The sequence below is a fragment of the Oryza sativa genome, chromosome 8, assembly GCF_034140825.1.
Source record: "Oryza sativa Japonica Group chromosome 8, ASM3414082v1".
In the NCBI taxonomy this organism is placed as follows: Eukaryota; Viridiplantae; Streptophyta; class Magnoliopsida; order Poales; family Poaceae; genus Oryza; species Oryza sativa.
The window spans coordinates 23,101,637-23,162,584 of NC_089042.1; the positions used below are offsets into that span (position 1 = coordinate 23,101,637).

Sequence of the window (60,948 nt, forward strand, 5' to 3'; positions counted from 1 at the left end):
AGTTTTGGTGGGTGGGAGTATAAATACTCCCCCACCAACAGCAAGGGGTCGCTCTTGGCACCCAATTCAATTGCATACACCCCTTGCACCTCTCTCACACCCCCTTGAGCTTTGTGTTCATCCATCTAGTGTGTTAGAGGGTTAATTAGCCAAGAGTCAAGTGCATTGCTTCCATTTGTAGAGCTAGTGTGGCAATTGATTGATCATCTCCACGCCGAGTCATTGCTTGTTACTCTTGGAGGTTGCCGCCTCCTAGACGGGTTGTGGAGGAGTTGCCCGGTGACCTCTCCGAGAAGATTGTGGAGGAGGCCCGGCGCCGGTTTGTGAGTGGTTTCGAGTTCACCACCTTCGGAGTGAAGGAAGAACTACCCGAGTGATCGAGGCTTGGGTAGTCCTCTCCGTGGACCGGCTCCCGCCTTGCCCACCCCTTGACAAAGGGGGCATGCGGTGTCTTCGTGGTTGAGCGGTGGAGTTGGGCTCGCCTCAACGGGGAGTAGGAAACCGGCGAGTTTCCGAATCTCGGTGAAAAATCTATTGTATCCTTGTCTCATTTGATTGTCGCATTTACATTTGTGCAATTTACATTTCTAGAGACATACTTGAGATCATATCACCCTAAGATTGCTAAACATTGACATAGGAGTGTGATTTACTTTCCTAGAGATATAATTGAGCCACTATCACCCTAGGTTTGCAAAACATAACTTAGTTGCTTAGTTAGAGTTGACCCTCACCAAGCCTAACAACTTAGGTTAGTTTTAATTAGGTGTCATTTAGTTTTAAATCGCCTATTCACCCCCCCTCTAGTCGACATCTCGATCTTACACCGCGGCCGCGACGAACGAGCCATGAAAGGAATCTGTGGGCGAGACATTGCCTTTCGAACTCACGGATTTAGGGGGCTGATGGTTGGAGCCTGGCCTCCATCGCCGCGCGTGGCATGCGAACAGCCTCAAATATGCTGGAGTAACTCGGCCGCGCGTCGCTGGCTGACAGCAAAATCTGGCACCGGCCATCGACGGTGAGCAACGAGCTCTGACCGTGCGCGTCTCTGGCGGCAATCTACCAACCCTGTGATTGCCGTTCCAGCTGCCCCCGCATGTAGAGTGATTAGGAATTAGGGATCGGCCAGATCGCGAACTGGGGAGATTAGGCTTTACAAGCCTATCAGCATGGGGGCTTTCTCTCTCCGTTTTCACCGAAAATAATAAAATATGCGGCGAGTGCCCAGCAGCTAATTACCATATTTTTACGGTGTCCACGAGAAGTTACGTGTTTTTTGGGTGTTTCACAACAAAGGCCACAAACTTTGAATGTCCTATAGCAAATTTTGCCTTGTATCTTATATTTGTGATCGTTTATAACCCATTTCAAATAATAATATCCATTGTCATCAACATTCACTACTACAGACATGATTTATTTTCATATGGGTGGGTGGCCCGCCGCCCCTCGGGTGTTTGTAAATATGGAAATTTTCCCAATCGATCAAAGAACCCACTATACGAAATGGGATTTCCACGAGCATTCAGTTAAGCCGTCCGCCTGCGAGTAAAAATCACAAACAAATTTTCCAAAATTGAAACTCTAGCTAGCTCCAATCTACCGCACCGTTGTGTGGACGTCCTTGCACCGCCACTAGATCCAACCGATACGAGGCCACCGATGCCAAATCAGCCAATCAAGGAGCCTCCACTGCTGCCACTGCATAATCCACGAGTGAGGGGGAGGGTCAAGGGAGGCCGACTGTCCCCAAGGACAGCACACCAGATCCGACGACTCCACCGTCGCTAGATCTGCCCTTTTCGGGGCTGGCGGTGGTGGATCCACCTGTTGCGGTGCTGGCTCTTGTCGCCACCGCTCCTGTCATTGTGCGCCTACAGCTCGCTCCAGTGGCGAAGCTACCATAGGAGCCGGGGAGGGCCAGCACCCCCCACCCAACAACCCTTATGCGACCTCCCCTCTCCCCTTCCTTTTCCCAAGGGTGATTAGCCCGTATAATCTAGCCATTAATTACACGATTAGTTGCATATGAGACTAACTCTATATGACAATTGCCTAGCTATACAGGATTTCTAAAATGACTTACTAGCTAACTGATTCATCATTTCAGAAGTGATTGCAAGAGTCCAATTAAAATCATGGAACAAATTGTTCAATCATCCATATATTAAAAATATTACTGAATTTTAAATTGACGAATCATGATCTATGTGTTCTCGTTCTCTCTTGTAGCTAATCGCTGTAACATGCATGATGTCGAGTTGCCACACATCAATGATACAAATCATTGTTCACCGAACCGTAAGTGAGTTCCCATGTCTCGTAGATGGCACCCCCAATCTCTAAATCCTGGTTCGCCACTAGCTCTCTCCTCCTGTGGCCTCCACTCTCGTCGTCACCTACCTACGCCTCTCCTTGTCATCATCATCTCCCGTGTCACTGGCCGTCGAGGAGGGGATATGAAAGGGGAAGAGAAGACTAAGAGATTGAGATACTTAGAGACAGGAGATTTTTTTTTTGTAAGGAAGTAGATAAAATTTTAGGATGGAGATGGAGAGAGAAGGGAAAAATAGAGGGAATGTGCTAGATGTTTCTTAATAGGTCCGCCTGCGAGAATTCAATTTCACATGTGGATCTTTCTTGAATAGCTCCCAACTCTTTTCTCATTACTATTTTATTCTTAACCTAATTTAAGATATTTTGATATTGTATTTTTATGTATACTCTTTCTCTTAATATTATTTGTTTTCAATCCAAAATAAAAAATATTTCCTAATTTTAGTCCTGCATGAAATATTTTTCCATAATATTTATTTTTAGTCTGAATTTTGGGTATTTCTACTTGACTCTTTCTACTACTACTATTATTATTATTATTATTATTATTATTATTATTATTATTATTATTATTATTATTATTATTATTATTATTATTATTATTATTATTATTATTATTATTATTATTATTATTATTATTATTATTATTATTATTATTATTATTATTATTTATGAAAATATTGTTATTTATTCTTAATATGAATTGTAGATGTTTATAAATTGTATTTATACATGGTTTCTTTTCTCAACATTAATTATTTTTAAATTTTAATCCAAATTTCATATCTTCCCTAAATTTTATTTCTACATGTACTCTATATATCTCAATATTAATTATTTTTAAACCGAATTTCAGATTATTATTTTTTCTAAAATGTATTTCTACATGGACTATTTTTTATTTTTATTTTTTATTCCAAATTTCTACATGTACTCTATTGTTTTCGATTTGTGTAGAAATTTATAGGTTGTGATATATAAAGTCGACTGTAGTTTCCCAGATATTTCAAACAACTGAAACCTGGGAGATCTGCAGCACGAATTAAAGCTGGAGGTACTAATATACAAGTCGACAGTACAATATAGCTAGACGCTGTTAGCTCTATATATTATATAGATAAAGTACGTACGGTCTCAAGTTCACATATGCTAGTACTTGATCGACCGCGCTGATTAACAAACGCAAAGCAGACAACACAATCATGCATGCAGCATGCCATGCATGTTTGCGAGAACGATTCAGAGATTTAACAGGAAAGCAACCGCGGTATAGATGTTCGATGTTCCATCGAAGCTGATTTCTTTGGTCTGAAGCGAACAACTTTGTGCTTGTGTGTGTGTTTGGAACAGAGAAGCTGGGGAGAATAATTGAGTTAGCCCCTTCTACCCCGGATATGGGCCCTCACATTCCTTTTGGCATTACCAAACACAATGCACACAGTGCCCTGGCCTCCCCTCTCCCTTGTGTTGTGTGTTGTTGTGTCTGGTCGATCCATCAATTTACAGGAGGGGCCCCCCATTAATTTTTGTTTTTCTTGCCCACACAACCAAACTCCAGTGCACCTAGTCCAATTGGCTTTAATTTGCTGGACCAGTTTCTGTTGAGATGTGGATTTAGACATGTGCCACCTCAAGGATTTCATCCATGCTGTTAACTAATAAGCTAAGTAAGCAGAGAGAAATTAAGCTTTTCTTTTTTTGTAAATGGCAATAATAAGATATGATTGTTTAGTCCTGCAAGATCGATCCATGGCTATATTTTGATGTACAACGATAGCTTTAGGTGGTGTTTGAATCTAATGAAGATGAAGATAAAGATTAAGTGTTTCACACAAAACGAGGTGGTAATAATGCATGATTAATTGAGTTTTAATTATTACAAACTTGAAAAATGATTAATCTTATATTTTAGAACAACTTTCATAGAGAAAGTTTTTGCACGAAACTCACCGTTTAACAGTTTGAAAAGTGTGCCATGAGTACCCAAAAGTTTATCCAACTTTTGTTGGAGAAAAGAATAGGGCCTTAGTGTGTTACATAACATTGACTGAGTTGTACGAACTTTTATATAGTAATTTTTATATAAAATGCAAATTAATACTTGAAATTCTACGCTGTTATATATGGAGCTAAGATGCATCATGAATCTAACAAATATGAATTCACATCCAGAACACAGTAATGTAAAAGATATTATTGGTATATTAAAGCTCGAACAAAAGAGTTAATTTTGAATTTGTTATTAAAAAAGGAGGAAATATATGAAAACAAATAAGTATATGGTTATACATATATATACACTGACCCGGCCATGTGACTAATCTGGGACCTTGTGAACTACTGCAGCTACATTTTAATCATTGAGGCTCAATGGGGGCATTGATTTGGTCACACTCAAGGGGGATGTTTTGCAGCGCTGGACGAAGATCATGGCTTGATCCCCTCCTTGTTTGTTCTTCCTTGTATTGATCCTCTCCAAAGTTTCTGTGCTTCTGTACGTTCCGATACCTACAGTCTTGGAGCATGGGTACCCCACAAAATTCCTTAGCCTAACAATTCAACATTTGTCCCCATGTCCAAACCTCTAGACAGCAATCTAACTGGCTTTGCTGTATCCCATTATGTTGTCAACAGTAGTTAGAGTTGTTAATTTTGCCTTTCAACTAGCTAGTGTACTTCTATATACCCTCTCATGCAAAAGGGCTACTATAGGATCTGAAAAGGAGGCAGTCAAACTCTCTCTTTCTGATTTTGACACAGCCAAGGTCCCAGTCAAGATTTACAAGCATGGTTGTGCATGATCGACTTGTATGCAGGGACATCAATCTAGTACAGGTGGTATTCAAATGTACATGCAATTTGCTACTTTTTTTTCTCTGTTTTGTGTCCACTTTTCTCTCCCTTTGGTTTGGCATGCTTGCTCTATTTGCCATGAACCTATATATGAGCAGGATTTTGTCCTGCAAAATGTTATGGTACAGTTTATCCACTAGCCTAGCTACTGTATCAATCGATATCTGCATGCATATGTGTTCATGCAGTTGTTGATTGTGGCTTCAGAGCTCAGGTGATGATGAGACATTACACAATGGAGTACACAGGACATTACACAATGGAGTACACAGTATACACACACATATATCGTTCATCAGTCACACGAGGTCCGGGGTCCGGCCAGATGACTGATGAGCACTGTGTCTTGTCTGTAGTTTCTACACCGATCTCATAATTATCTGGCCCTTTCATTAACTTGAGTCTCTAGCTAGCCACTTGCATCGGTGAATTCATGCTAATCGACGACATTTTTGCAGTACGGACATGCATATTCAGTGCTCCCTGCATCTATATTATTGCAAAATTACAAGCACGTGCAGCTGCATTCATGTCGTGTTGGACATGGATACGTACAGTCCTGAAATTGCATTTTTAACATCTGTCGCGTTTTGATTGCACGAAAAAACATACACCACATGCATAAACATTCGAGTGCACCATCTATCACACGCTCAAAAAAAAAAAGGACCAACATCAAATCCCTGGCCTTACTAAAATTCTGTTTAAATTGCACCTGCATATGCGTGGGTAGAATCATGTGCATACGACTGCACCACACCTTAATTTGGTGCTTCCCAATTGATAGTAAATTTCTATTGCAAAACATTTAAACCCAATAAACTATAACACTATGAAAGTAATTTTTTAGGCAAATATCTGAACAGACATTGATTTTGAGGTTTGACTTGTTCAAAATAATTTATTTTTTCAGAACTTGTTTAACACATGATCGTGACCGCAGAAAGCATCTAATTAGAATTCAACTAATACCTTTGCAAACTGATATACAGATATAGATCTGAGGATAAATATATACTATGTAAGATGTACTGACAAGAGATGGTCAGATGGGCAAAAGAAGACAGCTATCCAGTACACTGGTCCATCTAATGAAGACCTTGTCATTAGAATCCTAACTAGCTATAATGCCAAAGAGCACGTACGTCTGTACCTACATGTGTTGTGCCTATCACACAAAGCAATATATATAAATATATATATGCTACAAGTAATATGCAGCAGCAGGTACAGCAAGAACCAGCTCGCCGAAAATAAATCCTTCCATTTGGAGGCTTGCAGCTTAGAGATCGAAGCTGTACTAGCATATCAGTGGTTATGCATAGTACGTATGTGTACCTTATTCTAACTGATAATAAATAAACACTAATAATCTGATCCTGTAAGCTAGTGTCCAAGCCAATCATTCCCATCGGCTACCTCGAATCCGCTCGGCTCGGAAACATGACAAAAGCGTATGTTTAAGACGAGCAAAAGCCAATCACGAGGCAGAGATCCGAAGGAAGTTCAATAAACAAAACAGTGGGACACTACAACAGCAATTTAATCCAGAATAGACAGATTAATCATCGATCTATCTATCCCCATCTCGAGCAGTATCGCGGACGAATTAATTGTTTATCAATCTGATCATTCGCCTTCAGCTCTGTTCTGTCTCTCCCTTCTAGCTCTGCATGCAGCCTGCATCGTCGCCATGGCGTCTGGATATATATTAAAGGAGAAGCTATAGCGTTGTCTTGACATGAAAAAAGAATCGGATCAAATAGAGCAAGCGAGCTCGCGCTAGCTCGTCGGGACGTGATGGATATGCAGAGCCATTCCCCCACCTGAGGGAGCTGCAGCGCTGAGGACGACGATGCTGGCCGGCCGGCCGGCCGGCCGGCTGCCACACATGGGGTAAGCTGCGTGCAGGTGCCTCTCTGCAGTACACTGCAGCTACATACACCCTAGTGAGAGACAGCAAACTGTAGAGAAGGGTCAATGAGTCGTAGTCCTCAACGTTAACGATCGCGAGCTGCGTCGTGTCTTAAATATGGTGAATTTATGTTTCTTTTGGCAAACACATGATGAAGCCCTGGTAACCAGCAGTGTTCAGATTGATGCTGAACTGTTGCTCCTCTTCCCTGTACTGTATTGGTGGCTTTTGTAACCTGAAGGTTCTGTGCTCTTTTCCCTTTGCTGATAATGCATGCTAAAGCTCATGTTTTTTCCAGTCATGAAAGATTTGATTGTGATCAGAACCGGCTTTAAGTTTTTTGCAGTGTTTGTTAGCACATGGTCAGAGAGTCGTGGTAGAAATTTTGTACTTTTGTGTAATTAAGCGTCATGCATATAGTTTTTGTCGGCAGGTAGTTCCATGATTCAATAAAAATGAAAATGCATGCTTAAATTCAAGTGCTTGTTTTTAGTACCTTTTATCAGCAAGTGACTGATGAGGGCGTGTAATAACGTGCTTACACAAGCATGAAATCCAATAATCACATTGTTTTATACAGGAAATTGATTGGATGAAATTACTTAATAATTACTACTACTGCACTACAGTATGAAAACCTAAATGCACTATTGTACTCCAATCTTCCACTCTTTTCTAGTACTCCTGTGAGCCAACGGAACTAATGCAAGTTACGAATTAAGCTTAGCTCAGCTGATTAGATTCCTTGTGACGATAAAGCATGTCCATCAAGTTCAAGCTTTAAATTTGACGTATGTACTCAAATTTACGGCTAATTACTCTTTGAGTTGTGGCCTTGTGGGTGACGTCACTACGCCAGATCCTCACACCTCTGACGGGATACCTGTGACGGGCAAACGATTTGGTCACTAGTGACCATTACCTCTGACGGGTCAGACGGGATAACGTCACCGGTGAGCCATCCGGCCGCGGACCGTCACAGGTATCCCCTCACCTGTGACGGGCCGAAAGGAAAACCCGTCAGAGGTATACCAGTGACGAGTTTTGCTTCCAACCCGTCACTGGTATCCCCTCACCTGTGACGGGCCGATACATTAGAAGCCGTCAGAGGTGATGGGCCGCCACCTGTCATCAGTGACGGGTCGTAAGTTACAACCCGTCAGAGATGAGTCATCAGTGACGGTCAGGTAGTTACGACACGTCACTGATGACTCATCTGTGACGGGTGACAAGTTTTAACCCGTCAGAGATGACTTATATACCGGTCAGAGATGGGTTATCTGTGACGGGTGTTTCATCCGTCACAGGTGATTTTGTCATCAGTGACCACTAATCACTGACCAAGACCAAACCCGTCAAAGGTGAGGGTTTGGGCCCGTCAGAGATGACCTGGTCCGGCGTAGTGCGTATTCATTGATAGTGAGACATGTGGTAACGCTATCAATCTCAAGATATACATGACTAGTCTTCAATGGTAAGGTGTGTGCGCCGCTCATGCCTATACTATGTTTTGAAAGAAAAAAAAAAGCAAGCCACACCCACATTTTTTCTTAAAAAAAAAGGGAAATGAGCTCAAACGCCGTTTCACGATAGAGCACCTCCCATCATTAATAGGTTCGTATTTGAATGAAATTAATGGTTAAAGTTATACATTGCAGACCGTGCAAAAAAAATTATATACTTTATATTTTAGGTATTGATGTCGTATTTGCATCGAATATTTTGATTTGATAATTCCAATAACACAGAAATAAGAATAAATAAATGGAAAATATTTTTTTTTTGCACAGCATATGTGGCATGCCCTCCAAGCAAATGTACCCCTTTTCTATTTTAAAAAATAAACTATGGTCTTTAGCACGCACATATATATTTATATTGCACATAAATATATTCCTTTATATATAAAAAGGTTATTTATATTGCATGTTGTATTTTAGTTAGTGCACTCTCATATATATACACACTACCTCCATTTCATATTATTTCATATTATAAATTATTTTGAAGTTTAACCAAATTTATAAAAAATCTAAGAAACATAATTAATTTCATTAAAACTAACATTTTATATAATTTAATAAAATGATTGTTCTATGTTAAAAATGTTTTTATTTTTTTAGAAACTTTATCAAACTTAAAAATGTTATGACTTAAAAATAAGTCAAAACGACTTATAATATAAAACAGAGGAAGTATCTAATATATGTACTCTCTTCCAAAAACCTCTTTTATTTGGAACCCAGCCGTAGCCGGACCCAGAGTATATCCATGCTGCAATTGCAACGTTTTTGCAAAGCCACCGGTTTTAGGACAGGGAAGAAGACCCAATAAAACACCTACCAACTCCGGCCATCCCCCCTCCCTCCCCCACACACCCCCTACATGATACAATCCTAAAAGAAAGCTGCTAAAACCTAAAGCTGGTAGAAAGCTGCCTCCCCTCTCCTCTCCTCTCCTCTCTCATCTCCCCCCTTTGGTGTTGTCTGTGTAGCAGCAAAGCCAAAAAAAACAACACTGCTCCAAACACCTTTGCTCCTCATCCTCCTCCTCCTCCCTCTCGATTCCTAGCTGTACTCACTCACTGCATCTCCTCCTCCCCTTTTCGTTTGTTTATTCTCTTCTCCGGCTTCCTCGAGCTCGCCTTAGCTAGAAGCCTGTGGCCCCGTGATCTCTCACTGTTGTGGCTTATATAGAGATAGATATCCGGCTCGGTTCCATTGATCCGTTCTTGTGGAGTTGTGTGATCAGAGCTGGAGAGATTGGCTAGGTTGGAGGAGGAAGGGGAATTCTTGGTTGTAAGGGAAGAGGTGGGAGTGGTCACCGGCGGTGCGCGCGCGGAGGCGGACATCATGCTGAGTTCTTGCGCGCCGACGGCCGTGCCGCCGCAGGATGCGTCCGGTGCGGCGACGGAGCCGTTCCGGTCTCTGCAGATCGCCACCGCCGGTGCCGCCGCGAAGAAGAAGCGGCGGCCAGCCGGGACACCTGGTAAGTGGAGCTCTATACACACATCCAATTACACCGGCTACGTACGCGCGTTCTTGCGCCGGTCGGTGTTTGTCTTGAGGAGGTAGCTAACGAGCACATCTGTGGGCAATGGCGCGCGTCGCCGGCCGGCGGGAGCAGACCCGGACGCGGAGGTGGTGTCGCTGTCGCCGAGGACGCTGCTGGAGTCTGACCGGTACGTGTGCGAGATCTGCAACCAGGGGTTCCAGCGCGACCAGAACCTGCAGATGCACCGGCGGCGGCACAAGGTGCCGTGGAAGCTGCTGAAGCGGGAGGCCGGCGAGGCGGCGCGGAAGCGGGTGTTCGTGTGCCCGGAGCCGACGTGCCTCCACCACGACCCCTCCCACGCGCTCGGCGACCTCGTCGGCATCAAGAAGCACTTCCGCCGCAAGCACAGCGGCCACCGCCAGTGGGCGTGCTCCCGCTGCTCCAAGGCCTACGCCGTCCACTCCGACTACAAGGCTCACCTCAAGACCTGCGGCACCCGCGGCCACACCTGCGACTGCGGCCGCGTCTTCTCCAGGTACGGCCACCGCCACCGCCACCGCCGCCGCCGCATCTCCATGCATCCATTAATCTCATATTCTCACATTTAACATGCCAATTACATATCGCTCCAAATCTTTTACACACCTAGATAGTACTATACAATCTTCTCCTTTGCAATAATCTTTGTCAAATGCGGGCGAGAAAGGCGTGATGATTTTTTTCTGGAGAATTTTTGCGGGGTCGCTTTGCCATTGTAGGCCTCATCAGCAACACCCTTTATGAGCAGTAGCATATCTATATTCATTCATGCCATCCTCTGGTACGAGTATTTACTCCCAGGAGGGGAGTAGTATTGTGGCATCAACAGGAAAGAGAGAGAGAGAGGTAGCTAGCCTAGCTGAGAGATGTGGCAATGTAGCGCGAGCTCTGCAGGCACAATTCCCGATGACGCCCTGGCTATCAATCGATGTGTGTGGCTGTGGCCTGGCCGTCCGTGTGGGCGTAGCGTATGCATCATACATATACTACGGCACTGGCCATTGCTTTGATGTTAGCTTGGCTTGTGTTTTGCCTTTGCAGGGGCTCCATTTAATGCAATGCCACGGCCACGAAACCCAGGCTATGCTATTGCTAGCAGCTGGTTGCAGGGCCCAAAATTTCACGCCTGACAAAACCCCCCTGATCGCCTCCTTGGCTTCTTCTCCGTCCGCCTCAGTATCTCACCCATGCGCATAGAATACTAGTGTAATCCAAAGCTAAGCTATAGCTAGAGACTTTTCTTTCTGGCTGTTTATGTTGCCGGTTATTAGTACCACCTCGCTTGTTTGGTGCCGCGTGGGGGTTGTTTTTAGTGGCGCTAACGAGATGCGGCGTGTGGATGTTGATGCGCAGGGTGGAGAGCTTCATCGAGCACCAGGACGCGTGCAACGCCGGCAGGCCACGCGCCGCCGAGGCGTCATCGTCCCCGGGACGCGGCGGTGGCGTCGTGGTTGGTGCGCCGGCGGCAGCATCGTCGTCTCAGCAGCAGCAGCTTTTTGCGGTGCCGGCTTCGTTGTCGCGGACGGCGTCCAGCGCCAGCCCGTCGAGCGACCTGGTGGTGAGCCCGGTGGCCTGGCCTGCTACTGGTGGTGGTGGTCCGGCAATGGTGAGTCCCCGTGCTGCGGCGCCGGCTCCTGCTGGCGGTAGCATCGCGGCGTTCCACCACCGGTTCACTGACCCGGCGCTGTCGCCACCGACGCCGTGTGGTGGCCGGCGAGGAGGATGCCACACTACCCACAGCCTGGAGCTGCAGCTCATGCCACCGCGCACCACCACCACCTGCGCAGGCGGCAGCCTCGGTGGTACTCCAGTTGCCACCGCCGTTGGGTACTACGCTTCCTCTTCGCCGCATTCGCCTGCTGCTGCTCTTCCGTCGCGGCAGCCGGTCGCCGACGCAATGCGGCTGCAGCTCTCGATCGGGTTCGGCGGCGCACGCGATGATGGCAACAACAACAGCAGCAGCAGCAGCGGCGAGGTGTCGGCCTCGGCGACGAGGCTGAAGGAGGCCGCCCACGAGCAGCTGCGTCTGGCGATGGCCGAGAAGGCGGCCGCGGACGAGGCGCGCGCGCAGGCGAAGCGGCAGGCGGAGCTCGCCGACCAGGAGCTGGCGACCGCGCGGCGGATGCGGTACCAGGCGCAGGTGGAGCTCAGCCGCGCGCACGTGCTCCGCGACCACGCCATACGCCAGGTCGACGCCACGCAGCTGCAGATCACCTGCTACAGCTGCAGCCACAAGTTCCGGGCGAGAGCGGCCGCCATGATCAGCTCCGACGTCGCCAGCTACGTCTCGTCCGTCGTCACCGAGGGCGGCGACGCCGAGGTCGACAACGACGGCAACTTGCACCGCCGCCGCCTCAACGCTGACGATGGCATGCCAAGGGGCCATTCTAGGACGATGGCAATGGACCTCAACTAGCTCGCAAAAATCACTGGAAGAAAAAACAATCTTTTTTTTTCTTTTCTTTTGTGCCAGATTGCTCTCCTTTTGTTTTACCAATGAGCTAGCTGGTGGTGGTATGTGCTCATGTGCATGCACCATGCAATGGCGATGTATTGTAATTAGATGCAGTGATGAGATCACAAGCTCCAGTGCCTAGTGGTTGTGTTCTCTCGCATGGCAGATTGGCTGGGCAGGAAAAAGCTAAAAGGGGTCTACTACTACGCTAATTGCGACGTGCATGGAATCTTTCGTTTGTTTGCTTGCTGTTGGATTTTCTCACATTAACATTTTGTTCGCTCGATCAGGAGCATTTCTCTGCAGCATGGAGAAACCGAGAAAGCATGTTTTGTCAGTAAGCTCAGCTGATAAAAGCACGCCTGCATTCATAGGTACTAGTATTTCATATCAATAAACAGAGAGTATATATAGTTAGAGTCGGGAGCACCGAATTGAAGGGAAGACAAGGTGACAATATTGCTTTGACATGTTACAGTGATGAGTAGCCAAAATGGCTGCAACCCGGAACGGTTTTATGTTACTGGGGGCCGGGCATGCATTAGCCAGCCATAGTGGAAGAATCTAAGGGGACAGTGAAACTGGTGGGCACCGAGGAGATTGGGGATGAGGAAAGGGGAAGGGGTCGCTCACAAGAGATAAAATTTCAAAACCCCAAGCTCACTGCTGCTGCTCAGGGCACCCGCAATGGTTATCTATAGGCTCCCTATAAGAGATCCATGTCAGCATATTTTCCTACTTAGAAGAGATTAAATGAAGAGAGAGAACAAAGCTATGTACTAACCTAGAGATAGTCTATAGAGAAAAACGAGGCAATAGATTAGAGAGCTATAGATACCCATGTAGACATACTATTGAGGTGGTTTATTATTAATCTAGTCTATTGCTGAGATGTACATGTTTTATAGATAGCATCTTACTTTATCATTACGGGTGCTCTCAGCAATGGCACTAGTAGTCCAAAACAGCACGCACACACACGACCCCTTCCTGCTTCATCACACACCCCTCTCTCTTCTCTCTCCGAACAGAAATGATGAAATGTTTCTGTAGATAATAATGGGCAAGGAAACAGAAGTGGACGCATGGTTTTCAGTGCCACAGCTCGCCCACTCACTTTCGCGGTCGTCCGCTTCTCTCTCTCCATTTGTCTGTCTTGCTCTGTACCGTCTCATAGCACTGAAAGATATGCAGAAAGTATTACTGCCCGTGTCTGTGGCTGCATGTGTGTGTGGGAGAGAGAGAGAGAGAGAGGGGTTACTACAGTACTCTACTGGTACTACTAGTACAACAAGGGATTGAATTGATCTGGTGAAATGAATTGAGTAAAGACTTTTTCATGAATGCATGCGATTTCTTTTGTACAAAATGATAGTACTAGCTAGTAGCAGCAAGAGCCCTATGTGTGCTGGGGGAAGAAGGGGAGGATGATGAGGATTTGATGAACGCATGAGAGGATGTTTGTGTGGGGATGTTTCACGTGATGTCCACTGAACAACTGCACTGACCAATATGCTTTATACACATTACTATATCGGCTGCTACGTTGTAAAGCTCAAGATCACATTCTAATACCGATCTAAACGTTCTAATTTAATCTGGCAAATTGTTACGCTGGTATTTAACTTGGCCCAGTTTCAGCGTATCGACTAAGCAAGCTTATGTCGAAAAGGTTGAATTTAAAATAGTTAACTGGGGAAGGGTGAGACAAATTAAGTGAGAGAAAGTGATACTATGACATAAACTGAGAAGAAGCTAGGTCGCGAGCGCATCCAATCGTATGTAACTAATTAGGCTTTCAAAGAAAACAGGAGGTAATGCATTAATCTAAATATTTTAAGATCACATCAATTCTCACTTCACAAGCAAGTTGAAATTAACTATCAACATCTTGTTAGCAAGAAGGTAGCTAGCTTAATTAGCCATTAGCTAGGGAGGCCAACGAGCAAGGTTAGATGATATCATTTCGCCTGACAGTTTTCAGCGAAACGCATTGCCATATCAGTTTGATCAGAAACCCCAACTGATGCAGTGCATCACGTCGTCATCGTTGTCCTTCCTCTCCCAGGAGCAACGCCGTCTCGATCCATCGGTTCTTCCTTTTCACACGGTCGCTGGCGTTCGACCTAACTCTGCAGCGTCGACGTCCAGTCGGTGCCAGGAGAGCACAGAACATTTAGGTCGGTCAAGGAGGAAGAGGAGGAAGAACCGAAGAGATGAGGCTTTGGATCCTTTTCATCAGTAGTGTTATCTGTTGGTCCATGCATGCATCGTGTCTCAGATACTTAAATTTTTTCCTTGTTGAGAAATGCTCTGGCCGGCTAGCTGGTCCTTTGCAGCTGGGAGATCGATAGCTTGTCAGGTGATTCAGGTCATGAGTTGCTTTCACTCAATTTGGAAATCCACGCTTTGCCAATTCTCCGCTGGGTTTCAGCTAGCAGCTGGTATCCGGCTGGGTGTGTGTCCTAAGTTCTGATATACGAGGATGAATTATGGATGAACGTAGGTTTATGACAATTGTTCGAGGGCATAAACAAAAATTTAAATATTAGAAAGTTGAAAAGTTGGTTCAGAGAAGTTGTCTCGAATGCTGATGAAGAAATGCTTTTTGTTTAGGAGCTTGGGAGACATGCCCGATAGGGTAAGAGGGAAAGAACGCGCCTTGTTTTACTACTGGAACAAAGTAGTATTCCAGTACATTTTTTTATTGATTCAAGTATACGCATTTCTTGGCATAGTGCTTCATGAATTCTAGAGGTTTGTTTTTCGAATAAGACATTCTAAAGGTTTAAAGCTTGTGGTGCTACGTACACACAGCTGGTAGCGCAAACGAATCTTTCTTAATTTCTTCCTGGCTATCGCCTTTATTATGAACATTGAACAAGAGAGGAGCACTTACTGAACAATTGAATCAAACATTGCATTAGTATCTTAGATTGGGAAAAAAAATTCCTTCTCTAATTTCTTGCTTCACTTTATTTTCACTAAAGCAGGCCCTAGACTACTTATGAACAGGTCCAAATCAAATGGCATAACATAATTAAGGAAGTTGAAGGGTGTTAATCCTTCTGTACGTACTCTCTTTAGCTCTCAATAAAACGGCATGCAGTGTCTTACGTAATGCTGTCCACAAATTAAGATCTAATAATCCATGGCAACTGTTTGGTTTTGAAAATAATCATAGCAGGCAAGGATGGAATCATGGAATACGAACCTGAAAAGGCTTTGACTGTTGAAGGCGCCGTAGCAGCTCACATGGTTGACGCGGGGCGTCGTCGCGCGGCGGCGGTTGGCGCCGCCGAGTTCGGCAAACGGCGGCGGCACGTGAGAGAGAGTTGGAACGAATGGCTGGCCGGCAGGCCGGCTGGCGGCGGGGATCGAACGAGAGGTTGGCGGCTAACCTAAACTGTGTGTAAGAAGAACTCGAGGCGTCAGTCTTGACTATCATCGCGAGATGCAGCCGCGTGCATATTTGGGCCGGCCTTGGCCCAGCCCGTTTTGATTCTGCGTCCACAACGGCGGCGGCGGCGGCGGCGGCATCTGTGTATCGCCACACGATTGGGCCTCAAGGCTCAAATCCCTGAAGTTGCCTGTTAGGCCTTCAAATGGCTGGAACTGAACCGTGTGGACGTAGGATTAAGTTCACTTTAGGTCCCTCTATTTGTCGGTCAGACTGATTTTCGTCCCTTGACCGCAAAACCGGGTACGACCCGTCCCCCAACTTATGAAAACCGGGCAAAGAGGTCCCTCGGCAGTACGGAGGGTGGTTTTGGCCGACGTGGCCCGTACGTGGCTCCTTTGACTAAGTCTTCGTCCCACGTGGCATTGACGTGGCGTTTACGTGACAATTTTATCCGAAAAAATAATAAAAATCGTGGGACCCATATGTTAGCTAAAAAATAATTAAAAAAGGTAGGGCCCAAGTGGTCCCACCTGTCAGCCTCCCTTCTCTCTATCCCCCTCTCTCCCTTACAAAGGCGGAGCCGCGGAGCGTGGCGAGTGGCGGAGGTAAGCCTGCTAATGGGTTGCTAATGGGTTGGATTGAAGTGGACAAAATGGATTGATTTTAAGTTTGGATTGTCTTTGGTTAGATGGAAATGGGCTGAGGAGGCTAATGGGTTGGGGCGGATTGGTCCACAGGTGGAAATGGATTGGATTGGTTTGGTTTTGGGTATAAATTTTCGGGTTCAGATTGGATTCGATCCATGGATTCTAGAATGGGTTCGATCCAGTCTGTATGTTTCTTTGATATTGCATTGACTGCGGCAATGCCGCCGGCCGCCCGCAACCTGCCTAACTCTTGCTTCGTCCGTTGTTTCCCATTGCGAATCATGACGTAGAGAGAAATGGTGTAGTAAGCTAGTAATAAATCAAGCAGCCTGCATCAATTTTAAGAGGAAGAAGAGCACAAGAGATCATCAGATCAGTAGCCATGAGCAGATGAACTGCAGGGGAGTTTTGATTTCAAGTATCCATGTATCTAAAAATCTCACGAAAGTGATCAGCTTTTTCTCTTTCTGCTGAAATCTTCAGAAAGGCAGGCATGAAGGATTGAAGAGCTAATATATCTTGGTCTTCTAGGGCTTCAGTGGAAGCCTATATTGTTGTGAGGCTGCAGCTTGACGAAACCCAACCCATTTTGAATATGCAGAGATAAAAGTAATCAGCATCAGTTTTTAACCACAAGCAACAACATGAGTAGCTAGTTAGTAAATAATTAAACAGATGATCAAGCACGAAAAGATCATTTTTGCTGAAGATTTTGGAAACTTACCGAGCCTATCAAACAGATGAGGCATGACAACTGCAAATAAACACGTAAAATCATTAGTGACTGGTTCTAATGAAAAATAACAACAAATCGAGAAGGAAATGAGGATTAACGAGCAGGCTAAGCAGCTTACCTCTGTTCCATCATCGTCAGCATTCTCGTTCTTCGGAATTGAGATCGGCAAGCAACGGCCCTGCTCCTCAGAAGTCGGCGACGCAGCTGCCTGCTTCCTGCAATGAGTCCATGCTAGATTCCATGGGTTTCAAATGGATTCAACCCACTTGGCTACAATGGGTTGGGTTGGATTGGTTTTAAATCTCCTGTGGGTTGGATTGGTTTGGATATGGAGCGGGCTGGTTTGTTAGAGTGCTTTCACAAGAGGTGGATTGGGTTGGTTGTGGGGGTGGATTTTAGCCCATTAGCAGGCTTAGGCGGAGGGCACGGAGCGGCGGGACCGAGCAGCTGAGCATGGCGGACGACGGAGGGCGCGGAGCGGCTGAGCGTGGTGGGCGGCGGCCGACAGACGGAGACTGGGAGAGGAAGGGAGGCCGGCCGCGCGGCGCTCCTCTCGCCCGTCGGCCACCGCTCCTCTTTCCCGCCGGCTGCCGCTCCTCTCTCCTGCCGCCTCTGCAACTCCTCTTTCTCCACCCGCCGCCGCCGCCATGACCGCCGGAAGAGGCACGAGGGTGAGGTCGGCCGCCGCCCGCTCCGCCCGCCACACTCAGCCGCTCCGTGTCCTCCGCCGTCCGCCATGCTCAGCCGCTCCTCGCTCGGTCCCGCCGCTCCGCTCCCTCCGCCGCCAGCCTCGCTCGGTCCCGCCGCTCCGCCTTTGTAGGGGAGAGAGAGGTGGGAGGCTGACAGCGGGACCACATGGGCCCCACCTTTTTAATTATTTTTTTAGCTGACATATAGGTCCCACGATTTTTATTATTTTTTCTTATAAAATTGTCACATAAGCGCCACGTCAACGTCACGTAAGCGCCACGTGGGAAAAAGACCTAGTCAAAGGAGCCACGTAGGCGCCACGTCGGCCAAAACCATCCTCCATACTGCTGAGGGAACTCCTTTGCCCGGTTTTCATAAGTTGGGGGACAGGTCGTACCCAGTTTTGCGGTCAAGGACGAAAATCAGACTGACCGACAAATCGAGGGACCTAAAGTGAACTTATTCCGTGGACGTACACAAGGGCCCAACAGAGGCTTTTCTAAAAAGAAGCTCGTATTGTTTTTGGTTGAAAAGAATTTCACTTTTGGCCTCCGGTAATCATCGGAACCGATAATGACTGGCGGCTTATCTTCCATGCCTCAAACCCCCATGCCAACCTTGCGGAGTGTTGCGGCTAGTCGGGCAAGGGCGCCGGCAGCCGGACCTTGCCTCCTGCCGCAATCGACAGGCTGCAGCCGAAGCAGCTCCACCAAACCATTACCCTAACCCCTTCCCTTCCTTCCTTGCCCCTTCACCCAGTCCAACCCCAAGCTCCTTCTGTTATTTATAGGTCAAAGCGGCGGCTGGCTCGGGCTCTTGCGCCGCCGCGCACGAGCTCTGGTCCAGCGGGGGATCGACGCCTCTTCTCCATTGGTAGCGAGGGCCGCCACTTCTGCGGTGTTAATAGCGACGCTAGAGACAGGCTCGGATTGTGTCGCCCTTGTCCACTTCACTCGCGGCCACCCCTATATATCTACGCCGCACGTGGCCTGCCTTCCGGCTTGTTTAATTTTATCTATAAACCCACTGCTACAGTATGTGTTATGCTCTCCGTATTAATTACAAGTTGGATCCCCGCTGCAATTAATTGCGAATCATGTGGGCATGCCTTCCTCTGTTTCGCTGCAAGAACGTTCCTTCCAAGTCATGTATGTCCTGGATCTCTTCCCTAATAATTCAAGTGGATGAATGATTGTCTCTTGTTTTCGTTTCTTTTCTCTGAAATTCTGATCTGCTCGTACGGCTGACATACCATGTGACGTTCGAAAGTCAAACATTAGTTTTGACACAGCTCCCCCATTTTTCAGATCAAAAGTCTTGTGGTATTGATTAGTTAAATTTTAATGTAGCCATCAAATTAATTTGGTGTGACGGTTGCAATGCCCGGTACGTGGTGGCCTTATCAACATCACCTACTTGCCAAGCGCAAGATTGTGTCATTTGGAACGCATCTCATAACTTCTTAAGAAACGGTTTGGTTCCTTCGAAATTTATCAAAAGAATCTTATGTTCTAATCGAGATCCCGTGAATTTTCAGTCACTCCAAGAAATCAAGATGAATTTTACAATACAATTTACCAACAATATATACTACTAGTATTAAATGCTCTAAGGTGTAGGCTAATTTTCTTTGCCACTTAAATAGATTGCATTATTAAATTAAAGGTGGAAAATTTGTCTTTCTATGTTTTTTCTTGTGAGGGTAATTTTGTAAATGCACAATGTATAGCGCAGCGATGGGTGTTTTTCCTGCTCAATCCAATTCCCCATTCCCATCATCATTCAGCGCAGGCCATGGTGAGGTCTCACAATCTACCATAAGTTTAAGGGTCTGTTTGAAAGAGCTTAAAATTCTAAGAAGCAGCTGGTTGGTAACCAGCTTCTGAAAATCTGGAAAAGCTGGGTTTCTCAGTTTTTGGCTTCTAGTTCATTTTCTGGATTCTACAACTACAGCTTCTCAGAATCTGGACCGAAAGCTGGACTGTTTGGAGGAAGATTCTAATTCTAGGAGATAGTGCAGCAGCTAGTAGCTCCCCAAATAGGCCCTAAGTGCGTCACACCACCACCGCTAGCCACTACAAGCTAGCAGGCTGCACTGCCACCTCAAAATCGATTCTAGTTCTTCTCGTCACCTTGTCTTCTCCTCTTCTCGTGATCCGATCCACCCAAACCCAACAGAATAACAATTGACTCAAGCTAGACACCAATGAAGCTGCTAATATCCAGCCTTGATTCGTCAAGAGCCACTAGAGTCGAGCTTCCATACATACAAGTGATACAACCACCACCTCGTCAGACCTAATGAGACTAGTAAATAGGTATAGGGTAGACACATATACACTTTTATACTCGTGTTATACATATATCAACAAAACAATAGGCCTATATATACCGACAAGACGTATGGTTATTATTCTAAGAAGAACCCAAACCTATTTAAAAAATCTTTCCTGGCCCGACCGACATCCCCACAGGAGATAACACACAAACAGGATCAAGAAATTCAAGCTCCTATTATCAATTATCAAGATAGAATTTTATCGACAACAAGCTTAAACATGTCATAACTCATAACTCATAGCTCATAAGTATCGGTGCTTCATCACGGATGCTTCGATATTATCACTCTATTTTTGTAAGGGAAGATTATCACATTTTATATTGTATATCCTGCTTCTTTTTTTTTAATAAACACTCCAGAGCACCGGCCACCGGCACTGAAGATATCCTAATAAAAAAAAGAGATAACCCAGCTAATAATTAAGCCCTTTTCATGACGATCAAGGTCAATGACAGTACAGGAATATTCATGGCTTGTACAACTAACTTAGCTGCCTCCTCTCCAGAAGATCAGAACAAAGACAAATAAAGAATGCTTCACGGGTGATGGATCCTTCATCCTTTCAAGCAGTAGGGTGCACGAAACAGCACGGAGATATGAGCTCCTCTCCTCTCCTCCTCCTCCACGCGATTCACAATTAGAAAAGGCTTGACCTGGCCTTCGTCCACCACCGTGCCATCTGGCCATTTCTCTCGCCTCCTCCTCCTCCCGTGCCGACCATTTGGCGTCTCTCCCTTACTGCCTAACACGTCGCCGCGTCGTTTCTTGTTTCCCTCTGTTTATTATTGGTGTTCGGATTCGTTGGCATTTTCGAACGGACGAGGAGCATCGAGCTTGGTGGTGGTGGTGGTGGCGAGGCGATGACGACCGCGCGGCAATGGTGGCGGCGGGCGGCGGCGGCGGCGAAGGACAGGAGGAGCCTGTACCTGACGCGCGTGGCGGCGCTGCGGCCGGCCTCCCCGGCGGCGGCGGCGGCGCTGAGGAACGCGGAGCTGGAGGCGGTGGTGATCCGGGCGACGAGCCACGACGAGCGGTCGGTGGACTACAGGAGCGCGGCGCGGGTGTTCGCGCTGGCGCGCGCGTCGCCCGCGGTGCTGCAGCCGCTCATGTGGGCGCTCGCGCGGCGGGCGGGGCGGACGCGGTGCTGGGCGGTGGCGCTCAAGGCGCTCATGCTCGCGCACGGCCTGCTGCTGCGGTCCGACCTCGCCCCGCGCGCGGCGCGCCTCGGCCGCGTCCCCTTCGACCTCGCCGACTTCCGCGACCGCTCGTCGTCGCCGACCAAGACGTCGGGCTTCTCCGCCTTCGTGCGCGCCTACTTCCACTTCCTGGACACCCGCTCCCTCTTCGCCGCCCAGGACATGGACAACAACGACGACGACGACGCCGACGACGAGGACGCGCGCCTCGACGGCGTGTCGAGGCTGCAGCACCTGCTCGACCTGCTCATGCAAATCCGGCCATACGGGGACGGCATGGAGCAGGGCCTCATCCTGGAGGCGATGGACTGCGTCGTCATCGAGATCTTCGAGGTGTACAGCCAGATATGCACCGGCATCGCCCGCTTCCTCGTCGGCGTCCTCGGATCGGCGCCGACGACGCCGCGGCCGCGGCCGGGGGAGACCATGGCCGCCGCGCGGCGGCGGAGGGGGCTGCAGGGGATGCGTGTGCTGCGGAAGGCCTCGGAGCAGAGCGCGCAGCTCACGTCGTACTTCGAGCTTTGCCGGAGCCTCGGCGTGCTCAACGCCGCCGAGTTCCCGGCGGTGGAGCGCGTCCCCGACGACGACATCAGGGACCTCGAGAAGCTCATCATGAGCCACGTGGTCGAGGACCGCGGGAAGGAGAAGGTGAGCGAGGAGAAGGCGTTGGTCGCCGTGGAGGACACCGGCGTGGCGTCGAGGACGGTGGTGACGAGAGAGTGGGTGGTGTTCGACGACGACGACGAAGACGACGGCGTCGCCGGCGCGAGGCAAGGGCATTTTGGTCACTACGTGAACCCGTTCCTTGGCGCGCCGTGGGAAGCTGTGACGGGGAGCGGGAACTTGCTAGTTTAGACGGTCTGACCGACGCCGTCAAAGTTTTTTTTTTTCCAGAAAAGAAATCGCAGTGTATGTGGAATACTTGAGTACTTCCGAGTTTTTGTTTTGCTTGTAAATACAGATGTGTGTTGATCTCCAGGGAAAATGGATGATCGTTTTCTTTTAGTTTCAAAACCAGTGAGGAATGAGGAGTGAGTTGAGCTGTAGAGAACTTATATATACATAAAAAATTTACCACTTACCAGATCCCCAACAATTCTCTAAGGATGTTACTTTGCAATTCATGCTTTGTCGATCGATGGTGCAAAAGATGGGGGGCGGTGATGGTGATACGCCGGATTTAACTATTCAAATTTCATCTTCCTTGTCAACAATTTTCTTTTCTATTGTCAAATCAAACAGCACAATTTGATCTCACACCGCACCAGCTACCGTTCTCTCCATCGGATCGTGTAACAAAATTGGCAGTCACCTCTCAACGCGCTCATAACCATTGTTTATCTTGTGCTTACCGCTAATCCTACAAACAACTTGCAGCGTCATATCTATTATCTGAGATTTTGAGGCTCCGGTGCCTATCCACTTCATGAGAGCTATCGATTAATGTAGTGTACTTCCTCTTTAGTTATTTCTTTACTGTCGAACGAGCAAAAGCTGTGCACAAAACATATGGCTAGATTTATGCCGTGCTCGGGGGTGGGGGTGGGGGAAAGATAGGCATGTAGATGGCTGAGGAAGTTTCCCAATCAGCAACAGTGGCATTCGGTCATACTGAAACTTTCGATCTTGGGCTTCGGTCTTTCGATCAGTTCGGTCATTGAAAAGCGAAGATCGAATTTCAACACAAATATGTTAGGACCGGTAATTTCAGTCTCGGTCTTAGTCCTAACCAAATTAAATCAACATAGTTTCATACATGCAAAGAAATCATAGAAAATTTCAACACAAAAATCACGAAAAAAATTCGCAAGCACGTCTGAGTAAAGACTCTTATTGGGTTGCATGCTTAGAAGGAGTAGGGATGTGAAAATTAGAGATCAATCCTATTGAACTTAGTGGATTGTAGGTTGCATTTGGACCTTTTTTTTTTGTTAATTTGGATTTTTGGGTTAGCCGAGGAGACTAACCGAATTGACCCAATAAAATTCGATCTTTCACTGCCTAGGACTGAATTTCTCAATCTTGGTTTTTTTCTGTCCACCCCTAGGGATACAATGGCTCTTGTCAAATATAGAGGTGTCAAGAAGAGTGGTGTGGAATTGGATGAATTGGAGACAACGCAAGACAAATTAAAGGAGGGCAATAGGCCACCAGTATTGAGGTGGTTTTAGGCAACGCTCGAAAAGCGCGTTGTGTATATATATGCCACAAATCAAGCAGTGACAAGTTTGGAATAGGGGTGGGTGGTATGTTTAAGGAGTGACGAGTTATTTTTACATGAAAAGAGGATGATAGTTGGACGGAGATCTAATTGCCAAAAAAAGTAACTAAGATTTATGAAATTATCATGTGAATAGATATAGTTACTAGAAATGTGGCTAGAGCTAGCGGTGGTAGTACCAAAGACGGAGCTAGTGGTGGTTTAACTTTAAACTTAGTCAAATTTGAAGTAGTTTAACTTTGACCAAATTCAAAACGTCTTATAACCTAAAACGGAAGTAGTAGTAAAGATGGATAAGCGCTATCTTCAATGGATTGTCATTCAAGCGCACCCGTTGGCCAAATTTGGCCACTCATCTAGGCTCTCCATCCAAGCATGATGTGATCATGGCTAATATAGATATAACCATTGCACACATCATGGATGAACAAGAAGATATCAAGATCAAGTCCTCAAAGTGCTGGAATCCGATTCGGCCACCCGCTACACTGCTAACATCAAACGGCCGCCGAATCTGCATACGACCTCCGTTTTCGGCCCGTGAGTACTTGATGGAAAGCTCTCGAAGCCCTCTTTCCAATGGATCCAGCCTCATCACCAAATTCCATGTCATTTGGCCGCAACCACATAAGCAAGGTGCTGCGTCATTTGTCTTGAGCCTCTGGGCTTGTAACTTTGTTTGGAACCCCGGCCCAAGTGGGGCCCATGTGGGGTGCGCCCCAACCAGGTGGAGAACGACTCTTGGCACCTCTTGGTCGTCCTCCCACCCCTATAAATAGGTAGGTACCCCTTCAGGGTTTCTTGGGTTTTGTTTAGATTAAAGTTTAGATTTGCTACTTTGCCGTGTAATCCCGTGATCGGTTAGGTCGCCGGTTTACTCGTTACGGAACCCCAACTTATCATTTGTATTCAATTCTCATCTGCAATTCAGATTGCTTTTATCTTGTTCTTGCTTGTTTCTTCGATTTGGTTGTAGGAATAAGGTTGATCTGCACCGGCAAGATCAACAATCTACGGAGAGGTGTATCGATCGCTAAGGCGCAACACAACAACGTCTCGTACGGTTGTAGTCGGGTCGTCAACGTTTTTCCCAAATCGTAGTTATCTACAACTCACCGAAAGATCGGGCCAACAACAACCTTCAGTGTCTCGAGTGAAACTCAGGCTTCATCAAAGCATCTACAATCCATTACTGTTACAACTTATTTGGATTAAATCATAACCCTTATAAATATGTCCATTAGAACATGGAGAGTGGGATGGAGTCAGTTGGAGTGTGAAGAAAGAGATGGAGAGAGTATTATGGAGAGACTGATCTTTATATGAATATATGAGAGCCAATTTTGATAACTCTCTTAAAGATGCTCTAAGCACTTAAAAAAAAGTGAGGCTAAAATAGAGTAAGGTTGAAGGACACATTTCATTGTTCTTTTGGCGTCTATACCTATATTTGAGTTTTGGATCCACGAGAACGTGACCACCATGTTGCTGTTGCCCCCCTCCCCCCTGACGACACACGCAATTATTGGAGATCCTTCATATCCGTTCTCTGCCATGGGCTCTCTACCCCTGCACAACATTTATGTGTTGGGAGACAGCACTGTACCTGAGGTAGATCAACCGGTGGGGGAGGAGGACCATCGGCATATCTCCCGGTCGAGCCTGCCGGTGACGCCGGTGGGTGACCACCGTCGATTTACCGAACGGTCTGCTTCATCAGTGATCAGTTCCATGTGGGAAGTTACTATTGGAGCAGTGCAGAAACTAGAAAAACTAGAAAGGCGATGTCTGGAATCAAGATGGCAGACTCAGAGCCTGAGACGCCCATGAACGCAGCACTTCCATGGTTCCATTCAGTGCTTACCACTAATTCTGTCATGGGTCACATACTCACATCTACCGTTGATGCCAACAGGGATGTGTTTTATTGTAAGAGGTACTCATATCTACTAGTGAGTAGTGATGCTTGTTATTCTTGCCATCATTCGAACTTGGAGAACAATGAAATCTTTAGAGATGGTGCCACTGTGCCGAGCTACCTGATTAAACATTGTCTCGAATGCCTTACCTTACTCTGTGGCTGAGTGCATCCGTGGAGCAGAAACCGAAGATATAATCATCTTCCCTATATTAAAAAAAAGGGCTTCACTTACAGTTTAGCTTCTCTGAAATCTGAGAAAAAACGGAGAAGACGGAGCTCAGCTAATCAGCTTGTCGGCATGAATTGCGCTTAAGCAAACAGAACCATATTTTAAGAAGTTTAAGAACCAAATTTTCTCTCTCTTTTTTTTTTGAAAATTGTCAAAATTTCTGTAACACAGTCGGTGAAACTATCGAGAAGAATTGATCTTACAGGCTGGAGCTGTTCAAGAATTACCCGCTTGGCTTAAGTACAATAGGCCCTAAAGCTGCAACCAGAAATTCCGTCATCATTCTACTAGAGATATGCCGAGGGCAACCAGCATTCCCATTGTCAGGGAAACCAACTGAATCATCGAGCTTTTGACGGTTGTTTTCTGATCATTCATCTCTGGGAGGACTCCAGCAACAGCAATATAAATAAAGCCACCAGCAGTGAATCCCTGTATAAGCATCATTTACCGGGTACAGGATCAGCTCTAATGAACAATATTGACAATACTCAAGGGAAACAGATAATGCAATTTTATCAACAATCCAATAAATATAGATGGAAATTAAGCTTTTGGTACTTCCCTCCAATAGATGGAAGTAACTAGTTAAAGGTATCTGTGTACTTCAAACAACTAATCAGTTTGTGATTTAGCAAAAATGCCAACAGTTTAAATCCAGCTGATGCAATTCCATCCAATGCCCAAACTATTCATTCGATGTCTCGCTCTCATCATCCTCAGTTACATTCAAAGTGTCATCATGATAAGTCAGTGCAGTCGAGCAACAAGGTGGAAACCTAAAGTGCTTATTGCTTATTGGTGCGAGCAAGATTTTACTTTAGGCCATCAACAGTGACTTGCATAGGACCAATATTAACATGGAAATTGTGGACTAGCAGAGAATGAAATAAGCTAACAATTAGGAACTTATGATTGCCATGCTGGCTTAGAATACGAAGCAAATCACAGACTAGTTTCGTGTTGTGTAGAAAATCGGATTGCCTTCAAAAGAAAGTAAAAACGGGTATATTTCTATCAGATAATATGGATGGATGCTGATGGCTTTGGTGGTGTTTAGAACATAAAAGCCACTTAAACAGAAACAACATACCTCAATCAAAGAAGAATGCCCTGGATCTTTTCCCAAAGACAATGCCTGCCCATGCGGGTACAATAAGCATTCAATTCAGAACAGCAATGTTCCTTTTCGGAGAGGATAAAACAAAAACTCACCAGTGCTGTTCCAGCAAGAGCAACCAACGCAGAGAGAAAATTGAAAAATAGGGCTTTAGTTACAGTGAATCCTGAGCGCACCAGGATACCAAAATCTCCGACCTGAAAAAAAAAAGTATATCAGAAAACCAAGCTAGTAGGAACATGCTATGTATGAGCCAATAGCACCGTTTTGCCAATGAAACAATGGATGGATGGATGAATGGAACAAAGTATCCTGTACATAAACAAAAGAGGCATGACGAAGAAAACTACAGTCACACTTCTGGTTTCAACAGACCATACAACACTTGGGTCCATTTCCCATTTATTCTGAGCATGAGATAACAAGCTAGATAAATACATTAGCTCAATAAACTGATTTCAGTGTGACATACTAGCATTTCTAGTTGATTTCTTACATATAAACTGTGACCTGCATTGTGTTGTGATCATTTGCATGGACAAAATGTTGAGTCAATAGCAAGCAGATAGAGGTTATCTTTTATATATTTATTGGGTGCAATTTTCATGTTACACCGCACAAAATATTCATCTTTTTTCTATAATCAGAGCTCTGAGTTTTTGTTGGCCATAGATATAAGAAAGCTTAGTTAAGATACCCCCTCTGGTCAAAATCATCATTCGACATTAAGACAAAGATTCAGTCATACTAGAATAAATTTATAAAATCTAATAAGTTTATGACATAATGATAGTACTTTTTGAGGTAAATCTATGTATAGCATTTGTTTGACGAAATCTTGTTCTAAACGTGAAATATTTTTGACTGGCTGGAGTATTAGAATTTACTGGTCCTGGTCAGAATGTAGTGTTAGTTGTAGCATGAACTGATGTATGAAATAAAAGGCTTAAGTCACATTTATACTAATACCATGTAATATTGCGACGAAGTAATATGAGGATTAATGAGGTCAACAGAATTGTAAATACTGTATCTGAAATTTCAGTTAACCTAAGGGGAGGAAAGTAACCTCTTGAGGAAGTTCATGTGCAAGCAGAAATAGAGTTCTCGACCATCCTCCAACAGAACCATGTAGCAGAAAAGCACTCCCTAGGGCCATCCCATCAGTAAAGTTATGCTGCATTATTCATATAATTGTTATTGCCTTATCGGAATTTCTCATCAAAATACAACCTACTGAAGAAAATTGTGCAAGAAAAAACATAGTTTGGCTGCAATGCAATAGTACTCAGATCATAGACTTACAACACCATCTGAGAAAAGGTTGAGGTAGCCGAACACCATATTCGAATTGGAAACAGAGGAATCTTCACTTGATAATGCTTTGTTAGGGGCAGGGTCACTTTCAGAATTGACAGGCTCTCTATCAGCGGAATTGGAACCAGAAGATAAGCCCCTCTGTTCATCAGAGAAGACATTAAGTCCATAAGCTGGCATGCGATCATACAATGCCTATTTGCATAAATAAAACAAAATGAACTTCACAAAACGGTCAAGCATGCAAACTATCTGTTTTCTTTATTTCTAATATATACATATGTCCAGTTGGACCATCTTGGTCCCACTGTTCTCTTTAAAAAAGCTAGCAAACTATTACACGAGAAAGCTACTAAAATTCCAATTACAAGCTACCACCCCACATTTTCCTTTACCAGAACATCTAAACCTGAGGCAAACTGAAGCGTCCGGCCTCACTGGCAATAATTCTCCGAAACAAGTTGTGATATACTGATGCACATTACTTCCATTTTTCTCAAAATGGAAATGCACTATAAGAACTTGGTGACAAATACCTAGTATAGTGGGACAGTGACAGAAGTGCGGAGAAGAAATAAACTATTGTGAGATCATCGGATATCTACCAAAATGAATATAAATTAGAATTAGAATCATGTATTGGCATTTGTTCACTGTAACTTTCTGCAGGTAAAGATGACGGTCTGGTTATGGAAAACAGCATCACAAAAAGAAATGGTGATGCCCCAAAATAGAAAAAACAACAAAGTTCATGAATACAGTTAACTTCAGGCATGTAAGTATGTATAGCACCAAAGAACAAAACTGTGGGATATTAACAAGGACATTAGAGTAGATATCTTGAGAGAACAAAAGAAACAGTACTACAACCACAATATGTGTGCCTTCAACAGTTTTCCAAAACAACTCTCGTTTTTTATTACACAGTATCCTTTCAGAAATTAATTGCACATTTCAATTCATTAGTGGTCTGCTTGAATATAGAGCTTTGGATTTAAATCATCATGATTTAATACGAATTTGAACTAAATCATAAAATTTACTAGAGTAATCCCTCTCATCCAAACAGCCCTAAGTTTCTGTTAATCCAGAAGTAATGGTTAACCTTCTAACTATTTAGGAAGTGTGGCAACAACAGGTGGCTTTCACATTTTGGTTGTTTGTTGTGTTTCATGCTTTGTAAGTATTCATTTGGGTGCTGGTGTTCACTGTTCAGTCCACCTTGCAAAAACATATTGTTTGCCACAGTTGTTGCAGATAATTTCTCTAACAAAAGCTTCAGATCCTGAACAGCTAAGCAAAAGGTCCCTCCTCAATTATTTAGGAACCTTTCCTATCCATAGCATTTCTTGTGCCTAAATCATGCCAACTACCATTGCCTTTTTATTTTCCAAAAATAAAATGAACACTATGAATAGTTTTGCAATTACAACCAGAAAAGATAGCAAAGACTTCTGGAAAATATATTAAATAGCTTCATAGTTTTGTATCAGCCATACTTCAATGTACCTTACGGATTGCAGATTTTGAATCAGCACGAGTTACACCATCTGTTTTCTCAATTGCACCATCATGCGAAGGTTCCTTTTCTGCTTGATTTACGCCTTTATCCTCATGATCCTTTTCTGCGTGATTCAACTTGGCCTTGTCGCTCCTATCGTGTCGTTTATGATGGTGATGATGGTGGCCCATGCCATGAGCCCCTTTCTGAGAATTGTCTTCCACATACCTCACAATCTTCTCAACAATAAAGAAAAACACAATGCCAACTGCATCAAAGAATTGGAAGTTTCCAGGGTTACAGCAATATTAGAATTTAATAGCATGAAATAAATAAAAAAATATTGGTTAATAAGGGATAACTATTTTGAAATTTCAATGGCCTTTCAGTTATATGTGTTCAGTAAAAGGAAGCAATCAATATCCAAGAAATATTGAGTATGTATAGCTGGCAATCAATAACAAAAAAAAAACAAAAATCTGAGTTTGAGCAATAGCAAATACTAGTACCAAAGATCTTCTAAAGAAACCAGAATTTGGTGTAGACATGCAGGGTATACTCACATAGAACAGACAAACCAATAGAAAGATCTTCCAGAGAGTGTGCATGTGAATGCTCATGAGAATGATTATGATTCTGATGATCATGTGTATGAGAATGCCCTCCACCTGTTTAGGAACAGAAAAACAACAAAGGTTACAACCAGGAGTACCAATAAGGCACAATGACAGTTTGCCACTATACTAAGGCAACAGACTTATAACTGTGTGAACAAGAGATAAAAGAGGGAACTCTAAAGATACAATATTTAGCTTGTTTCAAACACGGCGACTTTTATTATAGTTTCCAAGGAAGCAGTGTGAATCCCACAGGAATACTTCAAAAATCCCCACGTCCCAAACAGGGAATAGTATAATACTATTGTGCTCAATAAGTATTAGGAGGAACCTTGATGGCAAAATAGAAACAAAAGGTGTTATTAAGTGTTTTTCTGAAGTTCATAAAAGAAAAGGAAGCAATGGTTCAGGAGAAAAACAGTATTTGGATGCTCATCAAGATTCTCTGGTGCATCATGACAATATAACATATGATTCAAAATTTCCCTGAAAATTCAGCAACATGCAATTCAGGCAGCTTAATTGGCAACGTAAGTAACATTGGAATGAGAATCATTTGATAGTACTTCTGCACAAATTTCAATTTCAAAGTGAAACAACAGTGCAACTGATGACATTTGGGGTTTTGACATCGTTCTAGATGTAAAGAAACTGAGGATTTTGTGAAACTTTTGCCCCAAAACCTAGGTTTATTGAAGCAATATCCATAACTTCGGGTTTTGTGTTACTCATACTCCAAACCAGGTGTTATGTAAAGTTTACTGGATGGGGGAAAAAGTATAAACAGTTTATTGAGGAATATACCAAAGGCATGTGGCAGTTGATGAAGAAATGAATCCCCAAGCATCGCACCTGCCTACAGAATCATCACAGGCCAAACAAGAAAAAAAAACACATACATAAGTTGTAACATTGACTATTGCTGTTAACAACTTAACATGATTACTGCCCACAGAGTTATGTCATTGAATCTTCAGGAATACAGAAATGCAGATGGGATTCCCCAAGGAAAACTATATTAATAAGAAACTTTGGTATTACTTTCCAAAGTTCAAGAATAACAAGAAATACATGTGGTTTTGTTTTCTGAAATAACATCTCAACAGACTTTGAGTTGCTACATTTCAAAAGCACAAAATGTAGGACCATTTCCCTGGCTTTCAAGTAAACAAATCGCGAAGAACATTGACTAAATTTCTTGATGCCCAAACTAGAAAGTCAATGTAATATAACAAATAGGATGTGACATTCAGTTGGTACAGATGTGGCCATTTATTTGTCTAAAATTAAAATTCAACAGCCACCTAAATTACCTAGCTCAAGCTGCACTGTAATTCCAATATGCATTGCCCATTGGTATACTATGCTGATTCTGGTACCATAGTAGAACATTCAGACTCGATTAAATTGCAGTCAATGATCTATTTGCTAGTTTGGGTTTTGTTCTAATAAAAACTTTTTGATAACTAGAAACTCCACACTTACCCCGAAGATGGCAAGGCAATCCACCATGGTCTTGGACGGCTTCCCCTGGACTGTAAAACGCAAATCAGAGAAACAGAACGTGAGCACTGAGCACACGAATATCATCAGCAAAAAAATTGCAAGCATCCAATTGGGGGACACTCACAGAAGATTACTGGGAGCAGGACGAGGCAGACGAGCGACGCCATGCTGACCAGAAGCGAGCATCCCATGGCACTCAGCCACATACCTACCCAATCCCCAAATTTCTCAATCACGCGAGAGCGAATCAAGCATAAAACGACATTTCGCCCAGAACAACCCAAATTGAACAGTTAAACCCCCCAAAAAAAGGCCTAACCCAAGGGTGATAACTCGGCCTGGAAGTCGCCGTGGCCATGGTGGTGGTCGTGGTGGTGGTGTTCATGGTGATGGTGGTGGTGGTGGTGGTGATCGCCGAAGGAGTCGAGCTCGAGATCCGCCTCCTCCGCGAGCTCCTCGGGGAGAAGCCGCCGCTGGATCCCGCCGTCATGGCCATGCCCATGCCCATGGTGATGATGGTGCACGTGGTGGGAGTCGTCCCCGCCGCCGCCGCAGCTGTGGCCGTGGCCGTGGCCGTGGCCGTGGTGGTGATCATCGTGGGGCTTGTCGTGGGCGTGGAAGGGGCAGGAGGAGGAGCCCTCGTGGCCGCCGCCGCCGGCGACGGCCGCGGTGAGGAGGAGCAGGACGAGGAGGCCCCCGCGCATTAGGGCTAGCGACCGCGGCGGAATCAGGAGGAGGAGCGGCGCTTGCAGACGCCCTCGATGGTGACGACGAGGACGAGCACGAAGAGGAGGACGAGTATACCCACTACCACACCGAATGTTACCACGTCCATCTCTCTCTCCTCTCCCCTAATTATATATTACCGCCCCTCAATTAACTCCAAAAAAAATACTGAAAAAATAATAATTAACCAGCGTTAACTGCCTCTGCTGAAAATTTTCGGATCGCGGCTCGGATGATCCTCGAGTCGATCGAATCGGAAGCTTCTGCCGTACGCTTTTGTGTCAGTGGAGAACAAAGTGAGTGTTCTTGGAGCACTCTGTAGCATAGCAGACGAGACGAGGAGATCACGCGAAATTCAGAGGAGATATCTGGTTTGGTTTGATGGTGAGATTGTACGGACTACGGAGTATGACTGAATTGGACGGTTGATTGGAGAACGATGCAGGGTTGCAGGATTGCAGTTGATGGAGGTCATCAGGGAAGCGAGATGTTGCAAGAGGAGGGCGTCAGTGAGGCAGTGAAACGAGCAACGCAAGGCACAAAATCCATGTTCATTTCTATAGAGTTCAGGAAAAGCTATAAAGTTCAGAGACTGGTCGATCATGGCGAGGACGCCCGGGATGCATTCGAGTACTAAATATACTTATAAGCAACAAAGTTCCAGCGACAGCGGTGGGTAGTGCGGATGGCCGGTCGATCTTTTGGACTTCCGGAGCAAAAGTTCTCCGAGCAACATTCGATCCTTTCGTGTCATTCTGACTAAGATTTAGTTCCAAACTTTTTCATCACATCAAAATTTTTCTATACACATAAACTTTTAACTTTTTTATTACATCATTCCAATTTCAATCAAACTTTTAATTTTGACGTGATCTAAACACACGGCCTTAGCGAAAGGTGCAGCCGGCCGGGCTCTCTCGAACACGTACCGTAGCTGCTGACGAACTGAGATTAGCTGATTAGCCCCATCCTCTGTTCTTCGTAACCAGGAGACATGGCACCGCTTCACCGACGCTGCCCATGAATTATGGAGCTTCCTGTCTGTGATAGGCGGTATCATGTGATGAGAAACCGATAAAAGCCTTGACTGGTACGTGGAACCGATCAAGTAATCCTCGAAGTAAACAGATCCAGGACTTATGTTGCCATTCTAGAGGAGTAGTAGACATGTTCAGGCTTGATCACTGTGAATCACTGAACTCTCCAAGCACAGGACATTCTAGTACGTTGTTCGATCGCCAGGTGCTTTGCCTCGAATGGACTGGGCGAAACGAAAGAATGGACAAAAGTCACAACACTCATAAGCTCAGAACTTCCTTCTCTCAATCCCGGCCCATGGTCGATGGATAAGGTAGGGGAGCTTCTTCCGTCGGTACTGGGGTTCCCATGTGCTGACACGAGTGCCGCCCTCCCTCAGCACACGTGTCGGCAGGGCCCTCCACGTGGCACCCAGCCCCAATGGTGCCTGCCAGAGACCACAAGTCAAGCCCCTCCGAGAACCGTAAAGCAATCCGGTCGATTTAACTCTCGACTCTTTCGCACTACAGACTACAGTCACTGTCACGTTGATCTGCGAGCAAAGAAATCCATGGACGCCACGTACAAGCTTGGCACCAGATGCCACTGCCACCTAGCTAGTACACGCCTGTATAAAAGCAGCGTATCTCTCGCGATGTCAAGTTGATGTTGGTGGATCCAGAGTAGTAGCACTTTGCTTCTCCCTGAGGTCTCGTCTTCTTTTCAGCTCAGAAACAAGCCACAGGCTTCAGAGAAGACATCCAATTGGTGCTGATTCCATCGATCGATCGGGAGAGGAGAGAGATGGGCAAGACATGGGCGATCATCACCCACCTCAACTCCATTGCTGGGTATCTCTGAATTAATCTGCACTTTCAGTTTCATTTTTGTGATTTGCTTTACACCGTTAGTTCGTTCTTCATCTTTAGGCTTGAGCTGTTGAGCAAGTGAGATGTCTGACTGGTTTATATGATCTCTCCCTGTTTGCAGGCCAAGCATCACGCTTCTCTATCCGCTGTAAGTACAGCCACGATTTTATCTACGGATATCTCATCGTTAGTAATTATAGTTTGGTTCATGTGCACTGTTCTTGTGCGTACTGGTAATCGACTGAGTGCAGGTACGCGTCCATCTGCGCGATGGAGAGCCCGACCAAGGTTGACGACGAGCAGTGGCTGGCCTACTGGATCCTCTACTCCTTCATCACCCTCCTGGAGATGGTCGCCGAGCCTGTCCTCTACTGGTAATTAAACACCTAACAAATCAATTAGGTGCTGATGACTCAACTGAACTGAACACGAACTGGTCTGTACTTCGCTGGTGATCCTTGATCGTGCAGGATTCCGGTGTGGTATCCGGTGAAGGTGCTGTTCGTGGCGTGGCTGGTGCTCCCGCAGTTCAAGGGCGCCTCCTTCATCTACAAGAAGCTCGTCAGGGAGCAGCTCAGGAAGTACCGCGCCAGGGGCGGCGCCGCCGCCACCGTCACCGCCGGCGAAGATCACAAGGTGCACATTGCCAAGGTAATTACTGATTATCTCTGTGACAGTATAATTTTTGCGTGTTCTCTTGATGTGTAGACAAGCAGAGATCTAAATATGAAAATTAAGCAGAGTCATGTGTGGTGTGCTGTTCTGACGAAGTCTGATTCCCTGATGGAAAATATACATGCAGGCTGAGCACGATCATGGGCACTGATGGGGACATCAGGGGAGATGATCTGAGCGAACCGGAAGCTTGGCTGCTCTAGATTAATTGCTGATGTATGATAGAAACGCCATGGTATTCTGTCGAGAAACATTTGGGAGTACCCCATATGTACTATATCTGAAATCTGAACTGTGAAAGATTAGCTACTACTGTAGTTTCTGCTGTAGGGGGAATGTGTACTGGTCTGTTTTGAGTTGAGGCACTTAACAGCGTTACAGTGCTGAGTGTTCACTGCATTGATAATCCTGATCAACCGATAATCGATTTCGAAGAAATAATATTTACATGGTACTTCCACGTACCTAGATTACAGCCCAATAGCAATCCAAGTACGACAGGTATCCCCAAATCAAGCTCATCGTTCTCGCCATAACTGTGCCGCGATTTTGCTATATATTTATCGATAAATTTGATAAATTTTCTCCAAAAATTTTACAGATATGATTACAGTATAATCGTAGTGTAATTACCATATAACTTGCATGTAATTACACTATACCTATAGAAACTTGCATGTAACTACACTACTGTTACAGTGTAACAGTAGTGTATATGTAATAATAGTTGTGTATATGTAATAATAGTTGTATGTAACTTTCAAAAATCTCTCTGTAATATGTTATTTCGGTAAAATAGAAGTTGTGTAATATGTTATTTCGGTAAAATAGAAGTTGTGAGAACAAATCCTTACACATATGTGTGTGCTGTGATTTTTTTTCTTCCTCACCAGAACAAATCTTGTAATAGATTTAATGATTCAAAATTACGTGAAACTTATATACAAGTTACACTCTAATTACATGCAAGTTACAGTGTAATTACACTACGATTGTACTATAATTACATCTGTCAAATTTTTAGGAGAAAATTTGTCGACAAATGTATAGGTGGGCTAGAGATCTGAGTTCGAAGGCTCACCGTGGTGGGCTAGACAACCTAAGTTTGAAACCTCACATCTTCTAATTATTTGATATTAGTGTCAGTGACTCGGGTGGGCTGCACATGGGCCGCTGGCTGCACCACGGGCTGGTTAGCTCATCGCCAAGAAGCCCAAGCAAACCCAAGCTGAAAAATATATGAGAGGGATTGAACAGATTCATTTGGCCAAGGCAGCGAACGGCGGCGGCGGCGACTTGAAGGCTGGCTGGCCTCTTTGTCAATCTCTCCTCTATCTCCCTTCTTCTCTACTAGTCTAGAAGCTACTAGAACCTTCTAGCCCTTGTATCCTTCCATCTTCCACCTCAAAACCACTCCACTATTGTAATAGACTTGGTTGTTCCCTGTGTTGCATATGGCACTGCTATTTCTGAAATTACATTGTTGAGTGGGTCTCTAACAATTAGATTCTTTTCTAATATTCTCGTTTTTTCAAACCCCATACTTCCGGCGTTCCAAAATAAATACAGCCCCAAAATACGTTCAAAATAAATACAGTTCCAAAATAAGTGTAAATAAGAACGGAGGAGTAGTTTTTATCATTGTTCTTGTGACGTCGACGGTGAACATCTCGTCGTTTTGCTGTTCGAGAAGGACCTGTTGTGGTGGTGCCCACCTGCCTATGGCTCCAATAGAGCGCCAAAGCGTTTGCCGCATTGCCGGCGAGAAGGAATCAATCTTTAATTAAGGTGAGTTTATTATTAGCTTGTCTTTCTCTGTATCTGATTACACGTCGTTGAACCAAACAAGTGGTCCTCGCAAAGCAAAAGAAAAGAAGAGAAATCAAAGAAATGTAACAGTATCTGGTACTACCATTCTGCGAGTGGAAGAACCAAACAAATTAAGCAATCATGTATTCCACCCCGACTACGTTTCCCTTTTGAAGAGTGGTGTGGTGCGTGTGTGTGAGGGGCTTATGTAGTGTATCGATCGGTATAAAGATATGCACGGACATAGAATAATAATTAAGTGATAGGTATAAGGATATGCACGAACGTAGAATAATTAAGAGTATTTTCAGCAGATACTCCAACACTTAAAAGTGATGTCAGATAGGGTACATATCGTATGGTTATGTAGCCTATCTGATCAAGTGAGATACGAGACAAGTCAGAACTAGGATCGGTGTCTTCTTTGTCACCACCAACCTTTTCCCGTTACAGGCTGACTACATGTGTGTTGGTAAATAGTACAAAGTATAGAGAAATCGAGCTCTTAACGAGTCCAGGCACAAGATCAAGCTCGCAAACTTTGTCAAGACGAGTTTGAATTTCTTACGAGCCTAACTATGTGTATAATTTACTTTTCTATTTGATGAGCTATGTTGAGCAGTTTAACAAATATCACATTTTAGTTGTTCTTTCATTAAAGATATCTTAAATTAATGTCATAGCTAATCCGGTGTGAAAACTCATTTGTTTTAAACATAGCACCGTATGACCGCCAAATATTTATGTTTCGTGCTCATATTAGTCTATCCACACAGGTACTTCTAAGCCCATAATTAAATCTATTGTAATCATAACTCCGAGACTCAAACAAATAGCTTAATTCATTAGCTATATACTCCCTCCGTTTCAAAATGTTTGACACCGTTGACTTTTTAGTACGTGTTTGACTATTCATCTTATTAAAAAAATTTAAGTAATTATTTATTCATTTCATATCATTTGAATTATTGTTAAATATACTTTCATGTACGCATATAATTTTACATATTTCATAGATTTTTTTAATAAGACGAACGATTAAATATGTGCTAAAAAGTCAACGGTGTCAAATATTTTGAGACGGAGGGAGTATAAATTATTATCAATCGCAACCTTTTGTATTACCATTCATCCATCATACTTAGTTATCCCCAAAAGACTATACTTTAACCTTAGCAGCAGCATACTAGCGGCAAAGCCAAATCTCGAGTTTGTTATTAGGTGGTTACCCAAGACTTCACCGCTAATATTTTCATTGTTAAATATATATAAAAAATGTCTCGGTGACTGGCACACTCCATTTTATCTAGGCTCGACAATATCATGGGCTTATCACTAAAACACACCTTTTAGAAACACTATTTTTTTATTTTTCATGTGTAATTTTGGTTCATAAGGTAGTTTTCACCTTATTAGTTTAAAAGACAACCAAGCCTAACTTTCAACCAGCAGCGAAGCCACCTCCTAACAAGATTGAGCGACCGCCTAGGCTCCACCGCTGTCATCTCCTTTACTGATAACCATTTACTCATCCATTTCAAAATAAATTAACCTCGTATTATAATATGGCACATCATAATATAATGAATCCAACCAGAGTTGTATTAGAATGTGTGGTTTATTTTGTGACGGAGGGATTATATCCTAAAGAAAATGATCAATTATTAAAGTTTATTTTTATAATTGTTCGAGCTTAGCGGCGTCGCTGACTCCGAAACTGCTTAGTGCTTAGAGCAGGTATAATAGCAGGCTATAAGCCAGCTGCAGACATATTTTAAGAAGATAAATGAGGAGAGAGAAGGGCAGCGGGCTATAGATTTGTAGCCAGCTGTAGCACGGACTCTAAGATACAGTGTGTGTATGACAGGTGGGACCAGTTATTAATAGTATAGTATGTAACTATTGTATGAATGAACTATTAGATTAGCTATAAATGAATTGGAGCTAGCAGTTGGCTATCTTACAGCTACTCGGCCGCTCGGCTAATCAGGTTGTTTAGCGACCGCACGGAACACACACGCCGCTGCGTGGCGTTGCGATGTCGCGCGCTGCGCGTCGCGCGTGTCACTGGGTTTGGGTTGGGTCTCTCTCTCTCTCGGTGTCGCCGTCTTGGCTGCTCCCGCAAGGCCGCAACTGCATCCCCGCGGGCCGCGTGATAGAGAGAGGGGGGCAGAGAGGAGAGCGGCGAGAAATCGATCTCATCGAGGGGAAAGAAACGCACAAAGCGTTCAAACCTCAAAACCCTAATCCTCCAAGCCCCCACCCACTTGCCATGGCCCCGAAGCGCCCGGCCGCCGCGTCGGGCTCGGCCTCCGAGGCGTCCGACTGCGAGGCAGGCGGGGCGGGCCGCCGCCGCTCGCCGTCGAGGTCGCGCTCCCCCTCCCGGAGCGCCTCCCCGTCCCGCTCCCGATCCAAGACCCCTCCCCACAACGCCGCCGTGCTCTCCTCCACCCCGGCCTCCGCCGCCGTCGACTTCGTGGCCGCGTCCGACTCCGACGCCGGCGCCGACGCCGACGCCCGCCTCGCCTCCCCGAGGCGCAGCCGCGAGCGCTCCCCTCGCCTCCACTCCGACTCCGACAACTCCGCCGCCGCCACCGCCGAGGCCGCTGAGGCCGCGGCGGCCGCGGCGTTCGACGACGGCGACGACGAGGGCAACGCCACGCCGCCCCCTCGCTCCCGCCGCTCCTCCCGCGTCGAGGCCACCGGCGTCAAGCCCATCAGCTCGCGACCCATGGACGCGTCCCGCCGCCCGGCTGCGGCATCCTCCCAGTCCCAGAGGCGCTCCAAGCGCCCCCGCAGCTCCCCCACCCAGCACTCGCCGGAGCAGCACAAGCGTCCGCCCAGGGTTTGGAACCCCCAAGATGAGGTCACCATACTGCGTGCCCTCATCTCCTACCGCGCCAAGAACGGCGCGCTCCCGGGGTCCTCTCAGGACACAGGCAAGCTACACAATATGATTCGCGGGCAGCTTAGTGTTAAGGCATCCACTACCCAGCTCAGTGATAAGGTCCGGCGGCTCAAACACAAGTACAATTTGATCTTGACCCGTGTTACCAAGAGCGGGCGGGATCCGGACTTGCCAACTGAGCATGACCGTGAGGTTTACGAACTTAGCAAGAAAGTTTGGGGTACAAAGAGTGGTGGTGCTGGCGCTGGTAGTGGAGGTGGAGGTGGAGGTGGTGGTGGTCGTGTGTATGAGAATGCTGAGGTGGTACAGAGTGATGAGGAGCAAGGGAGCAGAGATGATAGTGATGAGGACATGGAGAGTGGGTGGGACGACCGTGATCACAGGAACAGGAGGCTGAAGGCCATTGTTGTAGCAAATGGGAATGGGAATGCTGTGACTGGGGGTAGGAGTGTCCATGGCAATGGCAGTGGGAAGGGTGATGTTGCTGACAAGGGGAAGGACATGTATCCTTACCTTTGGGAGGCTGTCGAGGAGCTGTCCAAGGAGCACCCAAGTGGGACTGCGTTCAGGAAGGCCTTTGGTGTGCTTGATGGTTCAAGGGCACGGGCAATGGAGGAGAAGCTGAACAGGTTTAGGCTCTCAGAGATAAGGCAGCAGCTGCGTCGGATGGACCTGATGAAGGAGACGATCAAGATGGTGCTTGATGCGCTGGAGGGCTCTGATCTTTGAGTAGGTTGCAATTGACATACTTTTGGGTTTTGGAGGGCATTGTCTGGTGAGAATGCCGCTTAAAAAGGTGATCACTGTTGCTGGTGCCTGGAGTAGTCTCATTCTGATGTTATGGATATAGATCTTTGGTTATGTTAACTTTTGTGGACAAGGACATACTTGCCTCAATCAAAATTAGGCATGTCGAAGCTTATGCGTTATGTTGCTTAGGTGCTAGCTTATGAGCTATCTATTATATCTTTACTATGAATGCTTACATTTTGGTGTAGATGCTTATCTCATTTTTCTTTTAAGTTACATTGTTAAGTGGGGAAGTTTGCATTTAAACTAATGCAGAATATGTCTTAATGCTTGCTTAGTTCCTGCAGAAAGAACTGAAATACAGCATTTGCTGAAGTTATCTGTGAGTCAACCCTCATGACTGTCAGTGTCAGTTTTATAGGCCTATGGCTTGTTAGCTTAATTCTTGGTTTGATGATGCTTCTTTCTAGATATGCAATCATCAGACGCTAGGAATACATTGAAATTTCATACCTAAAGGAATGAGTGTAGTTATATAGGGATGATAGTGGTATATTATGAGCACTCGGACCAATAACTGTGATTATAGTTGGATAAGCAATCTGGATAGTGATATTCGAGAGCCATGTAAGTGTTTGTGTTATGTGGGAAGTTGTCCAATACTCATAGAATCTAGGAGTCATGAGCTTTACTGAAGAACTAGTGGTACTGTAAAGGGTACCCATTTTTGTTGCCTTTGCTAATGGCACTTACTGTAGCATTCATTTTTATCTGCGTGAAGTTGCATTGATTGTGTTGCCTGTGGCTCAAGCTACTTATGGGCATCCAATGGGCTAGCACTCATGACATGGAACTTGTTGCTCTCCTGTGCATTATTTGGCCCCTTCTAAGAAGGAGATCTAGTTTTATATTACTTCCATTGCTTCTATATGTTTTACGAGGCATTCAACCTACTTGGGTTAGTAGCTCCTCATCCTTGGTCTTTTAACATGATGTGGTCATACAACAGGACTTTATTTTGGTGATCAAAAGCATGACAATGTCAGCTCAAGCTAGACTATTCATGTATTCAATGCTTGAATATGAAACATCGTTTGCCCTTGTGTCTGTCAGATAACAAAAGTCTGCCAGTCTGCCAGTAGTCAAATAGTCCAATCAGACGTGTTTATCATTGAAGCTGTTGAGTGAACCTTGCCTAACACCAATTTGATGTAGATATGCATGGTCATGAGATGCTTAGTGTGCTCAGTTCGTATTTAAACGCTCGCACTAGCTGAATGTTGTTAGCATTTTGTTTGAGCAGTTTAAATAATGAAATCGGGTTGCATTTCATCTTGAAATTATCGAATGCTGATTGATGTTATCATGTTAGCTTGTTCAACAGGATTTGTTTTTTGTGGTTACTATCATAAATCCAGAGTTTTGTGCAATCAGAAAGGATGTCCTTTTAACCTGTTGCTTGAGATGGTTGAAATTTGAAAGCTGTTTTCCTGAAGATGCTGCGAGATGTATTGATCTTCCAGAATTGCGCGTGCATGTCGATAAGGAAAGTGCAGGCCTGGTTTGTGTTCTATATCGTACTAATATTTCAGTAGTGCCACCAAATTATTGGTAGGGTAAAGTTTTATTGTCAATATTGTTATGTTTTAGAATTGTGAGTACCAAATCAAACATGAATATTACCAACTATTTTAGGATCAAACCAAACTATCATATTTACTATTTGAAAAGAAAAATTGGTAGGACGCGTTTGGCATCAAATTCAAAACGGCCCTTGATGCGTTTTTACGTTTGGTGGATTTTGCCAGTCGCACAAGTTGCGTTCTCTGTCGTGTCAGCAATCTATTACGGAATAAGTTTACTTTAGGTCTTTCAATTTGTTGCCGAGATTGAAATTCGTCCTCAAACTACAATACTAGATACGACACGTCCCTCAACTTTTAAAACTACTAAAAATAAGGCTAAGGCTCTGTTTAGTTCCAAAGTTTTTTTTCCAAACTTCCAACTTTCCATCACATCAAACATTTTATACACATACAACTTTTCTATCACATCGTACCAATTTCAACCAAACTTCCAAACTTAAGTGTGAACTAAGCACAGCCTAAGGTACCAAAACGGTTTGGATGGCAGTTTCGTCTGACGAGGCTAGTTTGATTTGATCTTCGTCCTATGTGGTAGTGACGTGGCACTGGAAGTAAAATATAAAAAATTAAAACTTAAAATAAAAAATGTGGATACCGCCCTCCTCTCTATCTCCACACAGTGGTGCGTCCTCCTCTCTCCCATCTCCTCACCCCAGATGCGGTGGTGCCCGACGACATCAGAGGAGTCTAGAGGCCAGCGGGATTGAGATTAAGCTCGATGGCAATGGCGCACCTCACATGGAGGCCGAGCGGCATAGGGGGCTCGTCAACCTTCCCTCCTCCCTCCTTGAGCTTCTCGCTGATGCCCATAGCCACCTTGCCTTCCTCTTCCTCAACGGCGCAACGAGTGGCACGGTGGTGGCGATGGCCACAGCAAAAGAAGCGAGGGAGGGGAATTTCCACTGGCGGTAGGCCTCCATGTTGTTGGTGCGGTGGTGCTCGGCCTCCATGCTCGGCTGCTATGGTTGAAGGTGGCGGCAGCTCGCCAACGAGGGAGCTCGAGGAGGGAGGAGGGATGGCCGGGAGGAAGAAGGGAGAAGGAGGCGCCACCATCCGTGGAGATAGAGAGGAGGTGGGACCCACTATTTTTTTTATCTTTTATCTGATTGACATATGGGTATCACATTTTTTATTTTTGTTTTTAATTTTTATATTTTGTTTCCAGTGCCACGTAGGACGAGGATCAAGTCAAACCAGCCACGTGGACGTCACATCAGCTGAAATTACTATCCAAACCATTTAGGACTTTATTTGTACAGGTTTTATAAGTTGAGAAACACATCATATCTGGTATTGCGAATTAGGGACCAATTTCAGACTCAACGACAATTGAGGGACCTCAACTGAACTTAATCATCTACTATCAGGCTCTGCAGAATTTCCAGTCTCAGCCTGGCCCAAAAACTTTAGGATTGGACTCATCCTGCCCAATCCTAGAACATATGGACATATGGTACCAGTTGATGCGAATACACAAGCAAAAGGAACCAGATTTGCCGGACCTGGAGTCCTTAAGTGGTCCAGCAAGTGCTGCATAATACTCTTTCCGTTTCACAATGCAAGTCATTCTAACATTTTTCATATTCATATTGATGCTATATCTATCTAGATTCATTAACATCAATATAAATGTGAGAAATGCTAGAATGACTTACATTGTGAAACAGAGGAAGTAACATGAAGTGAATATTAACTGCACAATCAGAAGGTGTTTTGTCCAAGCAAGAGGGTAATTAAAACCTCTGATCATCTGATATTGAGTTGGCACCTCATAGGAACTTCTGAAGTTAGTATATGAGTAATTTTGGATTGATGTTAAAATGTGCTCTTCCAATTTTTGTTTAGGTTTAATAATAAATGCGCTAGTTTGATTTGAAGCTAAATTGTTGGTAATGTCCATATTTAATTTGATATCATTATGGAGCTTTCTTCACCATAATATAGAATTTAGCTCCTAATTGACATCAATCCGAACATAGCAATTTAGTATGGTACCATATCAAAACACTAGCGGTGCTAAAACTTGCATAGGTTTTAGCACTACAACTATTTTGGTAGATACAAAACCGAGGAAGCCTTATAGACTGCAATTTAGAGGTAGCAAATGAGCAAACACATTCCTGACATGATTTTTATTTTTAACTGAACCGGATGTTATATTTCAACAAACAGGAATAAAAACCCAAAGCAGGAATAAAGACGGGTTGCGCAGTAAGACGTCATGAAATGCTTAATGGTCCAGCAATTAAGTTAAAACATTTCGACAGATGAAGTGTGATCGAGAACGTTTCTAGTCGTTCGAGCATCGATGCATGCTATCCGGATGGATAATGGATTGTCCCGAATTTCGACAGCTCAATTGGATCTCGATTAGAGCGAGTTTAATAGTATAGACAACTACTAGCTTCAATTCATTTATAGCCAATCTAATAGCTAATTCATACAATAGTTGTTTACTATACTATTAATATATAGTCCCACCTATCATACACGCGTTGTGTCTTTGAGACCGCGCTGCAACTGGCTATATATCTGTAGCCCATTGCTCTTCTTTCTCATCTTTTATTTTATTAAAATATATTTACAGCGGGCTAATATGCTCTTAGATTCCAGCGACATGCAAGGACGTAACGCGGCTAGTCGATGATCAGCATCTTGCCCTTTCAAGCCTCCTTTCCGGTGAGATTAACAAACTGGGGCACACACTGTAAATCGCCTGTCTAATCAACTTGTTTAATCAATTGATCAAACTGTGTGTGTACTCAATTAAAAAAGGCTCACTACGTTTGGACCGTACTCCCTCCGTCCCAAAAAAAGGACAAACATTTTTTTAGAAAAAAATATAAAAAAAAATTAAAAAAAACAAGTCACGCATAAAATATTAATCATGTTTTATCATCTAACAACAATGAAAATACGAATTATAAAAAAATTTCATATAAGATGGACAGTTAAAATTAGACATGAAAATCCAGGCTTTGCCTTTTTTTTTTTTTGGAACGGAGGGAGTACTACAATGAGAAGAAGGTCCAACCGTCCAAGCTAGCACCATGTGTCAGCATGAGAATCCTGGATGGAATCTAATTGGTGAATCTACTGGCACTGCACAAAGCAGACACGGTGTTTGATAGTTGCAAAATTGAGTTCCGGTGGTTTTGGAAAGGATCAAACTTTAACTACCAACAGTCTTCTGCTTTGTGCGGTAAATAAGTGTTTGATTAGATTTCTCAAATGCTGGAATGTATGTGGCTAATCGATCAACATTTTGGCCTTCCAAGGCTTCTTTTCGGTAAGACAAAGAAACTGCTCTCCACGGATCATCTATATCTATAGCGATGTTCTTCGTCACACAATTGTTGACAAGATTTGCCAATATATTTTTTTTCTACTATGACGAATAAATTGGTTACCTGACCTGGGTGTGTTTAGTTCACGCCAAAACTGAAAGTTTGATTGAAATTGGAACGATGTGACGGAAAGTTGAAAGTTTGTGTGTGTAGAAAAGTTTTGATGTGATGGAAAAGTTAGAAGTTTGAAGAAAAAGTTGGGAACTAAACTAAGCCCATGTATAAACTCATAAATGCATTTTCTGGAAACTGAAGTACTATCAGAGATGTTCTCCATTTCAGCTTGCTCTGTACAACTGCATGGAGAACAAAGGCTCTGCGCTTTCAGAAGAAAATACTAAATTTCTGAATCATCAAAGTCAAGTACCAACAAATCAAATCCATCAGCATTTCCTACAGTTTCAGGGATCAGTTTAACAGTTCGACAAGCAACTACTACCTGGGGAGAATAAATGATTAATTCTAGCTATCACATGTCATTCTCTCAGAGTGTAGCAGTAGAAATTCCCTACATTTTTGTGAGCAATTTGGCAGGCTGCATGATTTTGCACGAAACCAGTGGAATGGCAATGTGGCATTGGCCTCTAAAGGATGGACGCGGCTGATTGTGCAGCTCGTCTCCTGCCCTTTCAGGCCTCCATTTCGGCTAACTGACAGAGCATCTCTCCACTTGTTAAGTTATAATTTATAGCTAAGATCTTAAAATGCATGAGCAGGTTGATACCAAACATTATTAGTATTAGCTCTCGAAGTATCCTTTACATAATAAATCACAAAAGTATCGTCTTGAAGCAGATCAATCAATCAACAGGAACCTCTAGGAAAGATATGGATGGCGATCGCTGAAACTTCATTATTAGTTCTTCCCCAATCATGTATCAGTCTTGAGCTTGATAAAAGAAACATTATCCCCTTTTTTTCTAACACCTAATGCCATTCTTTTTTTTCCATTTGTTATTTACAAGGGTCTTATTATAACGCTGCTTCAGTCATCAAATACCTAAGCTGAAAACAATAGCATTCAACATTAGGTGCGCATCAGCAAAATTTTCAGATGAGAAAACAATTGAATGCACGGAACCGTACAAGAAAGTCAGATCAGGGACTGTTTCAAAACAAGAACAGAAATTAGGTTCCTCAAAATTTCGTCACCGATATTCGTATTGTGCACAAACAGTCCGTGTCTTTCCAGTTCAAGAGTAGTAGTTTTCTGTAGCATGTCATTATAGTACATAAGTACAGATAATTTCTCTATTGTAAAGTTACTGTCAAACGTTATGATATAGGAGGAATGCATAGTAAATTGATATCCCAATTAAAAGGGGGACATTACGCAAGGGCAGATAACTACAGAATATCAAGCTTGCAAAAGTCAAAATTTGTATAATCTAAGTATATCTGACAAACAATTTAAATCATTTGCAACCATTGGCAGATCTCTTCAAAAGTTGAAATATACTACTCCTGTCAGTTTTTAATGATTGATTGACGCTAGTGACTTTTGGATATACATTTGACTATTCATTTTTTTTAAAAAAAAAGTAAATAGGAAAAAAGTCACGCTTAAAATATCTTTAATGATAAAACAAATTTAAAAACAATGATAATTACGTAATGTTTCTTAATAATACGAATGGTCAAACATAAGTACAAAAGTCAATGATATCACACATAGAAAATCGAAGAGAGTACCACGATTGACTCCGGCAAATAATTCATCACGACACACAACTTCAGAATACAGAAAAATATCTGCTATCTGACTTTGGGTTCTGACATTTACTCCCAGAGACTAAAAACAATGATAGTGTTCGTCCACAGTTTTTTTTTTTTGAAACTTCTCATTTTTAAGAGCCGGGATCTAGCATAAAACAATGCGGGTGAATCGGTAATCCACTGCAAATTATATGTGCTATACTATTATACATTACTTTCCCTGATCTGAATGATATGTAAAGAATGCAATCCGGCTACTAATGCTAGTTCAGCCAGTACTCTACCTCTTGGTCTCTTGGATCCTAACTATCTCCCAACACTAATTAATAAACCTTTTTTTAAGAAAAAAAAACATAAAAGAGTCAAAATTAATAGGTATGATTAAATAATGATTCTATTATGTCAGAAACTCTAGCATTCTCAGTCTAAATGCGCATTCATTTTCACTTCGTCTAGCTGCTATCTGAAATACTCTGTTCAAGCAATGGGGCTATATATACACCAGATTTTTGTCTTCCATTCGCTCTCTTGGCCCTACAAAAGAAAGAGGATATCATCAAGAGTTTCTTTTCTTTTCCTTTGTAACAAGAGATCGGTTGTTAGAATCTTTACAGTTTTTGTACTCCACTTTTTTGGCAGGAGGCATCTACAGTTGACGAAGGGGACAAGCAAAGAGACGGCCTGAATCTTGGCTCCATGCCAAGAGCACTCGGGCCAAGAAGGCGAATCAACAATTTTCAGGCCACCTGGTCCACACAACATCATGGACCAAACTACATGCCACACTTGGTTATGCGAAGCCGGAGACAGATCGCGCAGCGTACGCCGTTCACAGGCGAGAGACACTACCATCCTCCTAGTGACATGCAACACGGCAGCTAAAATCAAAGAAAAAGATAGCAGCAGCAACAGCACAGATAGCCAGCTATATCTGTCAGAGAAGGAAAGGATTTTAGCGGATGGTCAGCCGCCACGACGCGCAACAACGTGCAGAAAAAATGTTATTGTTGTCATGCGTTGCCGGTACTAGAAGATAAGCTCATGGGCTGGCACACCAAACGGCTCAAATATATACCATGTTCGGTGACTATGGGTAAAAACTTTTTTCATCTGACTACTCCACATGCCTGAATATTCTCTCTTGGTAATGTTGGGTGCATGCATTGCCGTTCATTTTGGTTTTGACAATGCGTGCATTTGGCCACCTAATCATGTATATTTTCAGCTGATTTCTTCTTACACTGTACTCCCTCCGTTCAAAGAAAAAGTCAAACTTAAATGAGGATGGGACATCTCATAGCATATCATGATTTGTTGTACTGTGAGGTGTGAGGTGTCTCATTCTTATTTAGGTTGGCTTCTTTTAGGACAGAGGGAGTAGCATTTTTCAGAAAACGAAACTCGACAATTTGAAAAACGACAATGAGTAATTTTATCATCCAACATTTATTACCTCGAGATATTTTCTAGTGTAAAATTTGATACATATAATACTCTCTCCGTCCCTAAATATAATGATTTTGGTTGGATGTGATATATCCTAGTACAACAAATCTGGACATGAAGCTTGTCTAAATTCGTTGTAATATGATATGTCAAATCTAACCAAAATCCCTTATATTTAAGGACGAAAGAAGTATAAAATTTAGTATCTCAAAGTATTAAAATTTTATGTGTATAATGTAAAACCTCGAGATACCAAATATTGGACGGTAAAAATGCTCTTCAGCAATACTAACCACGTGTAGCCAACTCCTCCTTCGATTTTTGCGTCGCTTTCGGTGGTAAACATAGCCTGGCAGCAACAGTGAAACACGGCAATACCAAACGCATGCAGATTCGGAGATGGATTCTAATTTCTCGGGTGGATATCCACCTATTTCTTGCATGCTATCTAAATGATTAGGAAAAAATTTTTAAAAAAAATTTACAAGATAGGTTAATTTGTAATATATCATGTCACAAACATGCATGTTAAAATTCGACTTATACAAGTTGTAACAAAAATAACAAATTAAACATCTAACTAGTATACGTATATTCACAGCCAAATTTGTTATTTTCGTTATAACTTGCAGAAGTCGAATTTGAACTTACATATTTATGAAGTTATATATTACATATTAACCTATTGTGTCAATTTTTTGAAATTTTTTTATAACCATTTAAATGACATGCAAGAAACGGATGGACGTCCACCGAGTGTTTAATGAAAACAGTTTCCCGGCAGATTCACGGATTTTCCACAGGCGTTTTTATCCACGGGGGAGCACGCACGCTGAACCGCCGGTACAGCGTGCGGTTGACACTGTAACAGCATTTTTGCCCGCTTCCGGGGGAGGTGCTATGCCATCTCGCCGGCGCCCGCCGCGCGCGCACGCGACGCGACGCGACCCTTGGCCCTCGCCAGGAGGCGGGGGCACGGCGCGCGACGCGCGACGCGGCCGCGCGGCCGAGCTGCCTGCCTGGCCGTTTCGCTGCTCCATGCGCCAACCCGCTCCTCGCGCGCTAGCTAGCTGCGCGACCGCGCGCGAGCTGATCGCCCCTGGCTTTGCAGCGAATCGCGCGTAAAAAAATCGCAAGCTGCTGCTGCTTGCTTCGGTCGATCGGGGCGCGGCCGGTGGGGTGATTATTGCCAGTAGTTAACTTAATTTTTAGCTTTGGTATCATGTAAACCACTGGATCGGAATGCTCGATCGTGTGTCGCCGTCGAGTAGCTTGCTTAGTTGCATGCATGATAGCGGCCGGAGTAGCAAAGTTTATTGATTACTTTGGTGATAATTAATCACTTAATTAAGTGGCCGTGGTGTTCCAAGGATCACCTTTTATGGCTTGATACTGCTACTGCGACTAGTATATTGTTTTGTTGTTTGGAATTAAGCTGGTGGTAAGCTTCTTGGATCCCTCTAGGTGACTTTTCTCAGTGGCTGGGTTTACTGGACTGGGGGAGGTTGATTGGCTGCTAAGTTGGAGACCAGATGTGGCCGTGATTTGTAAGATATTCAGATGTGCAGATAAGATTCAGTAATGCTCATATAGAATACGAATCGAAATTAGAGTAACTTTAGCCTTGCATCGGTCTGCACTCCCAATGAGAATTATGAGATTCTTTTTTATCTTATTTAAACTACTGAGGCCCCATGTCAATAATGAAATCAAACCTCATTAGCTGGATGGAACCTCTGTTTCATGAAGCAGAGAGAGAGAGAGAGAGAGTAATTCTGCGAAGGAAGAACAGCAATGCATTCAGTTCTTGAAGCAACCCAGTGGGGGAAATCCTTTAACATGTCAACAAAAAAGTCATCAAAAATTAAAAAGTAATAGCAATATATAGGTCAATATGTGATATATCACTTCACAAACATTCAAGTTCAAATTCATATAAAAACAAAAAAAACATTAAAAATGTGTAATATTCACAGTTGAGATTTGTTATTTTTGTTTTAATTTGTATAAATCGAATTTTAATTTGTATTTATAGAGTGAAACATCAAAATCTATCTTACTATTTGTTTCAATTTTTTATGACTTTTTAATTGGCATGTATGAAATGGTGTATGTTCACTTAGACAACAAAAAAATCACTTCCATCCGAGTGTACTTACATATGTAACTATAGTATAATTGAAGGGGAGTATCTAAAAATTATCGTAAATTTTTTGAGTGAAAAACTTTCAAATGTCACTAGTTGAAGTATAAGTACATTGTAACTACACTATAACTGTATTATAACTACACTGTAATTGCATTATAAGAGATGTGCTTCTATGCTCTTCAAAGAAAAAATTGCACAATTTTTAAAGAAGATGAAAGGATAGTATAAACATCATTCAGAAAGGGCAATTTCGTCCTTGAGAGGGAGTTAATCTCCGATCCTAAAAGTCCGGAAGCCACACCAAAGCTCACCGGCAACTTGTTCTGCTCGCCGCCGTCACAGACTGAAAGCCACTAAACAACAACCGCGATCACCATTGCATTTGCATCGCAACACAAACACAAATCGTTCATCACTTGAAACAGCATCAAAAGTTATAAGCCGATCTGTTTTTTTTATCTGTAGCCTCTGCATCAAACCTGAGAGAACTGGCTGAATTACTTAATCGTGATGCTATTGATTAAAGCAACCAAATCAGAGATGATAATGGATCTGCTCAGTGTTGGGATCAGGCTGCAGTGCAGTCCTAACCACGATGACATAATCACGGGCAAGCAGCTTCATCGAGAGGACCAGAGTAGATACTGGCGTCTACGACAACTTTGTTCGGGGGTAGCGCCGCCATGGTGATTTTGACAAAATGGTTGAGTGATGGCGCCGGAGGTGGAGAAGAACGGCGGGAGAGAGGGGCGGTGATACAGGGTAATTTTCTCCAAAGACAAAAATGCCCTTGTTAAAACGGTTTAGGCTATTGAAGTACTTCTAATCTGAACCTCTCATCTTCTTTAAAAATTGTGCAATTTTTTCTTTGAAGAGCATAGAAGCACATCTCGCATTATAATTGTATTGTAACTACGATAAAACTTATATTAAACTATATGACATGTATGAAAATTTTCTTTCTAGTAATTTTTTTCTTTCGTACATAAATCTCGAGACGATCCGATGGTCATAAATCTGAAAAAATTTAGAGAAAAAAAAACTTGCGAAAGCTTTCTAATAATTTCGAAAAAAATATCCAGCCGCCGCGACTAGGCCGGCCGGGAGCAAGTTCAATCGATCGGACGACGACACCAAGACAGGAACTGTTAGTATATCGTACTTTAATTTGCAAGTGTACGTGCATACTAACTATATGCACACACGTGTCACGTCCATGCGTTGACCTTATCATGTATACAATGCATTACTCTAGAACGAAAGTCACGAACAAGTTGGGATTGATTAGAAACTCAATACAGCAAAGTAAACGATCGACTGCTTTGGTTCTAAAATTGCCGATCGACAATTCGACATCATCCAGTCGACCGATCCGTACGCGTGTAGATCTTTATGTCCGAGTTGCATAGCTAGCTAGCTAAGTGCTCTCGATTGTAGAATGCATCTGCAAACGAAAAAAAATCTTGCAGAGATCTGTCGAATATCTGCGAAAGAGATCCAAGAAAACGCAACGGCCGGCATTGTCGATCGTCAGCTAGCCCTACATAGATTTGGCGGTCCATATCCATCCATGGCGCCTCTTGCCTCTTGGTGCCTTCAAGTCGCGTAAACTATCTATCTACCCCCAACGGCTCTGTCGCCAGATATATGGAGGGAGCTACGTGGACTCCAGTCCTGCATGGGCTGAGAGCCTCAGACGACGGCCGGGGCGGCGCCAAGAGAGTAGGAGTACGTACGTACGTAGGTAGTAGCTAGCACAGCCGTTAGACAAATTAAATCTGCCTCTTCACGTGCCCGCGTCCTAGCTCGATCAGCTACGACGACCCAGCTGACGCACTCTGGCCTTTCCGGCATCCGAGGAGGCGCGACGGCGACAGGCCGACCGCCGACGGGGAGCGAGCAGCGCGCGCGTGGCCGGGAAGCGCAGGGGAACTTGCGTCACAAGCTCCGGTGGATGGGGGCGCGCGGGGGAGATTTCCTGCCGTGTGTGTTCTTTGGGCATCATGGCTGGCCGGATCGATCAGGACGAAGAGGGTAGAGTACTCATCATCACAGATTGATCACAGTGTGATCGAGTTTGAGAGATGATGATTAATTAGGCTTTGCTCTATCGAGAGTGTGTACGTACGGGAGAGAGCGACCGCGGCGGAGGGCAGACAAGGATGGCTTTCCGGTGACGGCGATATGGTTGGAGGGATTCAGATCAGGTGCAGTTATAGCTGTGACTGTAACTTACACTACTAGAGAAACCATCATTGGTCGGTTGACCCAAATCCACAATAGTTCCGATTCCATTAAAAATCGGGATGTCCCGGTTTATAAGAGGAACAAGACTAGTTGATCTTTAGTGCCGATTATTATTACCAACCGGGACTAAAAATCATCTTCAGTCCCGGTTGGTAACACTAACCGGGACTAAAGTAACTTTAGTCCATGTTGATTCCATGTCAAGCCGTCACTAGAAGGGATACCATCATCTCAATCGGACGGTAAACCCCATCTCAATTGGGCACGGCGTCCGTCACAGGCTAGAAGTCACAGATGTGAAGAGTTATCTCAATCGGGCAAACGGCCGTCATAGATGAATCTATCTCAATCGGGCCCTAATTAAAGCCCGTCACCGATAGCTTTGACCCAGACGACCAGTCAAACTATAGCCCGTCACGGATGACCTATCTCAATCGGGCCACAACTAGCGCCCGTCACAAATGACCCTTATATGTGACGTCACAGATGACCCTCATCTCAAAAAAACTAAATTTTATTTTTTGGCTAGTCTCAAGCCTCCTAGGCCAGTCTTTTTTTTTTGTCCTCACTTGAAATTCAAACTTCCCGATCGGTCACCTATCCTAAAATTGCTCCAAGCCAAACACGCTTAACATCAAAGTTCTTTAGAGATTGGCTTCCGAAAAAGTAGTTGTAACTTGTTAGTACGAGTATTCTATTAACCTTATTAAGCCCTAGGCCAGGATGTCAAATTGGAGTTATTAAATGATTTCAAATAGAAAGGTCACCAAAACCAAAGTTGTAGAACTCATCGAGGTGCAAAATTTTTATTTTGGTCATTTCTCCATATGGCTCTATTTAAACAATTTGAAATTTGAAATTCAAAGTTTGAAAAGTTCAAATAGAATTTTAGATCAGTGAACGGCTTCAACTGAAAAAGTCATAAACAACAAAGTTGCATAACTTATCAAGATCTGTAACTTTTATTTTGGTCATTTTTCTATATAACATTTTTTGAACCGTTTGAATTTGAATTTGAAAATATGACAACTTCAAACAATATTTTTAAACACTAAATGATATCAACTGAAAAAGTCATCAACAACAAAGTTGAATAACTCATCAAGATCTAAAACTTTTATTTTGGTCATTTCTTCATACGACAAAGTGATAGTAATATTGTTCATAAAATTGACATATCTCTTATCTGGTTTTATAAACTATAACACATATATGTAAAATTTGTGAATAATATTACTAACATTTCGTCGGATGAAGAAATAACAAAAGTAAAAGTTTTAGATCTTGATGAGTTATTCAACTTTGTTGTTGATGACTTTTTCAATTGAAATCATTTAGTATTTGAAAATGTTGTTTGAAGTTGTTATATTTTCAAATTCAAATTCAAACTGTTAAAAAAAATGTTATATAGAAAAATGACCAAACTAAAAGTTGTAAATCTTGATAAGTTATACAACTTTGTTGTTGACATTTTTTCCATTTGAAATCATTTACTACCCATAAAATTATTTTGACTTGTAAAATGAATTATTATACTGCACTTAATTATTTTGCTATAGTTCAACTTACAAATATAAACATTTCATATGAAAAATTAAAAAATAGTCATCGGTGACGGGCTTTAGTTAATGACCGATAGAGATTAAGTATATAGCCCGTCACTGATGAGTCATCTGTGATGGGCCTAGTTGCTATCTCAAACGGGTCTCAAGTTGGTGCACGTCACGGATGATGGTCATCTGTGACGGGCCACAACTTGAGGCCCGTTTAAGATATGGAATGTTATCTCAATCGGGCCTAAAGTTGGCGCCCGTCACAGATGATGGTCATCTGTGACGGGCCACATCTTTAGCCCCGTTTGTGATATGGAATGTTATCTCAATCGGGTCTAAACTACTGCCCGTCACTGATAGGTGTCATCCGTGACGGGTTTAAGTTTTATGCCCATCAAATATGTATGTGCGACCATATCTCAATCGGACACTTTTTGGCCCGATTGAGATGACTTCCTTATGACGGCCCGCTATTTCTAGGCATATTAGAGCCCGTCACAGATAGAAGGATCTGTACTAGTGCGTGTCATGGCCCTAGGATCTTTAGTCCCGGTTAGTAACACCAACCGGGACTAAAATTAGGTTTTTAGTCCCGGTTAGTGTTACTAACCAGGAATAAAAATTAAAGCGTACTATATAATCCCTAGTACTTATCCTCTTTTTCCGTCCATACAACAAACTCCTTCCTCTATCTCTTTTTTCCTCTCTAACTCCTTATCTCTTTTCTTACCTCTAACTCCAAGCCTTCTCTTTCCTTTTTTCCCTTCACAGCGAAGAAGGCGGAGCAGCACGAGGAGGAGGGCGGGCCGGCTGGGCGGCGGCTGGCGCGGGGGCGGCCGGCCAGCGCGGAGGGGAGGAGGCAGTGGCCGGCCAGCTTTTCTTTTTTTACAATTTATGATTTATCCTGTGATGTATTTGATTTATGTGCGATGTGAATCTGTGATGTATTTTTTAGAACTTGTGATGTAATTCTTTTTAAGAGTTTGTGATGTATTTGGAGATGATCTATTTGAGGATTTGGAGATGTTCTGTGATATGTGATGATTTGGATTTGGAATTTCTTGGTATGATTTAGGGATGGGGTGAAATCAATATTCAATATTAAAAACAATGAAAAAGAGAGAAAAAGATTTTTTAGTCCCGGTTGGTAATATCAACTGGGACTAAAGATGGCTCCATTTTTAATCTTGATTGGTGTTACCAACCGGGACTAAAGATTGATATTTAGTCCCGGTTATTTGAACCGGGAGATTTGTAGTCCAAGCATTTCTCCACCGGTGTTAAGAACTATAGGCAATTTCATCCGTTCATTTCTGTGATCGACGGTTGAAATCGAGTGCTACAGCAGACGTATGAACAGTGCTCTGCGCTACAGTACTCCGCTACAGTACAGTGAGCAGTGCGACTGTGGATCTGCATCTGTGGATGAGAACTAGTACTGCTTAAGTTGCAGTCACGGCAGTGACTGCACCTGATCCGAATTTTGGTGGGAGGTATGCTCTCCGTGGAGGATTTGGGTTGATCGAGACATGTTACTCATATCTAATTAAGTAGGAGTAACGAACGGGTATATTGTATACTTTGCTAGGTTCACCTTTACGAGAGTTAAGTTCATCGAATAATATGATCCACGGCTATCTATCATGGTGGGACGATGGATACGCCTCGAATAACTGATGTTGTTGACTACAACATTCACACTTTAACCATAAATTGATTTTGAATAATTTTATCATGATGAATGAAAGTTGTATAGTTCTATTTATGGTGCTACACACATTTTGATAATTTAACATATTGCCAGGTGTTTATAAATTTGTCGAGAAAAAAAACGAGCAAAGTTGAATAGCACTAATACCTAGTGTTAGTGTACGTGTCAATTATTCGAAGATGCAGAAATAATTAAAAGAGAGTCCGAGCCACTTACGTCTTCATAGCATTAATTTTTAAATTTCAGAATTTAAAAAAAAATCGCACTAAATTGAAATATAACTTATATATCTCTACAATTATGAAAATTAAAGTTGTTTTTACTCACTTTTTAAGATTTTTAATATTGTAATCCTTTTAGAAAACATGTAAATATACCGTTAAAAACTTGTTGCAGATATGGACTTTTAGCTTGGCACTAGGGACATTAGCGCTAAGGTGGGATGTCTCGGTGCCAACACCGAACATCAGCCCCAGTCTTTTTGGGGGCCAACCTCTCCCACCTAAAGCAACTTTCTACAAATTCTATTGATCTGCTACCAAAGTTTGGAAAAATTGACAAATCAATTTGTCTCTTAATTCACTTCCATTGGTTTGTTTCTATTTATAAGAACTTAATTCAGAGGGAGGATGTGGGTCCTCTCTCCCCCTATTTATAAATCTTACTGATTTGCTGATGAATTTTTAATAAAACATGGAAATTGAATTGTGACACATGATTTATGAACCACCTTCCAAAAAAATTTGACAAGAAATCAATTGGATTTAGGTGAGAGGAGAAGGAAGGGATCCACATCCTCCTCCCAAATTAAGATTGTGGGTATGTCTGGATCAATACCAAAATGTGTAGTATCTATTTTTTTTGGTAGTTTAAATGGTAAATGTGGTGGTATGGTTTGAAGCCACATGGTTGATAATGTCCATGCTCAATTTGGCACAATTCTATAACTTTCTTCACCATAATTAATATATTATTTTGCTCCTAATAGGTATCAATCCAAACACATTTATTTTCAATGTTTACTCTACTAACACATGATTGGTAGTGCCAACAATTACCATGATTTTGATGCTGCCAATGTTCCCTGTATAAAAAAAATAGATCAGATGTACTCCCTCCGTCCCATAAAAATGAATCTAGGACTGGATGTGATGCATTCTAGTAAGGTATGTTCAGATTCGTTGTAATAGAATGTGTCACATCCGATACTAGGTTGATTTTTATGGGATAGAGGGAGTAATGACTTATGATATATTGATTTGTTAGTTGTTTTTTTAAAAAATTTAACAGCAAATCAATAGAACTTCGAGCAAACCTATATGGGAGAGGTTGGCGCCAAACTGATTAGCGCCGAAACCTCACCCTTGGTGCCAACGTACTTGGCGCTAACGTCCCTGGTGTACAGATAGAGATCCATATATATAATAGGAGGTTAGCCTTTGGGCTCTGGTAGGGACCAAGCGTTTACGTGAGTTCGTTCCGCACTCTGTATAGTGTATAGAATACGTGGATCAATTTTTCTTTTTACCTTTAGGGGTTGTATTTTCTCCTGCTCTATTCAATGAAAATGCACTCTTGTGCTGTTTTCCGTTCAAAAAAAGTTTTACAGGGGATCTATTTATAAGATATGTTTCTCAAAAGGGCTAAAATATCAAAAATCTAGCTTTCACTATGCAAATATTACAGGTAACACATGATACCATGCATACTTTTACTACTGCATTCATAGATCGACTGAATTATCAAATGGAGCACAAAGCACATAGAACATGCAATTAAACAGGCCTGAGAAGAATTATTAGCTAGAGCGAGCTTCTCACCTGCCATGTTAGACCTTCTAGATTAGCAAAGTCTTCATTGTTCTCCTAAATTGTAAATTCTGGTCTATGACACCTTAGAATAAAACACTAGCATGATGAGTACAACACTAGCATAAGTAGAAAAAATGGGTGCCTGAGTCCAATAAATCATGTTTTATGACTGAGTTCCATATTTTTCTTCCACAAAGACTAAACATTTTCACATAGTATGTTTTCTTTATTATCAACAGTTCCATCCAGAATGCCTGATGTTGGTGCCACACCGTCTAGATCGCTGTTAATAAGACAGATAGAGAGCGGTGTGTGCATATGACAGAGACCAAGAGAAACATGAAACGCTAAGACCTGTTTGTTTCAGCTTAAGATTATTGTAATCTATATTATTGAGTCAGATTACTATAAACTGAATTGTAATAAGCCGGTATAAAATAAGCTGTAAGCTGTTTGTTTTCCTAGATTATAAGCTATTTGTTAGGAGTTAGCCATCCAATAATCTAAAAAAAAGCACTTTTAGAGTGGATTACTAGATTAATAAGCTATTTGTTTATTTCAGTTTATTTCTAATCCATGTATTTCATCCTTGTGATTTAGGTCCACCAACACACCACTTTCATATCCACATGAGACTAGGCAAAGAAATATTTATAAAAATATTAGTCTCACATAATTGGATTTGTTATTAATCATCAAAACCAAATCAATGGCACTTGAACTTTCAAATTCTAAATCCAATATTGAAATTATCACTACTACAGAAACGGCTATAGGTGCTGATTTTCCCAACTGGCACCTATTAGTCGGCACCTTTGAGGTGTTCTCAAAGGTACCGGTTTAGGGGTTCTAGAAAAAAAAAGGATAGATGCATCGGCTCGATTCAAGCGTCGAGCCGATCCATCGAGCAGCCGCACTTCATCTCGACAAGATCAAATAACACATGAATGCATGAACACCAAGAACATCCATGAATACATAAACATCAAGAAGATTAACATAAAAAACATCAAGAACACGATGGCAGCCAACGTCCTTCTCCAACCCTGTCGTCGTCACCATACGGAGAGGAGGGATGAGCCTCCTTCTCCCCTCCCGTTGTCGCCTTGTAGCCAGCCACCTTCCCTCCCGCTGGATCTGGTGGAGGGGAGGGCGCCGCCGTCGCCTTGTAGCCCGCCGCCTCCCCTCCAGCCGGATCTGACGTAAGGGAGGAAGCCACCACCACCGCCAGGCCGCCGTCACTTTGTAACCTGCCGCCTCCCCTCCTGCTGGATCTGGCGGAGGGGAGGGTGTCGCCATCGCCTTGTAGCCCGCCGGACCTAAAAGAGGAGAGGGCGCCGCCGCCGTCGCCATGGACATGGTGGAGAGAGTGGGGTCGAGAGAGAGAGAGAGAGGTGAGAGAGAGAGAGATAGAGAGAGAGTGAGGGACTGAGAGAGATCGAGGATGGGTGGGTGTGGTGGATGAGATAAGGGCGGCTCGAAACACGTGTGGCTCGACTCGATTTTACTGGTGCCCATTATTTTAAAAAAAAGACACCTATAATATATCATTAGAGGTGCATTTTTGAAAAAAAAAAAGGAACTTATAGTATAGGTGCCAGTTTTTCTCAATAACCGGCACCTATAGTTACTTAAAAGTGTTGGTTTTTTTGCATTTTCAGCTCATGGAGGTGGGAAAAAATCTATAGGTACCGGATTTAACACTCCTGACACCTATATTGCCGATCTCAATGAGTTTTTTAAATAGTATATTAATCTCAAATGATTGAAATCAAGTAAAAAATACATAGCCATATTTTAGCAAGAAAAATAAATTAATTATTTTTGAAAAGTTATACTCACTCCATCCTACAAAGATTTTGTTTCTATAGATTACAGCCAATTTGGCTACTCATATTTTCAAAATTCTAAGAAATATAACCAATAATATTAATCAAGAGTACAATATATTAGTAATTTATCTCAATTACTAACTTGTATGAGAGTTGCTAAAAGTAAAATATTTGTGCACGGAGGGAGTAGTCATATTAAGTGTAGACGCTAATATACATGTGCAGACGGTAATAAAATATTTGTAAATAATCTAAGGATTTTATTTCTTTCACAGGCTAATATTCATGTGCGAACACTTACCCATGAATAAACACGTGCACACACCTTCGTCAAGAAAAACCAATCTAGGATAGGACAGAAGTATCTTAAATTTATTGTACTAAAAACATTTACATCATATATTATCCTACTAAAACTACTATTGGAAGTGTTGCGCGTTCTTATATTACAAGCACCAAACGTGTATTAGCCAGGCCCACCTCACCCCATGTTCCATCATCCCGCTCCCACCGTTATCGGAGTAAACGATTTATTTCGATAAAAACAATATATCTGGTTACGATCCCACCCCACGTCCCATCATCCCACTCCTACCGTTATCGGAGTAAACAATTTACTTCGATAATAAAAACAACTTCCCTTTCGATTCCACCCCACGTCCTATATCATGCTCCCACCATTATCGGAGTAAATA

At 43.4% G+C, this 60,948-nt stretch overlaps 5 protein-coding genes and 1 long non-coding RNA gene across 10 annotated transcripts; 4 read left to right on the forward strand and 2 right to left on the reverse strand.

Annotated features, from left to right (window-relative positions):
• The first annotated feature begins 9,491 nt into the window (after positions 1–9,491).
• On the forward strand, positions 9,492–12,842 carry LOC4345790 (protein indeterminate-domain 16). The gene is made up of 3 exons (XM_015793892.3): positions 9,492–10,096; positions 10,235–10,637; positions 11,495–12,842. The coding sequence occupies exons 1-3, from the start codon at positions 9,961–9,963 to the stop codon at positions 12,555–12,557; spliced, it is 1,602 nt and encodes a 533-aa protein (XP_015649378.1). The 5' UTR covers positions 9,492–9,960; the 3' UTR covers positions 12,558–12,842.
• Positions 12,843–17,006: 4,164 nt separating this feature from the next.
• Positions 17,007–18,151, reverse strand: LOC107282013 (uncharacterized). Its single transcript, XR_001548157.3, has 3 exons — positions 17,501–18,151; positions 17,371–17,400; positions 17,007–17,208 (listed from the first exon to the last, which is right to left on the reverse strand). It is a non-coding gene; the product is annotated as an uncharacterized lncRNA (long non-coding RNA).
• Positions 18,152–20,675: 2,524 nt separating this feature from the next.
• Positions 20,676–22,702, forward strand: LOC4345791 (putative clathrin assembly protein At1g25240). The gene has a single exon (XM_015793491.3). The coding sequence runs from the start codon at positions 21,274–21,276 to the stop codon at positions 22,462–22,464; it is 1,191 nt and encodes a 396-aa protein (XP_015648977.1). The 5' UTR covers positions 20,676–21,273; the 3' UTR covers positions 22,465–22,702.
• Positions 22,703–24,979: 2,277 nt separating this feature from the next.
• On the reverse strand, positions 24,980–32,870 carry LOC4345792 (IAA-alanine resistance protein 1). Of its 5 annotated transcripts, none has more exons than XR_001548396.3 (12): positions 32,361–32,870; positions 32,166–32,249; positions 32,021–32,070; positions 31,340–31,391; positions 30,482–30,586; positions 29,927–30,186; positions 28,406–28,558; positions 28,170–28,277; positions 27,196–27,297; positions 27,074–27,118; positions 26,208–26,412; positions 24,980–25,955 (listed from the first exon to the last, which is right to left on the reverse strand). XR_001548396.3 is itself a non-coding variant. In XM_015795205.2 (11 exons), exons 1-11 carry the CDS (start codon positions 32,743–32,745, stop codon positions 26,260–26,262), a joined length of 1,497 nt encoding a protein of 498 aa, XP_015650691.1. In that variant the 5' UTR covers positions 32,746–32,870; the 3' UTR covers positions 26,090–26,259. The 5 variants fall into 5 exon arrangements, 1 of the variants encoding a protein (XP_015650691.1); XR_001548394.3 differs by having other exon boundaries at positions 24,980–26,002; XR_001548395.3 differs by having other exon boundaries at positions 26,184–26,412.
• A 1,579-nt stretch (positions 32,871–34,449) lies between these two features.
• On the forward strand, positions 34,450–35,809 carry LOC4345793 (protein HVA22). The gene is made up of 5 exons (XM_015793486.3): positions 34,450–34,635; positions 34,775–34,801; positions 34,905–35,027; positions 35,124–35,304; positions 35,456–35,809. Exons 1-5 carry the CDS (start codon positions 34,589–34,591, stop codon positions 35,477–35,479), a joined length of 402 nt encoding a protein of 133 aa, XP_015648972.1. The 5' UTR covers positions 34,450–34,588; the 3' UTR covers positions 35,480–35,809.
• A 3,465-nt stretch (positions 35,810–39,274) lies between these two features.
• On the forward strand, positions 39,275–41,042 carry LOC4345794 (STOREKEEPER protein). The gene has a single exon (XM_015792940.3). The coding sequence runs from the start codon at positions 39,410–39,412 to the stop codon at positions 40,772–40,774; it is 1,365 nt and encodes a 454-aa protein (XP_015648426.1). The 5' UTR covers positions 39,275–39,409; the 3' UTR covers positions 40,775–41,042.
• The last annotated feature ends 19,906 nt before the right edge of the window (positions 41,043–60,948 follow it).

What these genes read in the sequence shown, in the direction of transcription:
- LOC4345790 (XM_015793892.3), top strand. Translation starts at nt 9,961, where the DNA reads ATGCTGAGTTCTTGCGCGCCGACGGCCGTGCCGCCGCAGGATGCGTCC. An exon ending in GCGGCCAGCCGGGACACCTG is followed by an intron (nt 10,097 to 10,234) that starts GTAAGTGGAGCT and finishes CGGCGGGAGCAG; the next exon opens with ACCCGGACGCGGAGGTGGTG. An exon ending in TGCGGCCGCGTCTTCTCCAG is followed by an intron (nt 10,638 to 11,494) that starts GTACGGCCACCG and finishes GTTGATGCGCAG; the next exon opens with GGTGGAGAGCTTCATCGAGC.
- LOC4345791 (XM_015793491.3), top strand. Translation starts at nt 21,274, where the DNA reads ATGACGACCGCGCGGCAATGGTGGCGGCGGGCGGCGGCGGCGGCGAAG.
- LOC4345792 (XM_015795205.2), bottom strand. Translation starts at nt 32,745, where the DNA reads ATGCGCGGGGGCCTCCTCGTCCTGCTCCTCCTCACCGCGGCCGTCGCC. An exon ending in CTCTTGCTGGAACAGCACTG is followed by an intron (nt 27,119 to 27,195) that starts GTGAGTTTTTGT and finishes CCGCATGGGCAG; the next exon opens with GCATTGTCTTTGGGAAAAGA. An exon ending in GGCATTCTTCTTTGATTGAG is followed by an intron (nt 26,413 to 27,073) that starts GTATGTTGTTTC and finishes ATGCTTATACAG; the next exon opens with GGATTCACTGCTGGTGGCTT.
- LOC4345793 (XM_015793486.3), top strand. Translation starts at nt 34,589, where the DNA reads ATGGGCAAGACATGGGCGATCATCACCCACCTCAACTCCATTGCTGG. An exon ending in ATCACGCTTCTCTATCCGCT is followed by an intron (nt 34,802 to 34,904) that starts GTAAGTACAGCC and finishes GACTGAGTGCAG; the next exon opens with GTACGCGTCCATCTGCGCGA. An exon ending in ACAAGGTGCACATTGCCAAG is followed by an intron (nt 35,305 to 35,455) that starts GTAATTACTGAT and finishes ATATACATGCAG; the next exon opens with GCTGAGCACGATCATGGGCA.
- LOC4345794 (XM_015792940.3), top strand. Translation starts at nt 39,410, where the DNA reads ATGGCCCCGAAGCGCCCGGCCGCCGCGTCGGGCTCGGCCTCCGAGGCG.